The sequence below is a fragment of the Pleurodeles waltl genome, chromosome 7, assembly GCF_031143425.1.
Source record: "Pleurodeles waltl isolate 20211129_DDA chromosome 7, aPleWal1.hap1.20221129, whole genome shotgun sequence".
Classification (NCBI taxonomy): Eukaryota; Metazoa; Chordata; class Amphibia; order Caudata; family Salamandridae; genus Pleurodeles; species Pleurodeles waltl.
The window spans coordinates 1,261,054,132-1,261,126,220 of record NC_090446.1 but is presented as its reverse complement, the minus strand read 5'-3'; the positions used below and the strand labels follow the sequence as shown (position 1 = coordinate 1,261,126,220).

At 45.2% G+C, this 72,089-nt stretch overlaps 1 long non-coding RNA gene across 1 annotated transcript; it reads left to right on the top strand.

Moving 5' to 3' along the window:
- Positions 1-23,441: 23,441 nt before the first annotated feature.
- Positions 23,442-31,782, top strand: LOC138246150 (uncharacterized). The gene is made up of 3 exons (XR_011194230.1): positions 23,442-23,576; positions 24,345-24,453; positions 24,700-31,782. It is a non-coding gene; the product is annotated as an uncharacterized lncRNA (long non-coding RNA).
- Positions 31,783-72,089: the final 40,307 nt, after the last annotated feature.

Below are 72,089 nucleotides of genomic sequence, written 5' to 3'. Positions count from 1 at the left end.
AAAACTAGACATAGGGGGTCATTACAACCTCGGCGGTCTTTTTACAAGACCGCAGAGGGACCACCGTGCTGAAGACCGCCAGTGGTGGCAGTTTTCCGCTCAGCGTATTATGACTGTTGGCAGCTCTATGTCGTTTTTCCAACAGAGAGCCGCCAACAGCCATAGTGACAGGCGGCGGGGAAGTGGAGGTTGCTCCACCACCACCACCACGCCAACAGAACACCGCCCAGCGAATCACGTCCTGTGATTCTGCGCAGCGGTGTTCTGTTGGCGGTGTGGTGTCGGCGGAGCTGCCCCCATGGCTCCGTCCCCTCCCGGAGGATCGACGGAACAGGTAAGTCGATCGTCCGTTAGGGGAGGAGGATGGGAGGGTGTTGTGTGTTGTGTGCTTGCATGGGGGTGTGTGTGGGTGTATGTTTGCGGGGGTGTTGCATGTTTTGGGAATGAGTGCGTGTATGTCTGTGGGTATGTCTCTATGGATGTGTGCATGTATGTTTGAATGTGTCTGACTGTGTGTGTGGATGTTGGCATGTGTGTCGGTGTGTGTGCGTGTATGTGTGTTGGTGGTGCCTGCGTGCGTGTTAGGTGTGTATGAGTAAGGTAATGTCGGGGTCGGGGTGGGGAGGGGGGTCCTGCTACCCTTGGGGGGTGGCAGGGGTGGTCGGGGTGTAGGAGAGGGAGTCGGGTGGGGGAGACCCCTATGAGTGCCCCTATGAGTGCCAGGGAAGGAATTCCCTGGCACTGATAGTGCTTACCGCCATGGATTTCATGGCGGTTCCTACCGCTGGAAATCCACAGCGGTAAGCTGGGTCACAATAGGGAGAGACCCAGGTCTCCATCCCAGTGGTAGTCTCCACCCTGGTGGGCAGAACGGAGAAGCAGCAGATGACCATGGCGGTAACCGCCATGATCAGAATTCCCCAAAAAAGACCGCCAGCCTGTTGGCGGTCTTACCGCCGCTTTAACACCGTCCGCCAGGGTTGTAATGACCCCCTAAATGTCTAAGTTTATGACTTTTTGGTATTCACAATGGAAAGTTATGAGTAGTATCTTTACAACCACACTCGGGTTGATGATCCGTCCGAGTGCAGAGATTCTATTCTGGGTGCGGAGAGTACACTCCTGGTGCAGACTGGAATTTCCACACTTAGGGCAGAAAATCCGTCTCGAAGGTGTGGAGATTTCACCCCGAGTGCGGACGCAAAGATAATACTCATAACTTACCTTTGTTAATACCAAAAGGTCGTACACTTAAACTTTTGGTCTAAACTTACACCAAATCTCTAGGTTTACATTTACCTTTGTGAATCAGGTCGCTGGTGTTTGAGTAGGAGATACTGGGAGCCTAAACAGTGTCCCAGCTCAAAATGTTCTACAAGGAGTTCAGGTGTTCTTTTAAAGGCCTCACTAAAAAGGAAGAGCTGGTAAAGGTTCTGAGGGCCTGGTTGGAAGCCAGGGGTGCTGGTGAGCACACAGATGTGGACAGTGTGGATCTGGAGGAGCAGCGTTTACATGGTGATTTTTTGACACAAAGGATCTGCCTGGGGGGAAGGCACTCTTCAGGGGAGGCATCAGTGTTTCTTCCAAGGGTCCCACCCCAGAGGAACTGTAGGACAAGCCTGAGACTAGGAAGTACACTTTGGAGCTTGAAAAACTCAGGTAGGAAATAGACGCAAAGAAACTGACCATAGAAGAAAGAAAACTGATCTTGGCTCATGAGCCGAGCTCAAAGGATTTGGACTTAAAAGACAAGGCCAGCACAATTGGTGGCAGCATTTCACCAGTACAGTCTGAGTGAAGGGGGGACCTACCCTAAAACCTAGGGAAAGAGTACACTAAGGAGGATAACATATACAGGTGGTTTCAGGGCATTGAGGCAGCACTCCACATGCACAAGGTCTCTGAGAGAGATTGGGGTCAGGTTTGTGGACCTACTTCACAGTGGAGGGGAGAGAAACCTTGTTGGCACTAGGGGCAGCAAGCAAGCTCATCTGCACTGCCATGAAGGATGCCCTTATCACTATGTATGACCTGACACCAGAGATGTACACAAGAAAGTTTAAGGAGAGCAGGAAGCATGATTCCCAGACCTGGCTTGAGTGTGTGGATTCATTTTGCAGAGCAGTGGTTGGTTGGGTGAAGGGCAGTGAGGAAACAGATTTTCGGGGGCTGTACAATTTGTTTGTATGGGAGCACTTGATTGACAGCAGGCTTACTGACCCCAGGAACCTTGATCATGGACCAGGGATAGCTGGTCCTTGATTGTAGAAAGGCTGGTTTCCCCAGAGCAGTACACCGGCCAGGTGTGTAGAGTGACTCCAGCCCTGGCTCAGCACCAGGGCCCAAAAGAAGTTGTATGTGGGAGACTCAGGCAAGGGTGGGCTGAGTCCCCATCTGAGAAAGGAGGGGGAGGTCAAAGGAGACACAGACAGGTCCCAGAATAAGGGGGGAGAAAAAGCTTCCCATGTCCCTTCTGAGAGGAAGAAGGAAGGTTCTGGTAGGCAGTGGCCCAGGGTGCCCCATTTTCCCCCCTGTTGCTTTGAGTATTCCCAGCTAGGACACAAGAAAGGGGACTCTGTCTGTCCTAAGAAAACCCACACTTTTGATCCCTCTACAGGGTGGCGACTGTGGCCTTAAGGGTAGATCATCCCCAGGGGCAAGTCATAGATCATTTTGTAATCTCCCTTGGTTGGGAGGTGAACTCAGATGGTGAGTTGGTGATCCCAGAGGGTGGGAGTCATCATTTACAGCAGGTGAAAGTGGAGGGGGTCCCAGTCACTTCTCTGAGGGATGCTGGAGATAGCCGTACCATGATTCCGAATGGCTGGTTACCCTAGAGTAGTGCACTGACCAGATGTGTAGAGAAGCTTAGAACTGGCAAGAGCCCCTGCAGTAGTGGGCCATTGTCCAGGTTCTATTGCCCCAAGCAGGGAAGTCCAGCAAGGTATTGATTGGCCTACCCTGGCTTTAGGCTGGTAGGGGGTTGTGTTTGAAATGTCCCTTTGCACAGGATTATCCCCAAACCTTTCGCTTCTGCCCTCATGTTTTTTTTTTTATCTTGTGCTGGATTTTGTTTTTGCTGGCTTTAGGACTCTGGGCACTTTACCACTGCTGACAAGTGCTAAAGTGCAAGTGCTCTCTCTCTAAATGGTATTGGTGATTGGTTTACCCAAAATTGGCATATTTGATTTACTAGTAAGTACCTAGTAGTGAGCCTGCAGCACTGATGGTGTCACCCACAGGAGTAGCCCTATAAACATGTCTGAGACCTGCTACTGCAGTGTCATTATGTGCTGTTTTGAACTCCCAGTTCGACCTAGCAAGTGCTCCCACTAGTGACAGGCCCAAACCTTTCCTTTTTCTACATGTAAGTTACCCCTCAGGTAGGCCAAAGGGAGCCACGTGGGCAGAGAGCATGTGCTTTATATGTCCTGGTAGTGAAATACTGCTAAATTCAGTTTTCACTACTGCAAACACTATCTCTCCCATGGAGTAACATGGGGATTGCCTTGAAATATATTGTAAGTGTAATTTCCTATTGGAAAGAGTTAGAGATATGGAGTTTGGGGTCTCTGAACTCTACATTTTTTTGGTAAAGTTGTTTTTTAAATTGTACATTTGAAAATGCTACTTTTAGAAAGTAGGCATTTTCTTGCTTAACCATTCTGTGTCTCTGCATGTCTGTAGAATACATGTATGGCTCAGGATGACAGTTGGGCTGTTTGTGAATTCACTGTAGACAGTCACACAAAGGGAGCTGAGGTGTGCCCTGCATATCCTGATGGGTCTTTTCTTAGCTAGAGTGGTTGGAGGAGATGACATTTGCACCTGAATAGGGCTCTGTCTGTCCTTACACAAAGCAGTCTCCAACCCCCTGGAGTGTGTCTGTGGACAAGGCAGGAAAGGCAGGGTCTTGTGCACTTCAAAGACTTTACTTTGCTTCTTCTGTCCTGGCAGTGAAAGGACTGGACTTGGCTTTCTACATTCTGCTTCCAAAGGTTCTCCAAGGGCTTGGAGAGAGCTTGTCTCCTGTTAAGAAATCTCAGGGACAACAAAAACTACACTTGCCCGCACCTAGGCTCTCTTGTTGAGAGTCCTGACTTTCCAAGTGGTGCCAGGTCCAGTACCTTGGCCCCTGAGAGGGAGTTCTGGTGTAGCAAGAAAGAAACTAATACATCGGCACCCAGAATGACTTTAGAACTGGTGCTGCTCTCTGACTTCACACCGCTGTCTGCACCAGAGCCATGTTCCTCACTGAGCTCAATGACTGTCACCTCCACCACATGCTCGACACCGCGGTAGCGCCTCTGAAGTCCCACAACAGCGTGAGTCCAGAGCGCCCTGTCAGTGACATACATGGCACCTGACTCCGTCTCCACCGCAACACCTGCGGCACAGTGGTGTGATTGCAACACTACAAAGACAACGCCTCACATCTTGACCTGCTGGATCCATCAATCCAGCCTTGTTGTAAGAAACCAATGTCTCGCCCCCAACGCCACATCACCTCCCTTGCAACTGTAAGTCACCAATGCCTCACCTCCCCTGCCTAGCAGTAAGGAACCGACGCCTCACCTCCCTGGTGGCAGCAAGGAACCGATGCTCCAGCACCACCTCACCTCCCCTACTCTGTGCAACGTCTTTGTTTGCTCATCTTTTTCCAGGGTACTGTAACGGTGGTCTACTCGACTTCATGGCTGGCCGCACTCATTTGTGGGTGACGCAGGACTGTTGGAGACAACTCCGTCAAGATGTTGTGATAGCCCCAGTTGGAACTATTGTCTTTCTATGCACAACACTACATTTCATCTTTAAACATTTGTATCTTTACTTGTGAATGTTTTTTTTTTTGTCATTTTGGTCTTGTTTTACTTAGATAAATATTGGCTATTTTTCTGAACTGGTGTCGAGCACTTTTGTGGTGTTTTCATTGTGTTACTGTGTGTGTATACAAATACTTTACACATTGCCTCAGAGATAAACCTGACTTCTTGAACCAAGCTACCAAGTGGGTGAGCAGTTATATCTTTGGCCTGTGGCTCCCTTACCCTGACTAGAGTGAGAGTCTCTACTTGGACAGGGTATAAACTACTGTCAACAAGAGACCCCATTTCTAACACTAGGTATCAGTATTATTAGTCTTCATCGCCTGTCTGTCTGTTACTCTTGGCCAATGTGTACATCTGTACAAAGGTGTATTGATAGGATTGTGATAAATTTAATCCAAATCGAGAAAGTCAAGCATAATATCAACCACATTTTTTGATATGTACATGTAGTGTAAGTATATCTGTTTTGTAATGTTAGCACTTTTAATGTAAATGCAAAGTAGCATTACATAAGCATGACATACCACCCTGTAGGCACATTGTAAATGCAACAGTAACTGATATACTGTTAGTTCTGTATGAAATGGATTTGTCAAAACTCCAATGACTACAACCTAATGGAAGCACGTGGCATAGTAAATGTTATATATCTCAAATCACGTGTTCCTGTGTAGTTATTTAACACGTGACATCGTCATAATGTTTTAGTAAGAAATAATAGGGCTATCATTGAAAATGTGTTTGTTATTAGAAACATAAGAGAAGTAATGTTATTACCTTTTGCGTCGGCATCCCATGCAGTTGGATATACGGGGACAGGAACTCACAGGTGAACATCTCCAGCTCATTAGGGGTGAAATTAAAGACTCTGTCACCAGTAGGTTCTGCCATGGTCAACAGTTCAAGTGGAGCAGTAAACTCTGAGCAGGTCTGTACAGTACCAATGCTAGGAGGCAAGTGAAAAACCATTATGAATGCAATTGTCACTGCAACATATACATTAAAAAATGGATGTATTCCGAATGCACTGGATACTAACAAATCCATTGACTCACATTATCCTGTGGTTGTTTACTCTGTTGCCATTATTTACACTCACTAGACATACTTGTTCCATCAGTCATGATGCATAGGTCAGACACTCATCATCTGTAGAGAGATCACCTAAAAAATTATAACAAACTCCCAAGCAACATCTGAAGTGGTGGATTATGTGCCAACAACACCTTTACCATCAAAAATTCCCTATATAATGTCAATAATCATCACTGTGCAATAGCAGAAGTGTACTCTATACCAGCATTGCTTGTGGTACAATTTCTACCTCCGTTGATTCCAAAAATTACATTTATAAAAATAGAATTCTAAAAAACTATATATAGTGCTGAAGTTAATTTGATCCACGCATGATGTCATTTACCAGATTATTTAAAAATGTGGCCTTCTGAAAGTAGTATTTTATTCTCACTTTCTATGTAGTGGAGTACAAATTACAAAATGTGTAATGACACCACTTTTTTGACTAAGGACATGACACAAGTAGTTCAAAGTATTTACTCATATGTATAACTAGAGAATTGTTCAGACACCCAGAAAATGTTCAATGTCATAATTATCAAAATAAAAATGACATTTTGTTTGGTTATTTTTTTTACATATATGCCCATCTTTTTCAATGTTGTTTTTCAGAGACATCCTCTAAACTCTACAGAACAATCCTGCCAGAGTGTGTAGACAGCAACCTACAATGTTCCATCATTTTCCTGACCATTCTACCATGCAAGAATGTGACATAATCAAGAAATATCAGCAACATCATAGAAAAGGATCAAGGAGCACAGCAGCAACTGGGGAATCTGCAGGGTCTGGCTGAGCTTCGTACCAATCGCCTCCCAAAAGGGGTGAATGGAGGGGCAGTCATAAAGAACGTGCACCAGGTCACAGCATGTTTTGGCGTAGCATCAGCAGTCAGAGTGGGGCAGCTACTGTGCCGACCGCAGCTTAGCCAGTGTCCACTGCAGGTTGGTAAAAGACTTGAAGGGGCAGAACTTCAGTAGAGCTTCCCTGGTGCCACCACTTAGGGCCTCCAGGACCCCTAGTCAGTCTTCAGGTTCATTTTCCATCTGGATACAAGCTTGCCATTTGGTGCGCTAACAAGTCAACAGGGGTGCCAAATATAGATAACGGGTTAAAAGGCCAATGGAGCCGGACATTACCCCTGCAAATCATGCCCATGTCTTCCGATACACAACTACTGGTGAGGGTGAAAGGGCCCAGGGCAGCGGGCCAAGCACGTGGGTGAGACAATGTTGCAACTGCAAGCACGAGTGTTGACCAGGAGGCTAGCCAAATTCCTCCCTCAATAAGGGTTTGTTGGCTCCCTGGGCACAGACCTGTTGTAGAGTGGATTAACCTGCTGTGCATCATGCACCTCAATCAGGCAACTCTCTCAAACTTGGAGGCCAGTGCTGCCCCACAAGTATGCATGGTCATGGAGAAGGGCATTCACTGTTAGGAGGCGGTGGACGTGCGACCAAGACTTGAATCATGAGGTTCCTGGAGCCAGGGGCAGAATCCCCATAATGTTAGAGAAGATGCAAATCCTGGGGGTCATCCAGGTGGATTACACTCTATCGAAACCCACATCAGGGAGTCCTGGGTCAGCTGTAGCATATAAACAAGTTGCATCAGGTGGAGGATGAAGGCTTAGTGCTCTACCCATGGTAAACCCAGACACCACACGTACAGTGGGCCACCAGATGGCAACTGGCTACTGGCCAGACGGGGTTGAGAGGAACACCACACGGAGGCCCTAGTGGACTTGTCCAAAGAGCTTAACAGTGAAAGTGGCACAACAAGGGTAGCTTGCCTAGGACATCTTGACCACCATCACCCTGTCCCATAATGAGAGATTGAGGTGAGGCCACTTCTCAAAACCCAGCTGCATACAGTCTAAAAGTGGGTTTAGGTTGTCCACTACCATGTGTTTTTCGGCCCTTGTTGAGGTAAATCCCCAGGTATTTGAGGCAGGAGGGCTTCCACTGAAAAGGGTAAGCAGAGATGTTCACTCATGAGAGTGGATGGGCCTTGCTCTTACCCCAGGTAATTCTGTAGCCCGAAATTGCTACAAACTCAGAGATGATGGACATGAGCACTAGAAGGGACCAGGGGAGGTTCGAGAGCATGACCAAAATGTTGTTGAAGTAAAGATGATGGGCTGATGCTTCCCCGGGGGTGGGGATGCCCTTCAATGATGGGGACTGGCAAAGAGACTCCATGTTCAGAAAGAAAAGAGGAGGTGATAACGAGCAGCCTTGCCACATTCATCAGCCAATTGAGAAGGGGCCAGAGAAAAACCCTGCACAGTTGACCTTGGCTATAAAAATCCACACCGAGGCCAAACCTCTAAAGTCCTACTCAGTGCTGTTAAATGCCTTCTCAACTTGCAGGTAGAGTGCAATGGTCATTTCGGAGTGGTCCCACGCTCAACACAGCATATGGGCCAAAGTGCGAAGATGGTTGCGCAATGAGTGCAAGGGGGTGAACCCTACCTGCAAATGATGGTTAAGGTATGGGATCTTCTGGAAGCCGTCCTCCCCAGGAGCTTTGTTGTACTGGAGATTGGAGATGGCCAGTGAGATCTTGGTCTTTGTGATGCCATCCTTGAGTAGATCTCTACTGGACTCATTGAGGAGGGGAGGCCCATCTTATCAAAGAAGGCAACAAACTCCCTTGGGTCTACCATGGTCTGCCATGGTCTCCAGGGTAGATCAGTCCCAGTGACTACACAACACAAAGTCATCATTCTGGATCTGATGAGCTCCAATTCTCCGTACCTAAAGACGTGCAACCTCATTCCAGTCGACTGGTCTGATCACATGCAGATCCCTGTCTCTCTAACTGACTCTTACACCAAAACATATGGGCAACCCAAGAAAGAGAAAATATGGTTTAAAGACACATCCTTGATACAGAAGCCATGTATAGGAAAGTACCCTCTTTTTGGCATGTAACCCCAAATTTCTGCCTGATGTCAGTGTGTTTTGACTAAGTCACTGGGATCCTGCTAGCCAGGACCCCGGTGCTTATGATTTTTGGCCTACTTGTCAGTGTGTTTACTGTTTTTGTCAGTATGCTTGACTGTGTCACTGGAGTCCTGCTAACCCGGACCCCAGTGCTTTTGCTCTCTCTCTTCTCTCAAATTTGTCACTACATACTGTTAACCCAGCATTTCATCCCAAATTGGAATACTGGATACCCCTTCCTGGTCCCTAGTATATGGTACTGAGGAAACCAGGGCATTGGGGTTCCAGGGGATCCCTATGGGCTGCAGCATTACTTTTGCCACCCATAGGGAGCCCATTCAAACACTTCCACAGAACTTCATTGCAGCCTGTGTGAGATGGTGCATGCACCTTTTCACAGCCATTTACACTGAACCAGGTCACTTATAAGTGACCTATATGTCAGGCCTTCCAGCCCTGAAGGCTGGGTGCAAAGTATCTCTGTGTGAGGGTACCCCTGCACTAGCAGAGGTGCCCCCACATAATCCAGGACCATTTTCCCGGACTTTATGAGTGGGGGCCGACATTTTAGACATGCACTGGACATAGATCAATGCGTATGTCCAGCTTCACAATGGTAACCCTGAATATGGCTATGTAAGGTGTCTAACAACTGATAATTGACCCCCAATACTGATTCTAGTATTGGTTGCACAGTCCCATGCACTCTGGGGGCTCCACTATGGACCCCCAGTACTTCCATACCAGCCTTCTGAGTTTTTCCAGGCAGCCCCAGCTGCTGCCACCTCACAGACAGGTTTATGCCCTCCTTTTGCTTGAGCAGCTCAAGCCCAAAAATGCAGAACAAAGGATTTCCTTTGGGAGAGGGGTGTTACACCCTCTCCCTTTGGAAATAGGTGTCACCGGCATGGGAGGGGTACCCTCCCAGAGCACCTGGAAAAGCTTTGAAGGGCACAGATGGTGCCCTCCTTGCATAATCCAGTCTGCACCTGTTCAGGGGCCCCCAGTCCCTGCTCTGGTGCAAAACTGGACAAAGAAAAGGGGAGTGACCACTTCCCTGTCCATCACCACCCCAGGGGTGGTAACCAGAGCTCCTCCAGAGTGTCCCTCGGTTTTGCAGTCCTGTATTACAAGGTGATGGGGCACTCTGGGAGCATCTGAGGTGATGTCAGAGCCCTCCCCTTATAGGCGCTTACCTGGTTAGGTGACCAATCCCCATTTCAGGGCTATTTAGGGTCTCTCTCCTGGGTGTTGTAGGAGGCTGGCCTGGTTTGTAGTGGGTACTTTGGGTACTTACACCTTATACCAGGTCCAGTTATCCCTTATTAGTGTAGTAGTAGTGTTCTAGCAGCTTAGGCTAATAGAGGTAGCTATAGCAGAGCAGCTTAGGTTGAACTAGGAGACATGCAAAGCTCATGCAATACCACTTACAGTTACACAGTACCTATACACAAGAAAAGACAATACTCGTGTTACCAAAAATAAAGGTATTTATTTGGGTGATACAGTACCAAAAATATCTTAGAGACAATACTCCTTCTGGAGGTAAGTATTATACACAATATATAACAATATGAAATGCTATAGAATTAAATGGGAGAAAATAGGTCTAGGGCCAACACAAACCATATACTAAGAAAGTGGAATGTGAATCACAAATTCCCCCCTAGACAAGTGTAGTGTGTGCAGAATTGCTGGGAGAGTAAGAATACAGTAAAGGTAAGTAAATTACCCCACCCCAGAGCCCAGAAAAGCAGGAGTAAAGTACTGCAAGTTTCCTTAGGACACACTACACCTAGTGACTGGGATTTTGCAGTACAAACAACAACTGCTGGGTTCCTGGACCTGCAAAAGAAGGGGACCAAGTCCAGAAGTCTAAAGAAGTTTCAGGAAGGGCAGGAGCCCTTGCCAACCCAGAAGAGGGTGCAAAAGAAGAGTCCCCGGTTGGACGAAGATTGCAGGAATGAAAAACTAGGAAGATGCCAGTGGGTTTCTGCATAATGCAGAAGATGTCACACGATTTGAAGATGGATGCAGACATGATTTTGTGTTGGAAGTTGACAACAAGCCTTGGTTAAAACAAATATTCATGTTGCGTCAAAATGGCGCTGGCTGGACCCAAGTGGCACCTGGGGGCCTCAACTCTGTGTGAGGAGGAAGAAGGGGCTCTCAGCACCTTAGAGAGCCCTCAGAATGCCAGGCAGCACCCACGGGAGTCCCAGGACACAGGGACAAAGGAGGTGCAAAATGTGGTTGGAGCAGCACAACAAAGGAAGTTCTCACACCGCCAGAGAACAATTCAGCGAGTTGAGCATCGCAGGATGGAGTGCTGGGGAGCTGGGCCAGGCTGTGCATGAAGGAATTTTGCAAATAGTGCACAGAGGCCTCGGGAGGTGAAGAAGATGCAGTACACAGGGGTACCGTTGCTCTCAGGGAAAGCAAGGTCTTTCCTCCTCCAAATTGTGTCAGCAGGAACTCAGGACAGTCTATGTCGATGGGGTCCAACCTATGTTTCCTTAGGAGCACGCTCGTCGCTGTGAGAGGAGTCCAAGGGTACCAGTCATCGTCTAGAAACACCTCTATTCTACTAATAAGGGATAACTGGACCTGGCACAGGGTGTAAGTACCACAAGGTACCCACTATAAGCCAGGCCAGCCTCCTACATTGGTGGTGCAGTGGTGGGATAAGTACTTGCAACTGCTTTACCACTTTGTCATTTGGTACATTTCCATAAGAGAATCATATACCAAATAGTTCAGTATATGTACACTTAACCAAAAAAGTTTACTTTTCTGCTCTAAAACTTTTAACAAAGTTCTGAAAAGTTCTGAAAACTTTCAAAAGTTTTTCAAAAGTTTGAAAAAGTTTTTTCTGTGCTTTCTAAAGTTCTTAAACTTTTTCTTTCTCACTATCCTTAAACATATACTATCATGTCTGTTGTAGAGTCCACTCTCAAAACTGTTAATGCAACATATGAGAGTTTAAACTATAAGAGTTTGAGGGGTCTCTGCCTGGATAGAGGTTTGAGTATAGGTAAGAATCCTACAAAAGAGTTTCTCTTTAACATGCTAATTGTAGATGACCAGAACCAGTCTGGCCCATCTCAGGAGAGGTTAGAAAAAGGGGAAGCTTCCCAGTTAGATTCAGAGGAGTTCCCTGGAGAAGCTGGGGAGGGTTCTTACAAGGTCCTGCCCCCTAGTAGGGCACCTAGTGATGCTGGTAGTGATAGAGGGTCCCACAACAGTAGGGCACCTTTCATGCCTAGAGGCCAGGTTACTAGGGTCCAGACAGTTAGGGACAGGTCTCCCTCTGAAACTTCCCACATTTTCTCTTTGTCAAAGCATTCCCAACCCACCCACCCTGAGGATAACTTGTTAGAAAGGGAACTCAGAAAGCTGAGGGTTGAAGAGACCAGACTGAAGCTTAAACAGCAACAGCTGGCCTTAGATAGGGAAACCCTAAACATAGAGAGGGAAAGACAGAGGTTGGGGTTAGTTCCCCATGGTGGCAGCAGCAGTATTTTTGATAGCAATCCTGTTAGAGAGCAAGATTCCAGGGATCTGCACAATATAGTCCCGCCTTACAAAGAGGGGAGTGACATTAATAAGTGGTTTGCTGCACTTGAGAGGGCCTGGATGGCACTGTTGGTCCCTCAAAGGCAGTGGGCTGCTATTTTGTGGCTATCTTTCACTGGAAAGGGTAGGGATAGGCTCCTTACTGTCAGAGAAAGTGATGCCAATAACTACAAAGTTTTGAAAGATGCACTCTTGGATGGATTTGGCTTAACCACTGAACAATACAGGATTAAGTTCAGAGACACCAGAAAAGTGTCTTCTCAAGACTGGACAGATTTTGTGGACTGTTCAGTGAAGGCCTTGGAAGGGTGGTTGCATGGCAGTAAAGTTTCTGACTATGAAAGCCTGTACAATCTTATTCTGAGAGAGCATATTCTTAACAATTGTGTGTCTGACTTGTTTCACCAATACCTAGTGGACTCTGATCTGACCTCTCTCCAAGAATTGGGAAAGAAGGCAGACAAATGGGTCAGAACAAGGGTGAACAGAAAAGTTCATACAGGGGGTGAAAAGGCTGGCAAGAAGAAGGGTGGGGACAAAAGTAAACATTCTGAGCCTTCATCAGGCCCACAAAAATCTTCTGGGGGTGGTGGGTCCAAATCCTCTTCTAATAATCAACGAAAAAGCCATGGTGTTATTTGTGTAAAGTCAAAGGCCATTGGGCAAGTGATTCCACTTGTGCAAAGAAAAACACCAAACCTCCCACCACCACAACCCCTGCTGCAAATTCTAGTGACCCTAGTAATAGCAGTGGTGGTGGGAAATCTACTACTAATAGCCAATCCAAGGGTGTAGCTGGGCTTACTATTGGCAATGTAGTTGGGGTTGGTCTTGTTAGGGAGACCACAGAGGCTGTTTTAGTCTCTGATGGTGGCATTGATTTTGGCACCTTAGTTGATTGTCCCCTTAATATGGGTAAGTACAAACAACTACCCCTAATCAATGGTGTTGAGGTTGAGGCCTACAGGGACACAGGAGCCAGTGTAACTATGGTGATAGAAAAACAGGTCCACCCTGATCAACACCTACTTGGTCAGCAGAACCAAGTTATAGACGCTCATAACAACACTCTTAGCCACCCCATGGCTGTTGTGAATCTCCACTGGGGGGGGGGGTTACTGGTCCAAAGAAAGTTGTGGTAGCCACAGATTTACCTGTAGACTGTCTACTAGGAAATGGAAATGATTTGGAGACATCAGCTTGGGCAGAAGTGGAGTTGGAGGCCCATGCAGCAATGCTAGGCATTCCTGGGCATATTTTCGCTTTGACAAGGGCTCAGACCAAAAAGCAAAAAGGACAGGGTGACTTTGATCCTGGAACAATGGACCAAGTGCTCCCTAAAGCTTGGGGTAGAAAGGGTAAATCCCTACCCACTATCCCTCCCTCTACAGATGATTCCCCTTTTGAGGAAGAGGAATTCTCTCCCCGTGCGGAACCTACACCAGAGGAGCTGGCAGCAGACACTGCTGAGCTTTTGGGTGGAGGGGGCCTGCCAGGGAAGAGCTAAGTGTGGCACAGCAAACCTATCCCACATTAGAGGGTCTAAGACAGCAAGCTGTCAAGCAGCAAAATGGGGATGTCACTGGCAGTCATAGGGTGTACTGGGAAGACAACCTCTTGTACAGAGTCAAGGGACCCACAACTTGGAGCTGCCAGGAGATTGGTCATTCCCCTGCAGTACAGAGAGTTTCTTCTCACCCTAGCACATGACATTCCTTTGCGGGCATTTGGGCCAGATGATAACTTGGGAAAGACTTGTCCCCTTGTTTCACTGGCCTCATATGTCAGCAGACACTAAAGATTTTTGCAAGTCTTGTGTGACCTGCCAAGCCAGTGGCAAGACTGGTGGCACTCCAAAGGCCCCTCTTATTCCATTTCCAGTGGTTGGGGTGCCCTTTGAAAGGGTAGGGGTTGACATAGTTGATCTCCTTGACCATCCAACTGCTTCAGGCAATAGATTCATCTTGGTGGTAGTGGACCATGCCACAATATATCCTGAAGCCATACCTTTAAGGACCACTACAACTCTTGCAGTGGCTAAGGCCCTCCTGGGAATCTTTTCCAGGGTGGGTTTTCCTAAAGAGGTGGTGTCAGACAGAAGTAGCAAATTTATGTCTGCATACCTAAATGCAATGTGGAAGGAGTGTGGTGTTACCTACAAGTTCACCACCCCTTACCATCCACAAACAAATGGTCTGGTTCAGAGGTTTAATAAATCTCTCAAAGTTATGATAATGGGACTCCCTGAAAAACTCAGGAGAAGATGGGATGTCCTGTTACCTTGCCTCCTTTTTGCTTACAGGGAGGTACCCCAGAAAGGAGTGGGCTTCAGCCCCTTTGCACTCCTCTTTGGGCACCCTGTAAGAGGTCCACTTGGTCTTGTGAAGGAGGGTTGCAAACAACCTTTAAAAGCTCCTAAACAGGACATAGTGGACTATGTACTTGGCCTAACATCCAGAATGGCTGAGTATATGGAAAAGGCCAGTAAAAACCTTCAGGCCAGCCAAGAGCTACAAAAGCAATGGCATGACCAGAAGGCTGTCCTGATCCAGTACCAACCAGGACAGAAGGTCTGAGAATTGGAGGCTGTGGCCCCAAGAGCACTCCAAGACAAATGGAGTGGACCCCATCTAATTGTTGAGAAGAAGGGTGAGGTTACCTATTTGATAAACCTGGGCACTGCCAGGAGTCCCCTTAGGGTGATTCATGTCAACCTCCTAAAACCCTACTATGACAGGGCTGATCTCACCCTGCTCATGGCAACAGATGAGGGACAGGAAGAAGAGAGTGACCCTCTCCCTGATCTCTTCTCCACCACTGAAGCAGATGCCTTAGTGGAGGGTGTAGTTTTAGCAGATTGTCTGACTGCAGAACAGAAAGACAACTGCATCAATCTCCTAAGCCAGTTTTCAGACCTCTTTTCACTTGTACCAGGTATAACATCCTGGTGTGAACACACAAGTGACACTGGAGACAGCCTGCCTGTCAAAAGTGAAATTTATAGGCAGCCTGACCATGTCAGAGACTGCATCAAACAAGAGGTGCAGAACATGTTAGATTTAGGGGTGATTGAACCTTCTGAAAGCCCCAGGGCTAGCCCAGTTGTGCTTGTACCAAAACCTCACACCAAAGATGGAAAGAGGGAGATGAGGTTTTGTGTAGATTACAGAGGACTCAATCAGGTAACCAAAACTGATGCTCACCCTATACCCAGGGCAGATGAGCTCATTGATACACTGGCTTCTGCCAAGTATCTTAGCACTTTTGATCTAACTGCAGGGTATTGGCAGATTAGATTGGCAGAAGATGCTAAACCAAAGACTGCATTTTCTACCATAGGAGGGCACTACCAATTCACAGTAATGCCCTTTGGTTTGAAAACTGCACCTGCTACTTTTCAGAGGTTGATGAATACAGTATGCAAGGGTTGGAGGCTTTCAGTGCAGCATATCTAGATGATACTGCTGTCTTTAGCTTAACCTGGGATGATCACCTGGTCCACCTGTGGAAAGTATTGGAGGCCCTGCAGAAGGCAGGCCTCACTATCAAGGCCTCAAAGTGCCAGATAGGGCAGGGGAAAGTGGTTTATCTGGGCCACCTGGTAGGTGGGGAACAGATTGCACCACTGCAGGGGAAGATCCAGACCATTGTGGAATGGGCTCCCCCTACAACTCAAACCCAGGTGAGATACTTTTTAGGCCTCACAGGGTACTCTAGGAGGTTTATTAAAAAATGATGGCTCTATTGCAGCTCCTCTTAATGACATCACTAGTAAAAAGATGCCTAAAAAGGTATTGTGGACAGCTAGCTGTCAAAAAACTTTTGATGAGGTCAGACAAGCCATGTGCTCTGCACCTGTCCTAAGAAGTCCTTGCTACTCCAAAAAGTTCATAGTCCAGACTGATGCTTCTGAATTAGGGGTTGGGGCAGTGCTATCACAGCTTAATACTGAGCGCCAGGACCAACCTGTTCCTTTTATCAGCAGGAGGTTGACCCCTAGAGAAAAGCGTTGGTCTGCCATACAGAGGGAGGGCTTTGCTGTGGTCTGGGCACTGAAAAAGTTGAGACCATACCTGTTTGGTACTCACTTTATTGTTCAGACAGACCACAAACCTCTACTTTGGCTAAAACAAATGAAAGGTGAAAACCCTACATTGTTGAGGTGGTCCATCTCCCTACAGGTGATGGACTATACAGTGGAACATTGACCTGGGAGAACCCACTTCAATGCAGATGGTCTCTCCAAATGTTTCCACTTAGACAATGAAGACTCATCTGGGCAAGGTTAGCCTTATTGTCCCTCGTTTTAGGGGGTTGTGTAGGAAAGTACCATCTTGCCTGGCATGTAACCCCCATTTTTGCTGTATATATGTGGAGGAGGCTGGCCTGGCTTACAGTGGGTACCTTGTGGTACTTACACTTTGTGCCAGGTCCAGTTATCCCTTTTTAGTGGAATAGAGGTGTTCTAGCAGCTTAGGCTGATAGAGGTAGCTATAGCAGAGCAGCTTAGGCTGAACTAGGAGACATGTAAAGCTCCTACTATACCACTTATATCATATAGCACTATCACAAGAAAACACAATACTCAGAGTTACTAAAAATAAAGGTACTTTATTTTAGTGACAATATGCCTAAAGTATCCCAGAGGATATACTCCCTTAGCAGGTAAGTAAAATACACAAAATATACACACATAGCAAAATCAGGTAAGTAAAACACTTAGAAAAGTAGTGCAAACAGTGTAGAACACAATAGAATGCAATAGGAAACCATAGGCCTTGGGGCAACACAAACCATATACTCCAAAAGTGGAATGCGAACCACGAATGGACCCCAGGCCTAGTGCAGTGTGTAGAGGGTTGCTGGGAGTGTAAGAAAACACTAAGGGTGTCCAAGATACCCCACCCCAAGACCCTGAAAAGTAGGAGTAAAAGTTACCCTACTACCCCAGAAAGAAAGTAAAGTTGAGATAGGGGATTCTGCAAAGACAACAACTTACTGCAAAGCACTGAAGACGGATTCCTGGACCTGAGGACCTGTAAAGGAAGGGGATCAAGACCAAGAGTCACGCAAGTGTCCAGGGGCGGCAGGAGCCCAGTAAACCCCAGTTCAAGGTGCAAAAGGGCTGCCTCTGTGTGGAAGAAGCCTAAGATTCTGCAACAACAGAAGGTGCCAGGAACGTCTCCTTTGGTCAGAAAATGTCCCGCGGCGTGCTGGACGATGCAGAGTTATTTGCACAGAGAAAGACCACAAACAAGCCTGGCTAGCTGCAAGAGTCGTGGTTGAGGATTCTGGGTGCTTCCAGGGCCCAAGAAGGACCAGGAGTTTACCCCATGGAGGAGGAGAAAGAGGGGGCGCACAGCAACAGAGAGAGCCCACGTGCAAGCAGGCAGCACCCGCAGAAGCACCTGAACAGGTGTTCAAGAAATCTGAGCACAGCAGTCATCTCAGCACAACAAAAGAGGGTCCCACGAAGTTGGAGGTCAACTCAGCGAGTTGAGCAATACAGGACTGAGTGCTGGGGACCTGGGCTAGGATGTGCACAAAGGAATCTTTGCAAGAGTGCACCGAAGCCCTAGCAGCTGCAGTTCACCCAGTACACAGGATTACTGTCTGGAGTGGGGAGGCAAGGACTTACCTCCACCAAATTTGGACAGAAGGGCCACTGGACTGTCTGGGACACTTGGATCCAGCTCCTGTGTTCCAGGGACCATGCTCCTCAGGATGAGAGGGGACCCAGAGGACCGGTGATGCAGAAGTTTGGTGCCTGCAGTAGCAGGGGGAAGACTCCGTCAACCCACGGGTGATTTCTTCGGGATTTCCAGTGCAGGGTGAAGGCAGACAGCCCTCAGAGCATGCACCACCAGGAAACAGTCGAGAAAGCTGGCAGGATTAGGTGTTACAATGTTGCTGGTAGTCTTCTTGCTACTTTGTTGCGGTTTTGCAGGCGTCCTGGAGCAGTCACAGGTCGATACTTGGCAGAAGTCGAAGAGAGAAGTGCAGAGGAACTCTGGTGAGCTCTTGCATTCATTATCTGACGAGAAACCCACAAGAGAGACCCTAAAAAGCCCTCAGAGGAGGATTGGCTACCCTAGGGGTAGTGCCCAGATGGCATTCAGAATGGTAGACTGCCGAACAGTGAGGGATCTCAGGAGGTGAATAGCTTTCTCACTGAGGGCAGCAGGGCTGACTGGGGCAGGGCCTGAGGTGCCTGGGGCAAAGGAGATGCCCATCCTCCTGGGTGAGCGGGCACGGGACACACGCTGAGGGGCTGCTGGGAGAGCGGTGCCAGTAGGGGGGTGGGGGCTGTACCCGTTAATGTGGGGGGCACAGAGGGGCCGGCCACCGCAAGGTAGCTCCCATCAGAGGAGGAGTCGCTGTCACTGCTGTCTGCTCCTGTCCCCGCCGTGAAGCTCCCCTCACCCTCTGTCCCACTGGTGGCTTCAGACTCCGTTGTTTCTCCCTCCAGGGCCAAGTGGGATGCAGCTCCCTCCTGCTTCGGTGCCAATGCTCCTCCGCCTGATGATGCTATTGCACACAGGAACAGGGAGACCACAAAAAGGGGGGGGAAAGACAGAAGAAAGACATGTTGAGTGCATGCAACACCACTACCATTGGTGGACACTACAGACACAGCAGCCCTCTGCACTACGCCATGCACTTATAGTTCCTAGATTGATTACTTGCTCATGGGGTACAGGCCTAAGCCCGATTGCTGCACACATGGAAGTCACAGGAGTCTGACTAGGTGTAGAAGGCTTTAACCACTAGTGGGGTTGGGGTGCCACAGAGCCTGCCTCATAAGGGACCTTGCCTACAAAGCTCGCCCTGGCCTAGGGGAACCCACTGCCCACGTCCCCCGCCCAGACACCTTGTAATGTGTGCAAAGTCAGCAGAAAGATAGTGTACTCACCCCTTTGTGGCTGCTGTGATGCCCTCAAGCGCCCATCCAACTCCGGATACGCCACTGCCAGGATCCGGAACATCAGGGGGGTCATGGAGCGATGGGCACCCCTCCCACATTGGGAGGCCATCCTCAACTGGGCCTCCGCCGTCTTCTTCCTCCAGCGGTGAAGGTCCTCCCATCTTTTCTGGCAGTGGGTGCTCTGTCTGTGGTGGACCCCCATGGTCCGGACGTCCTTGGCGATGGCACGCCAAATATCCTTCTTCTGGTGGGCGCTGACCTCGAGGAATAGTACAGGGGAAAAGGAAAATCTTTACCCGTCCAGACCGTCATCCTCTTTGGCCCACGTTCCCACCCTTGCCCTGATGCACATACACTCACTGTCCGCACATGCAGGCCTCAGTCCCCCCCCATTTTTCTTCCATCCACACCATTCCAAACAGGCATTGCCCATGCAGCATTCTCACAGTTTACTCACCTGTTTGTCTGGAGGACCGTACAGTTGTGTGTACTGGGGGAGGACCCCATCCACTAGTTTCTCCAACTCCTCCGAAGTGAAGGCAGGGGCCCTTTCCCCAGACACATGAGCCATCATCGCTTCCAGACTGAGGTCACAGCAGCACTTGCAGTGTAGGTCCTATCCTGTTGAAGGTCAGGTATCGGGTGAGGGAACAGACAGAAAATGGCGGTCACGTCCGCGGCGGTGCGTACCGTCACCGCTGGCGTACATCATCATTGGCTCCTCTCACCCATAGGGTCCAATGTTAACCAATGCAGGATTGCGCGGCGGTCTTCGACCGCCTACAGCGACGGTGTACAACGCCAGAGCAGTTAACTCATATCCCCTTGTCCCACCTTACAGGTCAGGCAGCCGCCATTTCAGGGGGCCACATTGCATTAATTTTAACTGCGTCACACCAATGTAGGCCTTGCAGACACACAGTAACAGGCACATTGTGGATTAATAAATGTGTGCAAATGACATTTTGTGATACCTCTGTGTTGGCTGACTCTCTGCTCGCTGTTCTCCTCCATAGGGCACGTCCGCTGGGGCAGGTGATGAGATGGAGGCATCCTCCGGTGTACAGACCGCTGGTGGACCTGTCGACAATGGAAGCGAGACACGTAATAGTAACCTACAGACTTGATTGTGCAACAATCCATGAACTGTGTGCACAGTTGCAGCCAGACCTGATGTCAGCTATCCGCCATCCCACAGGGATCCCCCCTCTAGTGCAGGTCCTGTCAGTACTCCATTTCCTGGCAAGTGGTTCCTTTCAAACAACAGTGGCCATTGCATCAGGGATGTCCCAGCCAATGTTCTCTAACGTGTTGTCCAGAGTGTTGTCTGCCCTGCTGAAACACATGCGCTGCTACATCATGTTCCCTCAGGTGGAGGATTTGCCTACAGTGAAAGGTGACTTCTATGCCCTGGGACATATCCCCAACATCATAGGTGCCATTGATGGGACACATGTGGCCTTGGTACCCCCCCGCAGGAGTGAACAGGTGTACAGAAATCGGAAGAGCTACCATTCGATGAATGTGCAGATGGTATGTTTGGCCGACCAGTACATCTCCCATGTGACTGCCAAATTTCTTGGCTCAGTGCATGACGCTTACATTCTGAGGAATAGCAGCATCCCTTATGTGATGAGGCAACTCCAGAGGCACTGTGTGTGGCTAATAGGTGAGGACAAGGACCCTTTACAGTGTGAATAGTTGTCTGGGTATGGGGTTGACCCTACCGGTTAGTGTGTGTCTAACAGTTGTCCCTCAACATTTGCAGGTGACTCTGGTTACCCCAACCTGTCATGGCTACTGACACCAGTGAGAAATCCCAGGACAAGGGCAGAGAAATGCTACAATGAGGCACATGGGCGAACTAGGAGAGTGATTGAACAGACCTTCGGCCTCCTGAAGGCCAGGTTCCGGTGCCTCCATATGACAGGTGGTTCTCTCTACTACTCACCAAAGAAGGTGTGCCAGATCATCGTGGCCTGCTGTATGCTGCACAACCTGGCTTTGCGACGGCAGGTGCCTTTTCTGCAGGAGGATGGTCCAGATGGTGGTCTTGTGGCAGCTGTGGAGCCTGTGGACAGTGAAGAAGAGGAGGCAGAAGAAGAGGATATCGACAACAGAAGCAACATTATCCAGCAATACTTCCAGTGAGACACGGGTAAGAAGATGTCACTGCCTCATACTATTGTTGGAGCTAGCATAAGTCTGTCATTTTCACTCAATGTATGGACCCTGACTTGACACTTTGCCTTTCCATTTAACAGATGTGGGTTCCACTTTGTGCCCTCTGCTATATTTCCTCCAGCTCTACAGGTGTGTTTCATCGGTATGTGAACAATTACATTGACATTGCTATATTCCATAATTATTGTAATTACACATTTGTGAAAGCACAGACTGACTCCAGATTGTTTTGTGATAGAAGTGTGTTTATTTCTGTGCAAATAAGTGAAGGGGGTTGTAAAATGGGCAGGTGTGATGGTGTCAGAGTCACCAGATCCTCGGGGCCTATGCACGTTCCCAACACGTCCACCACAAGACAGCTCCAATACTCTGATTAGAATGTCACAGAGTTTAAGAGAGTCCAAGTGGGAAAAAGGGGATTAGGTAGGGAACAGCTGGAAAGGAGACCTGTAGGAAGCAAAAAGGTTAAAACACACAATATCAAGATTATATCATATTAATCATTACTAAATTATGATTCTAAGCATTGTCATACTGGAAACATGGTTAACTTAAGCATGGACTAAATAACTTGGACTCAAAATGTCCAGTTACATGTGAAGGAATCAAGAAGGATTAATACAACTTTCCAATGAACCTCTCAATGAAATGTTACACATGAATTAGAAACATTAGAACCTTTCAAAATTACGTTTTCAAATTCAAGCACAGTCTTTTGCATGAGGACAAGAAAATAATCTGAATGATTTCCATAACACCATAGGAATTGTACTGAAGGGACTTATTATACACATACCATATAACATCTAGAATTCTAACACTTTAGTTTTCTCAAAATGCAGGAACGTGGATTGCGTACATTGCAGATTTCCACAAGACCAAGTAAATGCCATGAAATGATGGCGCACAAGGAATAACATGAGTTCAGCACAAGAAATGAATTGCGCGTCTTGCCGATTCAAATGTCACCACGTAATGCCATGAAATGGTAACACACAATGAATATCATGAATTAGGCACAAGAAATAAATCGCGCGTTTTGCTGATTCAAATGTCACCATGTAAATGCCTTGAAATGGTAACACACAATGAGTATCATGAATTAAGCACAAGAAATTAATTGTGCGTTTTGCCGATTACCTTACCTTACTGATAGGGAAATTAAAGGGAATTTTAGATGTGGGAACTGTAGTTGTTGTGATTTGTGCATAGAAGAGAGGTCTATTGAATATCAGGACTTTAAAGTTACACCAAGGAATATGAACAATTGTCGTAGTAAAAATATAGTGCATTTACGTTTGTGCCCTTGTGGTTTGGGTTATGTTGGTGAAACAGGAAGGGAAATGAGGACCCGTCTATGTGAACATAGGTCAGCCATTAGACCAGGTAAAGTGAATGCACCATTGGTGGAACATTTCCAAAAGAATGATCATTCAGAAAAAGATCTACGGTGGTTCATTTTGGAGAAAGTTTGTCCTAAGAGAAGGGGGGTAGTTGTGAGTGTTTATTATATGGTGAGGAGAAAACAGGGCATATTCCTACACCCTGTATGGGGTGATACTGGGGTTTTATATATTTCTGGATGAGGCTCCGGGGGGAGAAAGCGTTTAGTTCCAGTGTTACCGGTAAAGTATAGTTGATAACACGATGGATCTTAAATATGGCAAACATTTAAATCTAATATTCCGACTGCCAAACCTAGGCCGTTAGTGTAATATTTTATGTAATTTGAGGTATATGGTTTTCGGAAATAAAAAAGGAAATGGGAAGAAGGATGTACGCGATTTGTTTATTGATCGCGAGAATCCAAGATGGCGCAGGAATCGGGATTAGGGACTAGCAGTTAGCGGTTTAGTGCTCTGATATACCGGAAGTTAATGTGAGGTAAAGGAAGTGGGTCACCGGGAGAAAGTATGTGGTCTATTAGTGCTTGTTGGAGTGAATGAACACCCACAATCATATATAAAAGGAGGACCAGTATTGAGATGGGTTTAGTTGATCGTGTGAAGAGGACGAGAATGTAGCTTCGCCTCTCGGGTAGGTTAAAGTGATTACCAAATGTATTAATTTGAATAAGGGATATCTCAAGAGAGGGGAGATATATATATACACATAATTAAGGTTAATTCTGTATTTTATATAATAAATAGTGTCATTTTGAATCAATGGAAACCGGAATTTAATTCACATATAATGAATAGGCCAGTTTGATTAGTTTTTTTAGAGAAAATTATTATTTTCCTGTTTCTTGAGGATATTACAGGACTTTTTAAATAGGATATTTGGGTGATTAATTTGAATGAAACGGGGATTATAAATGAATTTCTTTCTGGGGGGACTTTTATATTAGATAAAGAACATTAGTGAACTCGGAAGTTGAACTCCAAAAATATAAAGGATAGGGTGGTATTCATTGTAAGATACTTTGAGAAAAAGAGCAGGAATATGAGGTTGATGTTTATAAAAGTTGTTTTTATTAAAGTAGAGGTGATGTACCTGTTTTTTAATTCTCAGCTTTAAAAGACTGGGAGCCTACTTATTAATATAGGGCCCTATGTGATGGAATAAATTGATTTGGGAGTTAAGTGGATCTTTTGGTAAGTTCAGTGGATAACGTTTGTAGTGATATTTCACTTATCGTTAAAATAATGTTATTATCACTAATGTTTCCACACTTGATATTGGTTTAATAATATGGGTTGTGCACGTGGTGGACATGTCACATATGGCATTAATGTAATAATCAGAAGACACAATGGAAGGGACTATATCAATCCACTAATTGGCTATGTTTTGTTTATCTAGAGGTTATTCGGTCTGTGGACTATCGTGAAACTAAAACCAGTGTGTGTATAAACATATGGATTTGGGATGACTGGTTAATTGATACCTACTTAATTTATGGTATATGCAGGTGAGTGGAGTGGTTCAATGATGGGAGAGGAGTATGCACATTTTTGCTTGAGGTAAGATTTGGTTAATTGAGTGTGTGTAGTGCATTCTGCAATGTGACATTCTTTATAAAGGAATCTGGGGTTTATACTAGCAACTGATTTGGATAATTTTGGGTGGTGTTAGCCACATTGGTGGTATTATAAATTTTAAGGGTTAGTGATTAAGGTGGGAACTGATGTATGTTTGTCTGCTTGTTTTAAAATAGATTTGAAAGATATATGTGGAGTATATCTCAATGTCCTGTAGAAGGTGGTGGAAGGACTTTTGAAAAGCCACCGAAACGCGTCAACGCAAACTGGATTGCTGGACCCATTGGAAAAGGCCTGAAATTAAACAGTGACTGTGGACAGAAGCCAATAGGCCCATACCAAAAAAACAAAATCGAGACAGCGCATAATAGACTAGAGTAGATGTCTTTTTGTTTTGTCTCCCTTATGTCTGATTTTTATATGTGACGGTTTTATCATTTTTTTTAGTGAGGTTTTATTGTATAATTTTATGGGTTTGTATTAATTAGATTTATACTGTTTATCACCGATTTCTTTATTTAGATTGATCATTGGAGGCATTGAGTGGTTGAGACTGAGTATTGTGTGTGGTTGAGTTTAGTTTATGCCATTGGGGAATTTCCTTTTTTCACTGTCTCCTAGTTCAGCCTAAGCTGCTCAGCTATAGCTACCTCTATCAGCCTAAGCTGCTATAACACTACTAATCTACTATTAAGGGATAACTGGACCTGGCACAAGGTGTAAGTACCATCAGGGACCCACTATAAGCCAGGCCAGCTTCCTACATTGGCGGTGTAGCGGTGGGATAAGTACTCGCAACTGCTTTACTACTTTGTCATTGGTGCTTTTCATAAGAAAAACATATCCCAAATACTTCAGAATATACACAGTAACCTAAACAGTTTAACTTAACTTCTCTAAAACTTTCTAAAAAAGTTTCAGAAAATTTTCAGAAAACATTCAAAAGTTATCAAAAGTTTGAAAATGTTTTTCGCTGTTCTTTTAAAAGTTCCAAAAACATTTTCTCTCTCTGTCCTATACCTTTTCTATCATGTGTACAGTAGAACTTACTCCCACAGTTGTCCAAGCAACATATGGGAATCTAAACTTTAAAAGTTTAAGGGATCTCTGCATAGAAAGAGGTTTAGCAACTGGTAGGAATCCTACAAAAGACCTTCTCCTTAGCCTTCTCCTAGAAAGTGACCAGAACCAGTCTGTCCGATCCCAGGATCAGGAGGTAGGGGAGGGGGGTACCCAGCCATACTCAGAAGAGTCCCCTGAGGATGCTGGGGAGGGTTGTTCCAAGGACCTGTCAGCTAAAAGGCCACCTAGTGACTGGTAGTGGGAGGGGGTCACACTTTAGTAGGGCACCTTTCACTCCTAAAGGCCAGGTTACTAGAGTCCAGTCAGTTAGGGACAGGTCCAACTCTGCCAATTCCCACATTTCTTCTGTGTCTCACAATTCCCAAGCCTCCCACCCTGAGGATAACTTAATGGAAAGGGAACTCAGAAAGCTGAGGTTGGAAGAGGCCAGGATGAAGCTTAAACAACAGCAGCTGGCCTTAGTCAGGGAATTTCTGGATGTGGAAAGGGAAAGGCAGAGGTTGGGGTTAGTTCCCAAGGTGACAGCAGCAGTGTTTTCAATAGTAATCCTGTTAGAGAGCAAGATTCCAGAAACCTGCATAAGATAGTCCCCCCTTACAAGGAGGGGGATGACATTAACACGTGGTTTGCTGCACTTGAGAGGGCCTGTGTGGTGCAGTTGGTCCCTCAAAGGCAGTGGGCTGCTATCTTGTGGCTATCTTTCACTGGTAAGGGTATGGATAGGCTCCTTACTGTCAGAGAAAGTGATGCTAATAACTACAAAGTTTTGAAGGATGCACTCTTGGATGGATTTGGCATAACCACTGAACAATACAGGATTAAGTTCAGAGACACCAGAAAAGAGAGCTCTCAAGACTGGACAGACTTTATAGACTGTTCAGTCAAGGCCTTGGAGGGTTGGCTACATGGCAGTAAGGTGACTGACTGTGAAGGCCTGGATAATCTAATCCTGAGAGAGCATATTTTGAACAATTGTGTGTCTGATTTGTTGCACCAGTACTTGGTAGACTCAGATCTGACCTCTCCCCAAGAATTGGGAAAGAAGGCAGACAAATGGGTCAGAACAAGAGTGAACAGAAAAGTTCATACAGGGGGTGACCAGGATGGCAAAAAGAAGGATGGTAAGTCTTCTGACAAGGGTGGGGACAAAGATAGAAACATTCTGAGTCTTCATCAGGCCCACAGAAATCCTCTGGGGGTGGTGGGTCCAAAGCCTCTTCTCACAATCAGAAAAAGCCATGGTGTTATTTATGTAAAGTAAAAGGACATTAGGCAAGTGATGTCACTTGTCCAAAGAAAAACACCAAGGCTCCCACCACCACAACCCCAACTGCAACCTCTAGTGCCCCTAGTAATAGCAGTGGTGGTGGGAAGTCTACTACAAATAGCCAATCCAAGGGTGTAGCTGGGCTCACTATTGGCAGTGTAGTTGGGGTTGGTCTTGTTAGGGAGACCACAGAGGCTGTTTTAGTCTCTGATGGTGGCATTGACTTTGCCACCTTGGTTGCTTGTCCCCTTAATATGGGTAAGTGCAAGCAACTAACCCTAATTATTGGTGTTGAGGTTGAGGCCTACAGGGACACAGGAGCCAATGTAACTATGGTTATAGAGAAACTGGTTCACCCTGATCAACAGCTACTTGGTCAGCAGTACCAAGTGACTGATGCTCACAATAAAACACTTAGCCATCCCATGGCTGTTGTGAATCTCAACAGGGGGGGGGGGGGTACTGGTCCAAAGAAAGTTGTGGTAGCCACTGAATTACATGTAGATTGCTTACTAGGCAATGATTTGGAGACATCAGCTTGGGCTGAAGTGGAGTTGGAGGCTCATGCAGCAATGCTGGGCATTCCTCGGCATAGTTTTGCTTTAACAAGGGCTCAAGCCAAAAAGCAAAAAGGGCAGGGAAGCTTGCATCCTGGAACAATGGACCAAGTGCTCCCAAAAGCTAGGGGTAGGAAGGGTAAATCCTTGCTCACTTTCCCTCCCTCACCAGAAGATTCCCCTTTTGAGGAAGAGGAATCCTCTCCCTGTGCAGAACCTACACCAGAGGAGCTGGCAGCAGACACTGCTGAGCTCTTGGGTGCAGGGGGGCCTGCTAGGGAAGAGCTGAGTGTGGCACAGCAGACCTGTCCCACATTAGAGGGATTGAGACAGCAAGTTGCCAAACAGCATAATGGGGATGTCCGTGATAGCCATAAGGTGTATTGGGAAGACAACCTCCTGTATACTGAATCAAGGGACCCTACACCTGGAGCTGCTAGGAGATTGGTCATCCCTTTGCAATACAGAGAGTTTCTTCTTACCTTAGCACATGACATTCATTTGGCTGGGCATTTGGGCTAAAGTAAAACTTGGGACAGGCTTGTTCCCTGTTTCACTGGCCTCACATGTCAGAGGACACCAAAGAGTTTTGTCGCTCTCGTGTGACCTGCCAAGCCAGTGGCAAGACTGGTGGCACTCCAAAGGCCCCCTTAATTCCACTTCCTGACCCTCCAACAGCTTCAGGCAATAGGTTTATACTGGTGGTAGTGGACCATGCCACTAGGTACCCTGAAGCAATCCCCTTTAGGACCACTACAGTTCCTGCAGTGGCAAAGGCCCTCCTGGGAATCTTTTCCAGGGTGGGTTTCCCTAATGAAGTGGTGCCAGACAGAGGTAGTAACTTCATGTCTGCATACCTCAAAGCAATGTGGAAGGAGTGTGGTGTAACATACAAGTTCACTACTCCTTATCATCCACAAACAAATGGTCTCGTTGAGAGGTTTAATAAAACTCTCAAAGGTATGATAATGGAACTCCCTGAAAAACTCAGAAGGAGATGGGATGTCCTGTTACCTTTCCTCCTTTTTGCTTACAGGGAGGTATCCCAAAAAGGAGTGGGCATTAGCCCCTTTGAACTCCTCTTTGGGCACCCTGTGAGAGGGCCCCTTGCACTTGTTAAGGAGGGCTGGGAACAACCTTTAAAAGCTCCTAAGCAAGACATTGTGGATTATGTACTTGACCTAAGATCAAGAATGGCTGAGTACATGAAAAAGGCCAGTAAAAACCTTCAGGCCAGCCAGGAGCTGCAAAACCAATGGCATGACCAGAAGGCTGGCCTGACCCAGTACCACCCAGGACAGAAGGTGTGGGTATTGGAGCCTGTGGCCCCAAGAGCACTCCAGGACAAATGGAGTGGATCCCATCAAATTGTTGAGAAAAAGGGTGAGGTCACCTACTTGGTAGAGCTGGGAACTACCAGGAGTCCCCTTAGGGTGCTCCATGTGAACCGCCTAAAACCCTACTATGACAGGGATGATCTCACCCTTCTCATGGCAACTGAAAAGGGACAGGAAGAAGAGAGTGACCCTCTCCCTGATCTCTTCTCCACCACTGAAGCTGATCGCTTAGTGGAGGGAGTAGTACTGGCAGATTGTCTTACTGTTGAGCAGAAAGGTAACTGTGTAAATCTTCTAAGTCAGTTTTCTGAACTCTTCTCACTGATACCAGGTACCACTAATTTGTGTGAGCATACAATCAATACTGGAGACAGTTTACCTGTCAAAAGTAAGATGTATAGGCAGCCTGACCATGTCAGGGACTGTATTAAACAGGAGGTTCAGAAAATGCTAGACTTAGGAGTGATTGAGGCTTCAGAAAGCACATGGGCTAGCCCAGTGGTGCTTGTCCCAAAACCTCACAGCAAGGATGGTAAAAGAGAGATGAGGTTTTGTGTTGACTATAGAGGGCTCAACCAAGTGACCAAGACAGATGTTCACCCTATACCCAGGACAGATGAGCTGATAGATACACTAGCTTCTGCCAAGTAGCTAAGCACTTTTGATTTAACAGCAGGGTATTGGCAGATTCAGTAATCAGAAGATGCTAAACCCAAGACTGCATTTTCAACCATTGGAGGGCACTATCAATTCACTGTGATTCCCTTTGGTCTGAAGAATGCACCTACCACTTTTCAAAGGTTGGTGAACACAGTCCTGCAAGGGTTGGAAGCTTTTAGTGCAGCATATCTAAATGATATAGCTGTATTTAGCTTCACCTGGGATGATCACCTGGTCCACCTGTGGAAAGTGTTGTAGGCTCTGCAAAAGGCAGGCCTCACTATCAAGGCCTTAAAGTGCCAGATAGGGCAGGGGAAAGTGGTCTATCTGGGCCACCTGGTAGGTGGGGAACAGATTGCACCACTGTAGAGGAAGGTCCAGACCATTATGGAATGGGCTCCCCCTACAACTCAAACCCAGGTGAGAGCCTTTCTAGGCCTCACAGTGTACTTATAGGAGGTTTATTAAGAATTATGGCTCCATTGCAGCTCCTATGAATGACCTCACTAGTAAAAAGATGTCTAAAAAGGTATTGTGAACAGCTAGCTGTCAAATAACCTTTGATGAGCTCAAACAGGCCATGTGCTCTGCACCTGTCCTAAAAAGCCCTTGCTACTCCAAAAAGTTCATAGTCCAGACTGATGCTTCTGAATTGGGGGTTGGGGCAGTGCTGTCACAGCTTAATACTGAGGGCCAGGATCAACCTGTTGCTTTTATCAGCAGGCGGTTGACCCCTAGAGAAAAGCGTTGGTCTGCCATAGAGAGGGAGGCCTTTGCTGTGGTATGGGCACTGAAAAAGTTGAGACCATACCTGTTTGGTACTCACTTAATTGTTCAGACAGACCACAAACCTCCACTTTGGCTAAAACAAATGAAAGGTGAAAACCCTAAATTGTTGAGGTGGTCCATCTCCCTACAGGGAATGGACTATACAGTGGAACATAGACCTGGGAGTACCCACTCCAATGCAGATGGACTCTCCAGATATTTCCACTTAGAGAATGAAGACTCATCTGGGCAAGGTTAGCCTTATTGTCCCTCGTTTGGGGGGGGTGGGGGTTGTGTAGGAAAGTACCACCTTGCCTGGCATGTCATCCCCATTTTTACTTGTATGTATGTTTGTTTTTGCCTGTGTCACTGGGATCCTGCGAGCCAGGAGCCGAGTGCTCATAAAGTGTGCCCTGTACATATTCCCTGTGTGGTGCCTAACTGTATCAGTGAGGCTCTGCTAACCAGAACCTCAGTGTTTATGCACACAACGGCACCAACTTCCTGAGCTGCCTCCCTCGTGGACGAGGGAAGGCAGCAGAGCGGCTCGCGCCCCGGACCTGGTGCGGCCGCAGAAGGAAGCAGGTGAGGACCCTCAACGGAGGCCCCTGCCCCCTTTACCTCCTTTGGGCATTCGCACCGCGGACAAGGACGGCTGCACCCTCTCTCTGCAGGACACGGGGAGAAACAGGAGTTCCCTTTTCCCCGGTCACTGCCCTAGGGAAATCTTAAATTTTTGTGGCGCTTTGGCCCCCACATTCGGAGAGAGCCATTAGAGGCCAGGGGGGTCCCACAAGGATTACGGGTCCCCAGAGGGGCCCATTCTTTTCATTGCAGAGGGGTTGCAGACCGCCCCTCTCTCCCAAGAGACCGCAGAGGCCCCCGTTTTGCGCATAGGAGTGCCGGGGGCCCCATTGTTCGTCTTTTAGGCACTGGAGGTGCCTTCATCAAGCCAGGTACTGTTAAAGGAACAATATATAAAACATAAGTTCTTATTAAAGAGTTCTCCTGATTTATATATTGCCCACCTGCTTTTGATGGTGTTTTTTTATACATATGTATGCAAATGTTCCTTTTATGGGCATGACTTGCTAATATGTTTCCCTAACTTGCCATATGTTTTCTAACGTTCCTACGATGGGTGTTTTATGATATTCTTATGACAAGTGTTCTAATGTGATAACGTGTTTCCTGACTACTGCTTATGTTGCAGAATACTGAGTAACCTATGTGTTGTGTGACTACTGCTAATTTGCAGAGTAACTAATGTGTAATGTTCTGACAACTGCTAAGGTAGCAGGATAGTACTGATATGTGATGTTTGGTCTGATAATTGCGTTGTGTACAATACAGTATATTTTCATATAATCTGGTGTTGGGTTTCCTTTGTGGTGGGGATATTGCGTCACATGTGTGTGTGTGTTGTGCAAACGCTTTACACATTGCCTCCGGGTTAAGCCTGACTGCTCGTGCCAAGCTACCAAGGGGGTGAGCAGGGGTTATCTTGGACGTGTAACTCCCTTGCCCTGGCTAGAGTGGGTAAGTTCTGCCTGGCTGAGGTGCATACCCTAGCCAACCAGAAACCCCATTTCTAACAGTCACTAAAATAAAGTACCTTTATTTTTAGTAACTCTGAGTATTGTGTTTTCTTATGACATAGTGCTATATGATATAAGTGGTACAGTAGGAGCTTTGCATGTCTCCTAGTTCAGCCTAAGCAGCTCTGCTATAGCTACCTCTATCAACCTAAGCTGCTAGAACACCACTAATCTACTAATAAGGTATATCTGGACCTGGCACAAGGTGTAAGTACTATCAGGTACCCACTATAAGCCAGGCCAGCCTCCTCCACTCCTCCACAGTCTGTAACACCTATTTCCAAAGGGAGAGGGTGTAACACCTTGCTCTCAGAGGAAATGCTTTGTTCTGCCTTCCTGGGACTGGACTGTCTGGGTAAATGGCCCTGAACTATGTGGGGGCACCTTTGCTAGTGCAAGGGTACCCTCACACTTAGTAACTTTGCACCTAACCTTCAGCAAGTGAAGGTAATACATATAGGTGACTCATACGTTACTTATGTGCAGTGAAAATGGCTGTGAAATAGTGTGTGCAATATTTCACGAAGGCTGCAATGGCAGTCCTGTGAAGGGTTTGCCTGAGCTCCTTATGGGTGGCAAAGGAAATGCTGCAGGATCTCCTGGAACCCCAATGCCCTTGGTCCCTAGGCACCATATACTAGGGACCTATAAGGGGGGTCCAGTGTGCCAGTTGAAATTGGTAAATAAAGTCACTAGCATATAGTGACAAATTTAAAAGCAGAGAGAGCATAAGTACTGAGGTTCTGGTTAGCAGAGCCTCAGTGACTCAGTGAAGCACTACTGACAACACATACATTAGGCCACAAACTATGAGCAGTGGAGTCCTGGCTAGCAGAATCCTAGTGAGACAGGCAAAACAACCTGACATACAGGTTTTTATCTATGAGCACTGGGGTCCTGGCTAGCAGGATCCCAGTGACACAGTAAAAACATGCTGACACACACTCACAAACAGGCCAAAAGGGGGGGTAACCATGCTAGAAAGAGTCTACTTTCTCACACAACCCCGCCAAACGAAGGACAATAAGGCTAACCTTGGCCAGTAGAGACTTTATTGTCTAAGTGGTGATAAGGGGAGAGTAGATCTGCAATAGAGTGGTTACTCCCTTTATCATCCACTATATGGTTACTTCCTTGTGGGGATGTAAACCACCCTGTTTGGAGATTTATATCTAACCGACATTGTGAGTGTAAATTCTCAGAGTTCCTATTAGTATGTTCTAAAGTTGGGCAGTGGGATTGGTCCACTGGGCCTATGTCAAATGAAGGAAATGCTAGACACGGATGCTGTCTCAATAAAGCCATAGCTAGGCAAACACTTTGTCCTTATGGCTGTAAGAGAGAACAGGGTTGCTGTTTCTCTTGAGTTGGAGCGGGGCAGGGCTGCTGTCCTATGAGCTGTACACTAGAACACGGCTGCTGTCCTAAGTGTTTAGAGGCAGTACAGGGATGCTGCACTAAAGTATCTCTGGGAGGGCTGGAGGGATGGTCCATATTTACTAAAATGGTGCAATTGTGCACATCTGGCTTAGTTGTTCCACTGAGAGGTACTTTTACCTCTGGTAGTCCATCTGTGGTATCTGAGGGATCCCTTGGTACACGTTTCATCCAAGGAGAGGATTCTCCCACCACAGGAATCGTATCCTTAGTGGCAGGGTGGGGAAGGGATACTTTGATACCCTTCTTACCTGTTGGTGGAGAGGGATCCTGAGATTTCAGGCCTTTTTCTCTCCTTTGCTTTTTCATTTCACCAGAAATGCGAGGAAGCAATTCCTCAGGGATACCCAGCATGGATGCATCGGTCCTAAACTCTACCTCAGCCCAACCTGAGGCCTCTAGGACATTCCCTAAGAGACAGTCTACAGGTAAGCTAGGTGATACCACCTCCTGCTTAGGGCCTGTAACTCCACCCCAACTTAGTTAAACTACCAAAAGGGAGAGACTCAGTGGAGTTATTGACATCAGTAACCTGGTACTTCTGTCCAATGAGGTGTTGTGCAGATGACACTAGGTTTTCCGACACCAAAGTGATACTGGCACCTGTGTCCCTGAAGGCTTGGGCCTCAACACCTTTTATCAAGAGTGACTGCCTGTACTTATCCATGTTAAGGGGACAAGCAGCCAAAGTGGCAAGGCCAATGCCACCAGGTGTGACAGAAACTGTCTTGGGACTGTCTACTCCAGTTTCTATTATGGTCCCAAAAGTGAACCCAACTACTCCTTTAGTTCGACTATTGCCAGTAGTCCCACCACTATTACCACTACAGCTAGGGGCACTAGAGTCTGATGTCTTAGTGGTGGTAGGCTCAGGGGCTTTACCTGTGCACGACTTATCCCCTGGCCAATGGCCTTTATTTCTACACACATAGCACCAAGGCATTTTCTGATTGTGTGAAGAGTTTGAAGAAGATAAAGAGGTTTTATCCCCACCCCCAGAGGAGTGTTTTGGACCTGAAGAATTATCTTTGAGTTTACTTTGATCCCCATGCTTCTCCTGAGATATTTCACCATCTTTCTTCTTGCCATCCCACCCCCTGTATGAGCTTTTCAGCTCACCCTTGTTCTGACCCATTTGTCTGACTTCTTTCCCAATTCTTGGGGAGAGGTCAGATCTGAGTCCACAAGCTATTGATGCAATAAGTCATACACTCAATTATTCAAGATATGCTCTCTCAGAATCAAGTTATACAGGCTTACATAGTCAGTCACCTTACTTGCCATTTAACCAACCTTCTAGGACCTTCACAGAACAGTCCGCAAAGTCTGTCCAGTCCTGTGATGACTCCTTTCTGGTCTCTCTGAACTTAAGTCTGTACTGTTCAGTGGTTAAGCCCAGACGATCTAACAGTGCACCTTTAAGAATTTGATAATTATTTGCATCATCCTCTCTGACAATAAGAAGTCTGTAGCTCCCCTTGCCAGAGAAGGATAACCAAAGGATAGCAGCCTATTGTACACGAGGGACCCTCTGAACTTTACATGCCCTCTCAAGTGCAGCAAACCACTTGTAGCTGTCATCACCATCCTTGTAAGGAGGGACAACTTTGTGCAGATTTCTAGAATCATAGGAAGGTTCCCTAACATTTGAATTTCTAAAACTGCTGCTGCCACCATGGGGAACTAACCCCAAACCTTGCCTCTCTTTCTCCACAGCCAGGGAATCTCTGTCTAAGGCCAACTGTTACTGCGTTAGCCTCAGTCTGACCTCCTTTAACCTCAGCTTTCTGAGTTCCCTATCTAGGGACTGGTCCTCAGGGTTAGAATTGTGTGAAGCCTCTGAAACAGAGGTAACATGAGAGTGTGCAGAGGCAGATCTATCTCTGACAGGGGCCACTCTAGTGACCTGGCCTCTAGGGGTGAAGGGAGCCCTAAGTGTTTGTGAACCCTTCCCACTGCCAGTTACACTAGGGGGCTTATTGATAGATAGATCTGTGGAAGGACCCTCCCCAGGAATGTCAGTTTGCTCCTCTGAGCATTCCTGGTTTAGGTCATCCTCTACCTCCTCCCCTGTCTGATCTGGACCTGTGCTGAGTCCCTGGTCATCTTGCAGGAGAAGATTTAAGAAGAGCTCCTTATTGAGGTTCTTCCCAATCCCCAAATTTCTTTCAATACAGAGACCCCTCAAACTTTTAAAGTTAAGATTTTCATATGTTGTTTTCACAACTCTAGGGGTAGCATCTACAGAAGACATATTGAAAGAGAAAAAATAGTTTGGGTAAGTGAATAAAAAGTTAGTAGAATAACAGAGCTAACTTTTTAGAGAAAAGAAGAAAACTTTTCAAAACTTTGTAAAAAACGTTTGCAAAGTTAAACAGAACTTTTAGAAAGTTAAAAAATTACTTCTAGGTATATATTATATATGCTCTAAGTATTTGGAGCAAACATTTCTTGTGAAAAGCACAGGTAACAAAGTGGGATGTTGGTTTTATGGGTGAGGAAGTGTGTTAATACTGTGGTAGTAATTTTAATGGTTGAGTATTTTTTTTTTAAGTGATGGATTTTTATTTGTGTTGATTTTTTTTTTCTTTTTTTGGGGGGGGTGTTAATATTTTTTACTACAAGATTTTAGTAAAATGTACTGGGATAAGGGGTGAGATATATGGGATGGTGGTGTTATTGGTGAAGAAATGTATTACTATTCAGGTATTATTTTAAATACTTGAGTATTTTTTTTGTTAATTTTAAAAAAATGCAGCAGATTAAGGGGCGGGATATATGGGATGTAGGGGTTATGGGTGGAGAAGTGTATTAATACTCAGGTATTAAATTATGACCTTGAGTATTTTTCTTCTTCTATTTTTTTAAAGACATGCTGTGGATTAAGGGACGGGATATATGGGATGTAGGGGTTATGGGTGGGGAAGTGTATTTATAATTAGGTATTCATTTATATACTTGTTTTTTTTTTTTTTTAATCATGCTGTGGATTTAGGGGCATGATATATAGGATGAAGGGGTTATGGGTGGGCATGTGTATTATTACTCTGGTATTAAATTGTGACCTTGAGTATTTTTTTTCCCTTTTTTTTAAAGACATACTGTGGATTAAGGGACGGGATATATGGGATGTAGGGATTATGGGTGGGGAAGTGTATTAATAGTTGGGTATTAATTTATACACTTGGGTATTTTTTTATTTTTTTGAAATCATGCTGTGGATTTAGGGGCGGGATATATAGGAAGTAGGGGTTGTGGGTGGGGAAGTGTATTAATACTCAGCTATTCAATTATGACCTTGAGTATTTTTTTTTTTAAAGGACATGCTGTGGATTAAGGGACTGGATGTACGGGATGTAGAGGTTATGGGTGGGAAAGTGTATTAATACTTAAGTATTAATTTATGCATTTTTTTTTTTTTTAGGGGCGGGATATATGGGGTTGTGGGTGGGGAAGTGTATTACTACTTAGGTATTTATTTATACATTTGGGTAATTTTTTATTCGTTTTAAAAAAATAAGCTGTGGGATAAGGGACGAGTTATATGGGATGCAGGGGTTATGGCTGGGGAAGTGTATTAATATTTAGGTATTAATTTATACACTTGAGTATTTTTTTTTTTTTAAATCATGCTGTGGATTTAGGGGTGGGATATATGGGATGCAGGGGTTATGGGTGGGGAAGTTTATTAGTGCTTAGGTATTAATTTACACACTTAGGTAATTTTTTATTATTTTTTTAAAAACAGGCTGCAGGATAAAGCGGTGGGATATTTGGGATGCAGGGGTTATGGGTGGGGAAGTGTATTAATATTTATGTATTGATTTACACACTTGGGTAATTTTTGTAACATTTTTTTGAAAACATGCAGTGGAATTAGGGGCGGGATATAGGGGATGCAGGGGTTATGGGTGGGGAAGTGTATCAATACTCAGGTATTTATTTATACACTTCGTTTTTTTTTTTTTTTAAACATGCATCGGAATAAGGTGTGTGATATTGGGGATGCAGGGGTTATGGGTGGAGGAGTGTATTAATACTTAGGTATTAATTTATAGACTAGGGTATTTTTTTTAACCTTTTTTTAAACATGCAGTGGAATAAGGGGTGGGATATAGGGGATGCAGGGGTTATGGGTAGTAAAGTGTATCAATATTCATGTATTAATTTTAGCACTTGAGTATTTTTTTTATGAGTGTAAGCTCTTTTTTTAGGGATGGGATAGTGTGAATTGAGGGATAATGAGTCGGGAGTGTATTAAAACTGAAATTTTATTTGTAATAGCAATGAACTAATTTTTTATTTTTTTTGCTTTTCAAAACGTTTATTTTTAAAAAAAATTAAATAGTTATGTATTAATTTTATATTTAAATATTTATTATAATTGAATTTTGTAGAGTAGAATATTGATTGTAAATATGTAAAATTTTATTATTTTCAATTAATTTTTATTTGAATTTTTTAATTAATTGTACTTTGTTTTCTTTATTTTAAAAAATTGTTAAAACATTTTTTTTTATTTTATTTGGGAAATGTTATATTTTTTTCTGGTAATATAAAATGTCTTTAGAATTATATTTTTGGAAGTATAATTATAATTATAAATATATATTTAATTGAAATATTATTATTATTTTTTAAATTTTATTATTTAATTTAAAAATCCCAGAAAATATATAGATATCTTTTTTTTAATTCTTTTAGAGGTCATAATATTTTTGCACCAACAAAAACAATTTTTCACATACCAATATAATTTTTAGATATTAAAAACAATTTTTTTGTTTTTTGTACCTAATATAGTTTTAAACATGCAAAAAATAATTGTTATTTAATATTTAATATTTACATATTTGTATAATTTTTTAAAAAATGTATTTACATTTATTTAACCATTTTTAGTGGTATTTCCTTCTCTTTCCTATTATATCTTATGAGAGAAATAGTCAGTTTTCTATTTTTAGTGCTCTTCTCTGTCTACGTTGTTTTTTTTCAGTCAGAGCAGTGTCGCAGTCAAGATTGGATGGAAGCAGAGTCCTCGTTTGTAAGTCAAATTATAATTCTTTTTACAGTATGTTTTAGGGTATTTTTATTGCAGATATAGATATCGGAGGTACTTCTAAGGTAGGGAGTAGATTTTCAATGTTTGGAATGTTTATTATGTTTAATTTTTTGTTCCCGTACAGGTTTGCATTAAATACTGGTATCGGTTTCAAAGAAAAATGTGTAGCAGTGTTTTAGTTTTTAAACTATCGTACTGCTTTTTTAATAAATATGAAAAATTGTTTTTTTTGCCTGTAATTATTTTATTTTAGGGGTCGATGAACAAGGCAATTGTTTGGTTTTTGAAAAGAATATTTAGTGTATTGTAACAGCCTTCGTATTTATTTATTTTTTGTATTAATACTGTCCTTTGTTTCGTTTTCATGTTTTTTAGTTGATTATTAAAGCTGTTGCTTTGGTAAGTATGTGATTCACATTTTTTCTTTTCTTCGGTATAAAATGTTTTTGGGGTGCTTTTAATATTGTTTTTTTTTTTATTTGTAGTTTGGTAACATGTTATATTTTCTTTTTTTCAAGTTTTTATCCTATATAGAGTTGTTTTTTTTCATCATCCATTTTGTATGACCAATTTGAATTTTTTTCAGGATGATTAATTCTTTTTTTATTTTTTTTATTTAGCAATGTAAAATTCTTCTTCTATATTAATGAAGAAGATTTCTTCAGCAACAGGTATTTGCATAAAGACATGAAAACTTCAAAGATAGGGACTGTTTTGGTTGGATTATTTTGTTTAAAAATAATTTTAAAAATGTCAATTTAATTCATGTTTTTTTTTTAAACTGGCAAGTAATGGTGAGAAGGTTAGTGGTTTTAGAAATGTAGTATATATGCTAGACTGTCAAGGTAGTCTGAAGCCGCCATTGTAGGAAATTCTTGTATTTTTGCCAAAATTCTTTCTGTCATTTCTTTGCTTTTTTGACTTGTGCGTGGGTTCAGGCTGCCTGAGAGTGACTGAGCAAGCCTCATTTCTTGGAAACTTTGCTCCTTCTTCAAACTTTCCATGAAATGATATAGGTTTGGATGGGGTTTTCCTATTGCTTTGTTGAAGGAGTTGTGCCATCCCTCTATGGCATTATTAGTCTTTGCACCACCTTCTAAACAGGTCTGGTAGCAGTTCCACCACTCTATTGGAAATCTTGGCTTTCTTCTGAGACCTGATCTGCTAAGGTGTCCAATCCAGGTGTCTTCTAAGTAATTTAGTAAGGGTGCCAATTTGTATTCATTTACTGTATAATAGTTAGAATCTGTGATTCTTGTGTAATATTCATCTACTTTTTCAGGTGGTACAAAGCATAATGCTGTTAGTTTCCTTAATTCAAATTGCAGTATGCAGTCTGAGAAATATTCTGTACTTAAGGATGATTTTTGAATTCTATGCCTGTGAAAAGTGGAAAAAGCATTCTTGTATTTGGGTTTCTGGATATATTTTTATTATTGTGTTTATCATTGACAATTCGAAATCCAGTATTACTTTTCTAGGTCTTTTATTCAGTGTTTTGTTTCTGATTGCTGATAAAAATTCAGTGTAAGTAGAGGAATGTTTGTCAGGCAATAATGCATACACTAGGGGGACTGTAGTGTTATTTTTTGTTGCTTGTATAGTGTAAATTTGAGTGAATGGATGGGGTGTACATTTAAATGTTCCATCCATCATCCAAATTTCACTATTCTCTAGGATTAGTAAATTGCGGGTTGTGCTAAATATTAAAATTCCTTTTTGAGGGTTTTCATTGTCATGCATGAGAAAAGTTTCATTTGAGAAGGTAATTTTTAGTTCTGGGGGAATGTTAATGTCTTCATAGGATCGCGGTGTTACATGTTGGGGGTTACTTGCCAGTTTTTCTCATTGAAACATTCGTCCAAGGTTAGGTATTGAAGGCATGCTACCTGCAATCTGTACAGGAATACTTTATACTATCTCCCTTAGAACCTGTCCGCAGGAGTCATTGGAGGTGTGTGCAAAATGTTTTATTTTTTGTACATTTTCTCTTATCTCTATTTCCATTGCAGAGGCAGAGTGGTTGTGCTCTGTTGTCCTAACAACGGTATCTTCCAGAGTAACAGCTTTGCCTCTGCATTGTGAAGAGTAGAATTGTACACACCTCCAATGACTCCTGAGTTCGACAACCTTATCTCTGCAATAAAGATACCCTTCAGATTTTAGAAGCTGGTGTCCTATTCGTGGGGTCACGTAACTTGCTTCACCATGTGACGCCATTCTTAAAATATCTGTAAATAATAAAAAAAAAATAGATTATAAAAACCTTTTAGTTTTTAATTGTAATTATGTGGTGGAATTACTTTCTAAATTATTAAATTAGTTAACGTGTAGCACATGCTCTTTCTAAGTGTTCGGTGTAGTTGGAATACTAAATTTCACATTTATTGACTGTGTATCACCTGCCCTGAGGTAAGTAATTCGTGGATTTGGAATAGTAAATTTGGCCCTAGTCAGTGACCAGCATCTGTTCTGAGGTCAGTCCGTTTTGGAGTTGTGATAGTAAATTTCATCTATGTTCACTGTCCAGCACCTGAGCTCACGTAAATATGCAGTGGAGTTGGAATAGTAAATTTGGTATTTATTCACTGTCTTTTAGCTGCCCTGAGGTAAGTGCTTGGCGGTGTTGCATTCGTGAATTTGGCTGTATTAAGTGTTGAGCACCTACTGTATTGTAAGTAGTTGGTGGAGTTGTAATACTGAGTTTCTCCTATAGTAACTCTCTGGAACCTGTAAGTATGTGGTGGAGTTGGAATAGTAAATTTGGGAACTATTTACTGTCTATCACCTGCGCTGAGGTAAGTACTTGGTGGAGTTGGAATACTAAATTTGGCTCCATTTAGTGCTTATGATCTGCTCTATTGTAAGTACTTGGTGGAGTTGTAATAGTAAATTTTCCCTGTAGCAACTGTTTAGCACCTGACCTCACTCAAGAATCCAGTGGAGTTGGTATAGTACATTTTGCACATATTGACTGTATATCACCTGCTCTGAGGGAAGTACTTAGAGTACATTTGTATTATTTAGTATCAGCACCTGCTCTAAGGTAAGTACTTGGTGGAGGTTTAACAGTAAATTTTACTTTGTATGTAGAGTCCATACTTAGGCTGTGTTAAATTGTTGATCTATGTATAGATTACATTTATTGTATAATTTATTTTTCTTTAATATTATACTTACTTAACTTTTTTGCTCAGGTTCTTTGCTTTCAAGTTTTTTTTCCAGATTTTTCACGTCCTTCAGTGGTTATTTTGTTGGTTGGAGTCTAAAAAAAAATTGTAAAGAGTGTAGTATTTTTTTTTTTTTTTGTATTATTAATGTTCGTACTTTCAATACTTGTGATCGGGTTTTCCCCCTGCTCTCAAGTGAGTATTAGGTGGTGTTTGAATACTTAAATTGGCATTTACTGATTGTTTATAACCTGTCCTGAGGTAAGTACTTGGTGGACTTGGAATAGCTAATTTGCCTCTATTGAGTGTCCAGCACTTGTACTAAGGTAAGTATTTGGTGGAGTTTTAATACTAAATTTACTGTCTTCTCACTGTCCAGCAATTGCTCTCACATAAGTATTCAGTGGAGTTGAAATCATAAAATTGGCTGTTGTTGACTTTGTATTACCTGCCCTGAGGTAAGTACTTGGTGGAGTTGGAATTGTAAATTTGGTTCTATTTAGTGTCCAGCACCTGCCCTGAGGTAAGTACTTGGTGGAGTTGTAATAGTACATTTCTCTTATACTCACTGTCCAGCACCTACCCTCACGTAAGTATGCGGGGAAGTTGGAATGGTAAATTTGGCCTGTACTGAATGTCTGTCATCTGCCCTGAGGTAAGTACTTGGTGGATTTGGAATAGAAATTTTGGTCCTATTCAGTGTCCAGCACCTGCCCTGAGGTAAGTACTTGGTGGAGTTGTAATAGTACATTTCTCTTATACTCACTCTCCAGCACCTGCCCTCACGTAAGTATGTGGGGAAGGTGGAATGGTAAATTTGGCATGTACTGAATGTCTGTCATCTGCCCTGAGGTAAGTAGTTGGTGGAGTTGGAATAGTAAATGTGGTTCTATTTAATGTCCAGCACCTGCCCTGAGGTAAGTACTTGGTGGAGTTGTAATAGTACATTTCTCTAATACTCACTGTCCAGCACATGCCCTCATGTAAGTACTTTGTGGAGTTGGAATAGTAAATTTTGCATTTATTTACTGTCTTTCACCTGCTCTGAAATAAGTGCTTGGTGGAGTTGGAATAGTAAATTTGGTTCTATTTAGAGTGCAGCGCCTGCCCTGTGGTAAGTAGTTGGTGGAGTTGTAATAGTACATTATCTCTATATTCACTGTCCAGCACTTGTTCTAACGTAAGTATCCACTGGAGTTGCAATAGTAAATTTGGCTTTGATTGAGTGTCTGTCACCTGCCCTGAGGTAAGTACTTGCTAGAGTTGTAATAGTACGTTTCTCTTATACTCACTGTCCAGCACCTGCCCTCACGTAAGTATGCAGGGAACTTGGAATGGTAAATTTGGAATTTACTAAATGTCTATTATCTACCCTGAGGTAAGTACTTGGTGGAGTTGGAATAGTAAATTTGGTGATATTCAGTGTCCAGCACCTGCCCTGTGGTAAGTACTTGGTGGAGTTGTAATAGTAAATTTATCTTATAGTCACTGTCCAGCACCTGACCTTACGTAAGTATGAGGGGGAGTTGGAATAGTACATTTTGTATTTATTTACTGTCTTTCACCTGCTCTGAGATAAGTACTTGGTGGAGTTGGAATAGTAAATTTGGTTCTATTTAGAGTGCAGCATCTGCCCTGACGTAAGTAGTTTGTGGAGTTGTAATAGTTAATTTTCTCTATACTCTCTATCCAGCAGCTGTCCTTACGTAAATATACGCTGGAGTTGTATTAGTAAATTTGAGTGTATTTATTGTGCAGTACCTGCTTTAAGGTAAGCACTTGGGTGGAGGTTTAATAGTACATCTTACCTTTTATGTAGAGTCCACACCTAGCCTGTGGTAAAATCTTTATCCATGTATAGATTACAGTTATTGTATAATTTATTTTTCTTTAATATTATACTTACTTTATTTTTTTTGCTCAGCTACTTTTTTTTCAAGTTCTTTTTTTTCAAATTTTTCACGTCCTCCAGTGGTTATTTTGTTCCTTGGAGTCTAAAAGAAATAGTAAAGGGTGTAGCATTTAGTTTTTTATTTTGTATTATAAATGTTCTTACTTTCAATGCTTGTGATCGTGTAAGTACTGAGTGCAGTTATACTATTATTTTTTGGCTTTTAGTCATTCTTTTCCATCTGCTCTCAAGTAAGTATTAGCTGGTGTTTGAATAGTTAAATTGGCATTTACTGATTGTTTTTAAGCTGCCCTGAGGTAAGTACTTGGTGGATTTGGAATAGTTAATTTGCGCCTATTCAGTGTCCAGTACTTGTTTTAAGGTAAGTAATTTGTGGAGTTTGAATAGTAAATTCACTCTTTTCTCACTGTCCACTACCTGATCTTACAAAAGTATTCTGCGGAGTTGGATTCGTAAATTTGGCTGTTTTTGTCTGTTTATCACCTGCCCTGAGGTAACTACTTGGTGGAGTTGGAATAGTAAATTTGGTGTTATTTAGTGTCTAGCACCTGCTCTGAGGTAAGTACTTGGTGGAGTTGGAATAGTAAATTTGGTGTTATTTAGTGTCTAGCACCTGCCCTGAGGTAAGTACTTGGTGGAGTTGTAATAGTAAATTTATTTCTATACTCACTCTGCAGCACCTCCCTCATGTAAGTATGCAGTGGTGTTGGAATAGTAAATTTGTCATTTACTGGTTGTCTATCACCTGCCTTGAAGTAAGTACTTGGTAGTGTTGGATTAGTAAATTTGGCATTTATTTACTGTTCATCACCTGCCCTGAGGTAAGTACTCGGTGGAGTTGGAATAGTACATTTTCTGTTATTTAGTGTGTAGCACCTGCCCTGAGGTAAGTATTTGGTGGAGTTGGAATAGTAAATTTGGTGTTATTTAGTGTCTAGCGCCTGCCCTGAAGTAAGTACTTGGTGGAGTTGTAATAGTATTTTTTTTCTATACTCACTGTGCAGCACCTCCCTCATGTAAGTATCTGGTGGAGTTTGAATAGTAAATTTGTCATTTACTGGTTGTCTATCACCTGCCGTGAGGTAAGTACTTGGTGGAGTTGGATTAGTAAATTTGGCATTTATTTACTGTTCATCACCTGTCCTGAGGTAAGTAGTTGGTGGAGTTGGAATAGTAAATTTGGTTTTATTTAGAGTCCTGCACCTGTCCTGAGGTAAGTGCTTGGTGGAGTTGTACTAGTTAATTTGCCCCTATTTTGTGACCAGCTCCTGCTCTGCGGTAAGTACTTTATGGAGTTGGAATAGTAAATTGTCTCTATAGTCACTGTCTACCACATGCTGTCATGTAAGAATGCAGTGGAGTTGCAGTAGTACATTTAGCTTTTAGTCTCTGTGTATCAGCTGTCCAGAGGTAAGTTCTTTGTGGACTTTCAATAGTACATTTCATGTTTACTCACTGGTGAGCACCTGCCCTCATCTAGGTATTCATCTTGTATGAGGTAAATTCTTAACTTTCTTTAAAGATGTATGCTACCTTCAGTTGCTATTTTGCCCTTGCAGTAAGGTAAGTACTCAGTAGATTTTTACTAATTTCCTCCTACTTGTTCGTATCCTGTGAGGTAAGTACCTTTTCAAATGACACTAGTAATATTTCGGAAGTTCATTTCTTCTACTTGATTCTTTTTTGTATGTTTTTTCTCTACTCTTCAATTTTGAGGTAAGTAATATCTTGCCTTTAGATTTCATTTACTAGGTGAAATTCTTTTTTTTTATTTCTTAACAGATGAATTCCTTCACAGATGATTTTCATTTGCATTATTATTTTTTTACTAATTTAATCATAATCATTTTTAACATTTTTTTTAACACAATTTTTAACGCTTTATTGAAACTCTTTTTGAAAAATAGAAATTGTTTACCTTTTATTGGAAAGATGTTCTATTGTTTGTTCACTTTCTGTAGTGTAAAAGAGTAAAATTACTTTATTTATTCCTTTTTTTTAGCTGCCCTATAGCTATGTATAAATATTTATATCTATTTTAAGTATATTTTACCTTAGAATGTCAGTAGAGGGCGCTGTTGTATGAAATATAGATAACTCTCTCTCCATACTGGTTCACACGTCCTCTCTGTAAGCTGTTCGGTATAATACTGACCACAAAATGGAGGTCATCTCTATATATATTTTTTTTTAAGAGTAATGCTATAATTCTAAATAAAATATGTTTTAGACATGTTTTTTTATTCTAAACATATTTTTGACAGAACTTATATTTCGTTTTCAAGTATATTAATAGCGTACTTTGCATTTGTTTTCCCTGTTAGTCGTCGTTCCTTGAGGATACTTCCTGGGTTATGTAGAAACTGTTGTAGGACTAAAGTTTTATAGAGTGTTATTCTCATTACTGTTCTACCCTTTTTCTTATTGTTTTAAAACGATTTATATAATATTAAAAATGTGTTCACATGCTTTCGATTTGTGTTGATGTCTTAAATGTTTTCTGTAGGCAAAATATCTTCGTTTTTTTAATGCTGTTTTTTTAAGGTACTATTGTAGTGGTTCCCGTATTCGTTGTATATGATGTCGTTGTTTAGGCATATTTCTGTTTAATGTTTTTTTTCGTGGTTTAGACTTCGTTGTTTAAAATTTTGTGGTTTAGGCGTTTTCGCTGTTGAGCAGTAGTGGTTTAAGCAGTCGTTTTTTAGTCAGTAGTTGTTGAGTCGCATATTCATGTAGGATGCTGGCGTGGTTTGTAGTGGGTACCTTGGGTACTTACACCTTAGACCAGGTCCAGTTATCCCTTATTAGTGAAGTAGTAGTGTTCTAGCAGCTAACGGTGAAAGAGGTAGCTATAGCATAGCAGCTTAGGCTAAACTAGGAGACATGCAAAGCTCATGCAATACCATTTATAGTTACAAAGTACTTATACACAAGTAAAGACAATACTCAGTGTTACCAAAATAAAGGTGCTTATTTGGGTGACACAGTACCAAAAATATCTTGGAGACAATACTCCTTCTGGAGGTAAGTATTATACACAATACTGGACATCAAAATTAGATAAGTAAATAGTCATAGAACAGTGCAAGCAATAGGAAATGCTACAGAATGCAAAGGGAGAAAATAGGTCAAGGGGCAACACAAACCATATACTAAGAAAGTGGAATGTGAATCACGAATTCCCCCCTAGACAAGTATAGTGTGTGCAGAATTGCTGGGGGAGTAAGAATACAGTAAAGGTAAGTAAATTACCCCGCCCCAGAGCCCAGAAAAGCAGGAGTAAAGTACTGCAAGTTTCCTAAGGACACACTACACCTCATGATTGGGATTTTAAAGTAACCAACCAAGTCTATAACCAACAACTGCTGGGTTCCCAGACCTGAAGACCTGCAAAAGAAGGGGACCAAGTCCAGAAGTCGAAAGAAGTTCCATGAAGGGCAGGAGCCCCCGCCAACCCAGAAGAGGGTGCAAAAGAAGAGTTCCCTGTTGGATGAAGACTGCAGCAATGAACCCTAGGAAGATGCCAGCGAGTTCCTGCATGATGCAGAAGATGTCCCACGACATGAAGATGGATGCAGATATGATTTTGTGTTGAAATTCACCAACAAGCCTTGGTTACGACAAATATGCATTTTGCATCAAAATGGCGCTTGCTGGACCCAGGAGGCACCTGGGGGCCTCTACTCTGTGTGAGGAGGAAGCAGGGCCTCTCAGCACTTTAGAGAACCCTCAGGATGCCAGACAGCACCAACAGGAGTTCCAGGACATGGGGACAAAGGAGGTGCAAAACATGATTGGTACAGCACAACAAAGGAAGGTCCCACGCTGCCGCAGAAAAACTCAGCAAGTTGAGCATCACAGGATGGAGTGCTGGGGACCTGGGCCAGGCTGTGCATGAAGGAAGTCAGCAAATAGTGCACAGAGGCCTCAGGATGTGAAGAAGACGCAGTACACAGGGGTACCATCGCTCTCAAGGATGGCAAGGTCTTACGTCCTGCAAATTGCGTCAGAAGGACCTCAGGACAGTCTATGTTGATGGGGTTCCACCTCTGTGTCCTTAGGAGCATGCTCGTCACTCTGAGAGGAGTCCAAGGGTACCGGTCGTCGTCTTAGAAGGTGCCTGCTGGAGCAGGGGAGTGACTCCGTCACCCCAAAGGAGATTTCTTTGGTCCTTCTGGTGCAGGGTGAAGACAGGTAGTCCTCAGAGTGTGCACACCATGGAAACTGTTGCAGTTGCTTGCTGGAGCTAAGGTTGCAGAGGAAAAGTATCCCTTGTGGATACTTTGTTGCTGTTACAGTGGTTTCTGGAACATGCTGCGGTTCATCCAAAATCAGAGGATGAAGTAGTAGTTGCAGAGGATTCCTTAAGGAAACTTGCAAGCAGAATCTGAAGAGAACCCACAGGAGGGACTCTAAATAGCCCTGAGAGGGAGATTGGCTACCTTATCAGGTAAGGACATATCAGGACGGGTCTCTGACGTCTCCTGCTGGCACTGGCCACTCAAAGCCCTCCAGAGTGCCCCCACACCTTGCAAAGCAAGATGGCTGAAGTCTGGGACTCACTGGAGGAGTTCTGGGCACCACCCCTAGGGTGGTGATGGACAGGGGAGTGGTCACTCCCCTTTCCTTTGTCTAGTTTCGTGCCAGAGCAGGGTACAAGGGGTCCCTGAACCGGTGTAGACTGGCTTATGCAAGGATGGCACCATCTGTGCCCTTCAAAGAATTTCCAGAAGCTGGGGGAGGCTACCCCTCCCCAGTCTGAAACAACTATTTCCAAAGGGAGAGGGTGCAACACCCTGCTCTCAGAGGAAATGCTTTGTTCTGCCTTTCTGGGAGTGGGCTGCCCAGACCCCAGGAGGTCAGAACCCTGTCTGTGAGGTGGCAGCAGCTGTAGCTGAAGTGCAAGCCTCAGAGAGCTTGTTTGGGAGTACTGGGGGTCCATAGTGGAGCCCCCAGGATGCATGGAATTGGCTCCCCAATACCAGATTTGGAAAGGGGGGACAATTCCATGATCTTAGACACCTTACATGGCCATATTCGGAGTTACCATTGTGAAGCTACATATAGGTATTGACCTATGTGTAGTGCACACGTGTAATGGCGTCCTGGCACTCACAAAGTCCGGGGAAATGGCCCTGAACTATGTGGGGGCACCTTTGCTAGTACAAGGGTACCCTCACACTTTGTAACTTTCCACCTAACCTTCAGCAAGTGAAGGAATGACATATAGGTGACTTTTAAGTTACTTAGGTGCAGTGAAAATGGCTGTGAAATAGTGTGTGTACTATTTCACGCAGGCTGCATTGACAGTCCTGTGAAAGAGTTTGTCTGAGCTCCTTATGGGTGGCAAAGTAAATGCTGCAGCTCTTAAGGATCTCCTGGAACCCCAATGCCCTGGGTACCTAGGTACCATATACTAGGGACTTATAAGGGGTGGTCCAGTGTGCCAATTGAAATTGGTAAATAAAGTCACTAGCCAATAGTGACAAATTTGAAAGCAGAGAGAGCATAAGCACTGAGGTTCTGGTTAGCAGAGCCTCAGTGACACAGTGAAGCACTACTGACAACACATACATTAGGCCACAAACTATGAGCACTGGGGTGCTAGCTAGCAGAATCCTAGTGAGACAGGCAAAACACATAGACATATAGGTTTTTATCTATGAGCACTGGGGTCCTGGCTAGCAGGATCCCAGTGACACAGTAAAAACACACTGACACACACCCACAAACAGGCCAAAAGTTAGGGTAACCATTCTAGAAAGAGGCTACTTTCTCACAGGTGTTTCTTCAGATTCGGGTTGCAAGACTCCAGTAGGAATCCTCTGCATCCTTTACTTCATCTTTTACTGACGGAACCGCAGCTGAACCCGCCAGGAACTCTACAAACTGCAACAAGGAAGCAAAGACGACTTCTGCAACATTGTGGGGGTCATTCTGACCCTGGCGGTAGACTGCCGCTAGGGCCAACGACCGCGGATGCACCGCCAACAGGCTGGCGGTGCATCCCAGGGCATTCTGACCGCGGCGGTACAGCCGCGGTCAGAAATGGAAAACCGGCGGTGTCCCTCCGGTTTCCCGCTGCCCTGAGGAATCCTCCATGGCGGCGCTGCAGGCAGCGCCGCCATGGGGATTCCGACCCCCTTACCGCCAGCCTGGTTCTGGCGGTTTTGACCGCCAGAACCTGGCTGGCAGTAACAGGTGTCGTGGGGCCCCTGCAGTGCCCATGCCAATGGCATGGGCACTGCAGGGGCCCCCTAACAGGGCCCCACTAAGATTGTCAGTGTCTGCATAGCAGACACTGAAAATCGCGACGGGTGCAACTGCACCCGTCGCACCCTTCCCACTCCACCGGCTCCATTCGGAGCCGGCATCCTCGTGGGAAGGGGTTTCCCGCTGGGCTAAAGTAACTAAAGTGAACTAAGTAATCTCCCTTGAAGTGAAGGAATCACTTCCCTGCTTCAGCAGGCACCCCTCTGCAGCGACGACCTGTGGTGTGGGTCCCCTCTCCTAACAAAGTGCGTGGATCCAGCAATGCGGGTGGTGCACTGAAGTTGTCCCGACGATCCTAAGGTCAAGCTGTCCAAGTTTGGTGAAGGTAAAAGCTTGCCTCCCCACAAAAGACAGTACCCCTGTGCACTGCATGTTTGACAGTTTCCAAGGCTTGTGTGCGAACTTCCACAAGGTTCTTCATGCACAGCACAGCTCCGGCCCCCATACTTCCTGCGACACGCAGCTTCCTGAGTGGTTCTCCAGCGGCGTGGGATCCCTTTAAGTCATGCTGCATTGGCCTCCATTTGCACCTTCTTTGTCCCCATGCTGTGGGACTCCTGTGCATGCTGCCTGGTCTTCTGAGGGCTCTCTGAGTTGCTGAGAGCCCCCTCTGTACCTGCCTCCTTGGTAGAGAACACTAGGTCTCTCCTGGTCCGAGGCAGCTCCATTTTTTGCTAACCGCAAGCTTTGCGTGTGCCAAGGCATATTGGCGGAATCCAGCAATGCAAACCAGACTGCAATCATCCATCAAGCGTGGCACATCTTCTGCACCAACCAGGAACCCGCATCTGTCTTCATGGGTGCACAATTGACTTTGTCTTCTCACCAGTGGTTCTTCTTTTGCACCTACATCTGGTACCTTTAGTTTTGTAACATTGAATATTTTCTTTCATGTGTGGGAGTACTGTGTGACTACAGTGGTATTGCAAGATCTTTACATGTCTCCTAGATCAGCCTTGCTGCTCAGCTACAGCTACCCCTAGACAGCCTGGCTGCTAGACACTGACTACATTTCAATAATAAGGAATAACTGGACCTGGTATAAGGTGTAAGCACCTTTGGTACCCACTACAAACCAGGCCAGCCTCCTACACCTTGGCCATCACGGCCCGTCCCACCCTAATTGCATTCACAACCCATCTCGACATCAACGAGGCCACCAATAAGTTGAACTCCTGCATGGAATCCCCTTTTGACAAATGTACACCACTGAAGTGCAAATTGCCCTGACCAAAACCCTCTCTGCCCTGGTTCTGTAATGAACTTAATAAAGAATGAAAGCAGGTTCAAAAATGCAAGAAATGTTGGAGAAAAGCACCTTCCGCCCTGATTATGGCTAAGCTTTGCATAGCGCGAAAACAATACAAAAACCAACTCCTTATAGCTAAATCATCCCACATTAGAGCCCTCATGAATTCTGCAAAGGATAGACCAAAGTACCTGTTTAAGGTTATTGCACAGTCTACCAACCCTGCTATTACTTCAGCTCCCAATCCATCAGTAGCCCTTTGCAATGACTTTGTGGATTTTTTTGATAAAAAATGTAGAGACATCCAGATTTTGCTTCACATCAATGACTCCTTTGAAACAATTGAGACTTTGCCGTGCAAGTCTTTACAACCATGGTCATGTTTCTCTCCAATCTCCAAGCAGGACCTATTATGAACTATCTCCAAAGCAAAACCCTCAAACCATCATCAGGACACTATTGCCGGATCTGTCAGCAAATCTCTCACCACACACCTACTCTCCATATGGACCACCATATGGACCACATTGGTCAATTCCTCTCTTAATCAGGGCCTCTTTCCCGAACAACTAAAAATGGGTAAAATCACCCCATTCTTAAAAAATCAACCTCATGATCCAGGGAATCTGAACAACTACCGCCCAGTCTCCACTTTTTTTAGGCAAAGTCATCAAAAGCTGAGTAGCATCCTAAATAGCCTTCCACATCCAAACAAAGAACCTCCTATTCACTTTCCAATCAGGTTTCCGCCAGGGTAACAGTACAGAAACTGCAATCCTCCAAATAGTCGATGATTACCTTAGAATCCGCAACTCCAGCATCTCCTGCCTCCTGGTTTTCCTGGATCTATCCAGCACATTCAACTCTGTCCACCATCTTGAACTCCTTCTTCTTCTTGAACTATGCATGGGATGTGGAGGAACGGTCCTCAACTGGTTTTCCTCTTACCTATTCAACCGTTCCCAAATTGCAAAAATGGACAACTCATATGCAAAACCAGTCAGCTTTCACCAAGGTGTCCTTCATGGTTTAATCCTCTCCCCAACCCTCTTCAACCTCTACCTAAAACCATTACACGTGATCTCAGAAACTCTGGGATTCACTTCCACCTCTGCGCCAACGATACTTAAATATACTAGAAAATCTCATCCCCATAGGACGTTGCTATGCTTTCTAATAAACTCTTAGTGGGATGTCTAACCACCATTTAAAACTCAACCCAACTAAAACAAAATTCCTTTTGATCACACCTCTGAAAGTAAAAATACATGTACAAGAATGGATGGCCAACTTTCCCAACTTTGTAGGCTGCCCTGCCATTGTCATGAGTGCCAGATCAGTCGAAAACACCCTGGACAATCGTCTTAATCTCCACAGCCACGTAGCAGCCATGGCCATATGGGCACAGCACCAGCTTAGGCAGGTTTGGAGAATCAGGCAAATGATTCCGGAACAAGACCGCCAAAATAGTTGTGCAGTCTCTTATTGTCTCTAGTGTAGACTATGGATTTGCCCTTCTCTCAGGCATTCCCAAAGTTCACCTAGGCCCACTGAGAGCAACGCTGCATGCTGCAGCATGCTTCATCTTAGGTGTCATGAAATTTGATCACATTTCTTCTGTCTTGCCAACCCTCCAATGAATCTGTATTGGAGTGTGGGTCCAATTCAAAATGGCATGCACCACCCACAGAGTGCTGCACCCCTCCTCCCCCTCATATCTAAATGAGAAACTGAAAATCTCTGGAGCAAATGCCCAATCCCTGCTCCTGGAACCCCCACCTTCAGGCGAGTATGATACATGAATCAGTCCTTCTCTGGCTGTGCCACTAGAATCTGGAGCTCTCTGGTTCCCTCATTCCATCTCACCACCTGCCTAGCAACCTTCAAAAAGGACCTCAAACTCCTCCTATTTGATAGGCATCTTGGTTAGTTCACCTTTGACCAGACTTATTTACTTTCTCCAATGCACCCTGATCTGCTTTGTTTAACTGTTCATGTCCTCCCCCCTATTACTGTAACTGTACCTTGTGGTAATTCCTGTGTACATACATTGACATAAAGGTTCAACTTAGACTACTATTAATGTAACCCAATGTAACGTTGTATTCTGTGTGTTGTAAATAGCTCTGATGTCTTTGGGCCATGTCTGTGTTATATAAAATTGCAAAATAAAAAAATTAATAAATCACACATTTGTCCACGATGTCCTGTGGCTGGGAGAGGGTCTCTCCTGCGGTGGACATAGGGCTGGAATGGCCATCGCCACAGCTTGTTGACGCAGCTGAGCCGCCAGCAGCATTTCTGTCTTCTCCCCTTGCTTCACAGTGGTGGCCCCACAGGTCTCGCAACACATATTCTACCTTAGAGGTGAACAGCTCATTAAGGTCCATGAGAACCGCCTCCAGGCAGTGCCAGAGGAGGACTGATCGGCTCTCTGCTTGTTCACGAGGGCCAGGTCTTGCATCAGTTGACCCCAGATGGTTGCTTTATGGTCTCCTGGAGGAGGGCCACATCCACGTGCTTAGACTGGAGATATGTCAGGATTTTCTTATGTTTGATAAAGTGTGTGAGGCCTTGCACATTCCAGGAGATAGCAGTGCCTACTTCGCTGATATGGAAAACGTGAAGCAAACTAGAGGTGATGGGTGCTGTGAATGGTCAAGAACCAGGAGCAGGGGAGAGAGAGCAAAAAGTACAGTGGTAAATGAGAGGAAGAAAGGAAAGAAGAAAGGAGGGAGGAGAAAAAGAGAGAGACCTCCTTGTGCAGTCGAAGGTGGAAGGGGTGAGAAAGGAATGGGAAAGAAGAAAACGATAGGACAGAAGGAAAAAGGAGAGGCTGACCAACCTAGCAGTCAGGCCTAGGATAGATGTGGATACTGTTGGCAAGGGGCCAGTATCCCCATCTATCCTAGCAGTCAGGCCTAGGATAGATGGGGATACTGATGGCAAGAAAGCATCAAAGGCCAGCCCGAAGGGGAGTCCTTCATTGAAACCTTAAGAGGGTTATGTGGAATGAAACCTTGAACTGCAGGTCCGATCCTGGGAACCCAAGTGGCAAGGGAGGCCTTGAACAAAGGTGAAAACAAATCAAGAGCTAACAAGGACCGCCAGAGAGGCCACAGGATGAGAGCATCATGTGGGGGGGGGGGAGGGGAATATAAGGGGAGAAAGTAGGTCTCTGAGGATGGAAAGCTAATGGACTGAAAGCTGGAAAACAGAAATGCAAAAGACTGGGGGACATAGGCGGGCCGCTTGGGAAACAGGCAGCTGGGCTGTATAGTCAAGGCAGTGGGGCTGGGTGATGAGCAACAAGAATGTGAGAGAACAATTGTGTCCCAGATGTAACGAGGTGGGAAGGGGTGATAGGGAGAAGGGAGCGAGGGGGCTTCCCCCAGGAGAGCGGCGGCTCACCCTAGAACAACAAAGAGCAAACAACAAACAGGCCAGTTCTCATAGAAACATGAAAACATATGAACCAGCAGGCAATCATGGAAAAATATGAGGAAAACAAGAAAAAAAAAACAAGCTAGGCCCTTTCCCACAGAGTATATATGCAGATACTCACCCAACAATCAATCCGGAGGGGCTCCCACCAGGGACCAGGCAATAGGTGAATGGCAGGACAAGAAATCTCCTCAGTCCGCAGATGTCTCAGGCTTCAGTGGGGAGCTGAGTGAGCTCCACTACTTCCCAGGGTGCCTTGGCCTTGCCAGTCGGGGATCTGTGCAAGCAATCATAGACCCCGTCTGAAGGATGATTCCCTCTGAGGTCACGGTCCTCGGAGCCCAAGGGAGTGGTCAGTCCAGCAGGGGAGAAAAGGCAGCTGCAGGCCATCCCTTGGTCCTGTAGACTCTCTAGGAAGGTGTGCTGCTCCTCCGGGTCAAAGAAGCCCTCGGATCTGCCATCCCTCATGATGCACATCTACCCAGGTTGAAAAAGGCTGAATTTGATGTCCAATTTGTGATTCATCGTGTGAAGGGTGAGGAAAGCCCTCCTATTATCATTAGTCTCCTTGGAGAAGTCCGCTGCAATGGAGATCTCATGGCCCTCAAAGTCAAATGGACCATGGGCAAGAGGCCAGTAGATGAAGCTTGATGGAGAAAGCAAGCTATCAGAGGGATCGCTCTGTCTGATCCTCCCATCCATATGGGGCTGAGGCGGTGGGCCTTCTGAATTTCCAGAGGGAGGAAAAGGTCAACCTGGTGAGCATAGGGAGTAAGTCTCTGAGAAAGTCTTTGGAAGTCAACTCACTCTAGGAAGCCAAAGAAGAACAAATTAAGGTACCTGAGCTCTGAGTTCTGTCCTGGGCACGATTAAGCATCTCTTTCATGGTTCACAGACAATTTTCCAACCTATACCCTCTGTCATTAAAGCTGACAATGTCTGCCCTTATGGACCTTGATTCCTCCATGAGCTTGGGTATCTTGACATTCATGCCCTCCAGGCGGTTGGCCATTGCTGTGATTTCTTGTAAAATTTGGTCCATCATGGGATTCTGATGTGGGGGGTCTGCAGTTGCCGATGCAGACAGAGCGACTGTTGTAGAAACAGGAAAAGACTGGGTGATATTGTTGATGACCCCAGTAAAGGACAACTGGCGAGTTCCTTTGTCACTGGCCATCACCAACAAAGCAGGTTCAGGGAGGGATCACTTCTTCCCAATGCTGTCAAAGTGATCTGGAGGGTGGTTTACAGTGACCGCAGGGTGCAGAGGGGTCACCCTGTGGGGGGAGAACGTATAACTGGGCTGAGTCGTCCTTTGAGGAACAGGAGGGACTGGTGGGCCGCCATGAGGAGATCCAAAGGGCCAGGCCACACACCACATTGTGACAGCCACACTGGGAGAGCAGCCGGGCCTCACCAGCCTCCCCAAGAGGGTGGGCTAGTAGATGTGATGGGAGGAGAGCAATACACCCCAGCAAGTCACGTCTTAAGTCCTTGGGCTGGTGAGGGGAGAAGAATCCCAAACTCCAATCAAAGATGTCCTCAGGGGGCAATGGAGGAGCACTAGGATGATGGGGGGCCAGACAGGCAGGCCTTCTGGTCTGGTCCTGATAAACAGTTTCCTAACCTCCAAGGAAAGCTGCAGGACCAGGGGGGTTCAATACAGCTTCCAGGGGCCCCCACCAATGATCCAAGAGCCCTGTAGGGCAGAATATCCTCATCCGGCCTCTGGGGGGGCAGGATGGAAAATCAAGATGAGGGATTATGGGTCAACTCACTCCTGCTTCCCAACAATCAGATGCAGCCCCCCTGTTTAAATTTGATGGGCAAGTAGGTCTGTGCTGTGCAGCAGCCAGTATGTGAGTGAATGTGGATGTGGCAGGAACAATGCTTCCCCAGTAGGCCCTTGTGGGCAGGGTCTGCCACAGACCCGCAGGCCCCCACAGGGGTGTGGTATGCAAGAAGTGCAGGGTAAGGGGAAGGGCAGGCTGTTGTCCCTGATCCCCCTGACAACAACAGGAGATATTCTCCATGCTCTCCAGGCAGCCGCACAGGTCCCCTCAGGTACAGCTGCACACTTGGCCATGCCAGGCCAGGCCGTCGTGCTCCAGTGGAGAGAGAGCATACGAGGAGCCCCAGCCCCCAAAGACACAGGATCAGGGATTTTGATGGTGCCCGTGGGTGTCCTGTGGGCAAATGTCAGCCCCTCAGCCCAGTCTCAGCTCTAACAGTGTCACTGGGTCTCGGGCCTACTAGGGTCAAGGAGTATCACAGGCATATGGCCAACTTCGGAGGCAGCTAGACTCCTCCCCTCAAACTTCTTTTGTAAACCTTACATTATGTTCTTATTTTATGCTTTGTAGGAGACTCAAAGTATACTAATAGGCTTTGGCTCTTACCACCACTGAGAAATCCAACACCACCAGGGGAAGTTCACTTCAATGAGGCACATGATAGAACTCATAGACCTGCAGAGATCTCCTCTACTCACCTGAGAAAGTGTACAATATAACAATGTTCTGCTGTATTTTGCTCAACATTACCTATAGTGGAATATTTAATTCATCCCAGATGAAACAAGGAGGCTCAGGGTGATATTAAAGAATTGCCAAATGAAAATGACAGTGGTGAGGAAGAAGGGAAGGATTTATGTTACGATGTCATCAACAGCTTCTTCTCATGAGGGTTAATATCAATTAATGAACATGAATTTTAATGTAACAATCTTGGTCTACAGGTGACAGACTGTAGCAGTCGTTGCTTAATTAGTAAGTTTAAGATTTTTTTCCACATAAAGTGATTTAAAAAGGTAGTGTTTCCTACTGTGATTAGTACATAGCAGAGTGGAAATCTTAGAATATGATACTGTCATAATGTCAATATCAACATGAGAAGATTATGTTTTTCAAGTTGCAACATTGTAGTACAGTCCTTTTGAGTCTACCTAATTATTTTAATAGGATCACATACATGCTTCTTTTCCGATTAGTCAACATATACTAGCACAAATGTGACTTACAAATAGATAAGTTACCTTACTTGTGTTGTACCTTGGGAAAAATTTTCATGGTGTAATACTTTGCATTGTTCCAACATTTAAGTTGCTTGCAGTGTGTGTTTCTAGGAATGGCTGACACTCCTGTATGATTATATGCATGTAATATGATGGTAATTGAATATAACTATAATTGGAAATCTGCATATATTGAAGGACATGAAGAACAGAACTGGATCATTTTTTTACATGTAATAAAACCTTTTTTCTCAAGTATATCCAAGTGTGTGATTTCTTGATATAAGCTGCAAATAAGTGTTTAAATTTGACTATTTAGGTATTGTAATATGATGTTCATGGATCGTATTTGAAATGCTGAGAGTATAGAACCTGTTACAAATAAAAAACATTAAATAAAACCATCAATAAGTACTACAAACGACAATTTGAATTTAGTGAAAAACAAAAACATTTATTCAAACTAACTCAATGGGCCCACCCTCAAAAGTGAGGTGTTGTTTTTATTGGGAGGGGAGCAGTATTGCTTGGCGTTTAGAATCCAAGGGATCCTCACAGATTCTGGAACTTTCAATCACAGAAATTTGAGGTAAAATGTGATTTTAGCCAAACCTTGATGTTTACAAAACATTTTATGCAAGCCAACATACTGGGATCTCCAAAGTCACACCACCCTGGACTCACCTAGATGTCCAGATTTCAGAAATTTATGATGTTGGTAAATTTTTATAGATGCTGGTCAAATTTGGGCCCAAAAATTGAACGAGTAAATTTCAAAGGAAGAACCTTAAAGCTTCCTTTTACTGCTTTGGGGCCTTTGCTGGAGTGGCTGGATAAGCTCTCTTATACAATCAGGGTACCAATGTTTTTTTGAGAGGTTTAAAACACAGAATAGTTGAACAGTTGTTCCTGATTAAATGTCCCTCCATTTTTAGCTTCCAAATGTATACCAGCATGCAAGAACGAACACCATTGCAAAATGCCCTTCGAATCATATGGTAATGGTAACTGTACATTAAAAGCTATACAAATAATCATTATTTTTAAGCTCATGGTGTAGGAGGCTGGCCTTGCTTATAGTGGGTACCAAAGGTACTAACACTTATACCAAGTCCAGTTAACCGTTATTAGTGAAATGTAGGCAGTGTCTAGAAGCAAGGCTGTCTAGGGGTAGCTGTAGCTGAGCAGCCAAGGCTTATCTAGGAGACATGCAAAGCTCATGCAATACCACTTTAGTCACACAGTACTTACACACATGAAAGAAAATACTCAGTGTTACAAAAATAAAAGTACTTTATTTTTGTGACACAAATTCCCAAAATACCTTAGAGACAATACACCCTTAGGAGATAAATGATATACACAGTATAAATACAAGAATGCAGTAATAGCTGTAAAAACAGTAAGAAAACAGTGCAAATAATAAAGATCACAATAGATAGCAATGGGCCTAGGGGGAACACAAACCATATACTAAAATAGTGGAATGGTTTCCCACCTAGGCATGTGTAGTGTGTAGAGGGGCACTAGCAGTGTAAGAAAACACCCAAGGTAAGTACTAGAACCCACCCCAGAGCCCAGGAAAGCAGAAGTAAATCAGAGTAAGTTTCTTAGAACACACAAGAACATGTAATAGAAGATTATGCAAGAACCAGAAGATACTGCAAGACACCAACAAGGGATTCATGGACCTGAAGACCTGTGGAAGAAGGGGACAAAGTACAAGAAGCACTGAAGAGTCCAGGGAGAACAGGAGCTCCTGCTATCCCAGATGAAGGTACAAAAGAGCCACCGGTGAAGAAGAACAGTCAGTACTGAACCCAAGAAGATGGATGCGGGTTCCTGGTTGGTGCAGATGATGTCCCACGCTGGATGGAAGGTTGCAGTCTGGTTTGCATCACTGGACTCTGCCAACAAGCCTTGGCACATGCAAATCTTGTGGTTAGTGGAAAATAGGGCTGTCACGGACCAGAAGGAACCTGGTGGCCTCTACCCAGGAGGGGGAGACAGAGGGGGCTCTCAGCAGCCCAAAGAGCCCCCAGAAGACCAGGCAGCACGCACAGGATTCCCACAGCATGGGGACAAAGAAGGTGCAAATGGAGGCCCATGCAGCATGACACAAAGTGATCCCACGCTGCTGGAGAACCACTCAGGAAGCTGTGCATCACAGAAAGGAGTGCTGGGGGCCAGAGCTGTGCTGTGCACAAAGAACCTCATAGAAGGTTGCACACAAGCCTTGGCAACTGCAAAACACGCAGTGCAGAGGGGTACTGCCTTGCGTGGAAAGGCAAGCTCTTACATCCACCAAAGTTGGACAGCTGGACCTTAGGACCGTCAGGACAACTTCAGTGCACTACCCATGTTGCTGGATCCACGCACTTCATCAGGAGAACGTACCCATGCAACCGGTCGTCACTGCAGAGGGGTGCCTGCTGAAGCAGGTAAGTAACTCCTTCACTTCAAGGGTGATTCCTTTGTTCTTCTGGTGCAGGCTTAAGACGGGCAGTCCTCCGAGGATGCACGACCTATAAACAGTTGAAGTTGCTGAAAGGAGCTAAAGATACAATATTGCAGAAGTCGCCTTTGCTTCTTTGTTGCAGATTGTAGAGTTCCTGGAGGGTCCAGATGCAGTTTTGTCGGTAGAATGTGAAGTAAAGGATGCAGAGGATTCCTGCTGGAGTCTTGCAATCCGAATCTGAGGTAACACCCAGAGAAGAGACCCTAAATAGCCCTTAAAGGGGGATTGGTCAGCTACACAGGTAAGCACCTATTAGTGGAGGGCTCTGATGTCACCTGCTGGCACTGGCCACTCAGATGCTCCCATAGTGCCACACCACCTTGGAATCCAAGATGGCAAAAACCCAGGGACACTCAGGAGGAACTCTGGGCATCAGCCCTGGGGTGGTGATGGACAGGGGAGTGGTCACTCTCCTTTCTTTTGTCCAGTTTCGCGCCAGAGCAGAGACTAGAAGTCCCTGAACCGGTGTAAACTGGATTATGGAAGGAGGGCACCATCTGTGCCCTTCAAAGCATTGCCAAAGGTTCTGGGAGGCTACCCCTCCCATGCCTGTAACACCTATTTCCAAAGGGAGAGGGTGTAACACACCTCTCCCAAAGGAAATGCTTTTTTCTGCCTTCCTGGGCTTGAGCAGCTCGAGCAACAGGAGGGCAGAAACCTGTCTGTGAGGTGGGAGCAGCTGGGGCTGCCTAAAAAACCTCAGAGGGCTGGTATGGCAGTACTGGGGTCCACTGTTGAGCCCCTAGAGTGCATTGAATTGTGCAACCAATAGTAGAATCTGTATTGGGATATAGTTCCCAGTTGTCAGACACCGTATATGGTCATATTCGGAGTTACCATCAAGAAGCAGGACATAGGTATTGATCTATGTCCAGTACACACGTAAAATGGAGTCCCAGCACTCACGAAGTCTGGGAAAATGGTCCTGGATGATGTTGGGGCACCTCTGCTGGTGCAGGGGTGCCCTCACATACAGGTACTTTGCACCCAGCCTTCAGGGTTTGAAGGCCTGACATATAGGTGAATTATACGTGACCCGGTGCAGTGATAATGTCTTTGAAAGGGTGCATGCACCATTTCATGCAGACTGTAATGACAGTCCTGCAGAAGCCTTTGAATGGAATCCATATGGTTGGAAAAAGTAATGCTGCATGCCATAGGGATCCCTTGGAACCCCAATGCCCTGGGTACCTAATACCATATACTAGGGACTTATAAGGGGTGACCAGTATGCCAATATGGGATTAAATACTGGGTTACCAAATTTAAAGGGGAGAGAGCATAAGCACTGGGGTCCTGGTTAGCAGGACCCCCAGTGACACAGTCAAACATACTGACAAACAGTCAAACATACTGACAAATAGGCCAAAGATCATAAGCACTGAGGTCCTGCTAACCTGCTATATGATCTTACCTAAATACTTTGTCGTAAATAGTGTTTACAAAAATATGTTACCATTAAATATTAGAAAATGTACACCAAACAGGACAATATTTTTATAAAGGACATTTAGGACACAATAGCTCTTCCAGATGATATTTCTGCATACAGTAATCGTCTTTATGGCCATAAAAGCATGTGGTTGTTCATCTTAGCATATCATCCTAATCTCAAACTGTAACAATTGCATTGAGAAAGACAAAGGAAAATGATCATCATTTATTTCAACTTTTATATGGTTAGCAAACTTTTCACCCTTTTTTTTTTTAAAATCTCTTTATTATTTTAGATACATAATGGCACATATATAAACCAGAGCAAAACATACAAAATACGAACATAAGGGTGAGGGGATAGGTAATCTCTTGAGGGGAATCACTGGTGGGAGGGGTGAGAGAGTGTGTTAGGAGAATAGGAAACTGAAGTGAGTTGGAGAGCAGAAGGGTGGCATTTGTTACCCACTTGTCTCGGGGGTCTTCTTTGCTATCATTGGCCATATGACGGTTGGTGGTCAGTGTGGGGTGTGCTTAGTTCAGATGGAAGTTTATGTCCAGCCAAGCACGTTGTATGTGCTAGTAGTACGCTTGCATATATACTCAGGCGCGTTGTATAGGGCTGTGGTGAGTATTCATCGCTCTTTGTTTCTTTTGCGTATTGATAGCCCAACTCAGTTGGTAGGGGGGGTTGCGGCGCTTTATGTTCCTATTGCGTTCATTATGATGTTCAGGGTGGGTCTGTGGGCAATTGGCTTGTGTGGCGTAGTGTCTCGTATTGGGGACCGTTCCACCTGTGTATGTACTTTGTTATTTTCTCTGCGTAGTGTATCTAACACATTAGTTGCATTTGTCTAACATTGTTTGTGTTATCATGGAGGTCGAATGTAGTCTTTAGCCTCAATTGAGGAGACAAGAGTGTCCCACACATCCAACCCTTTAACCATCAGTCCCTTGTTTCGGAGAGAGTGTAGTACCTGTGACTCTGCTCTTGCCCAATTCAATAAATCTCGCAGCCAGCTCTGTGTGTTTGAGGTGGATGGCACTTTCCACTGCATCGCCAATAGACCCTAGAACAGCACGAATGCTAAGTCAATACACTTATGTACCTGTTTATTCTTCTTAGTCTTTTGGCGGATCCCCAGCAGGCAAGATTCTGGCGTGGGAGAGATTGGGAAGTCCAATAATTCTGCGGTTAACGTAGTTAATTCTTGCCAGGCCCGTAAAACCGGAGGACATTCCCACGTCATATGATAGAATGTGGCGTCAGAATCACCACATCTAGGGCATTCCCGACTATTTTGGGGAAACATACGTTAGAGCCGGTGAGGGGTTATGTATGTTTGATGAAGGTAATTGAATTGCGTGTTACGGAATCTAGGGTTGCGTGACACTGCTCCAATCATATTAAGTGTGATGCCCCAAGCCTGCTGAGTCATCGGTGTAGGGAAAACCTTGTCCCACCTTGCCTTGGCCCTTGTTTGGGCTACTGCCGGATTGCCAAGTAGGAGGATATATAACCGGGATGCACCGCAATGGTCACCTAAGTCTGATAGTAAGTCATGCAGGAGGTGGGAAGTCAGTGGTTCCTCGTCTCCTCATTGCCATGTGCGGCGCACCAGTTGCTGTAGTGCTCCATACGCAATGAACCCTCCCCGTTCAACTTCGTGTGTAGTCATGATTTCAGCATAAGTCATTATGCGGCCCTCTGCATACATGTCTCCTATCGTTTGTATACCCTTAGCTGGCCATAGAGATAGCCTGTGTTGTGCAGCTACCTTCCCAATCCCCGAGGTGGCCAGAAGCGGGATCTTTGGCAAGAATGGAGGGTTCTGAGTTTTACCCAGTATGTATCGACCCCAGCACCAATGAGCCAAAGCCATCAAGATGTTTCTTTGATGTGTTGGGCCGCCGTGGTCCATCCGCTATTGCAATACATTAGTTTGGCCTAAATTTGAGTGTATCACCTTAGTTTCAGCATTCGGGGGATCTCGGAGCCAACGCCAGGTCCAATGTATTTGTGCTGCTGCGTAGTATAACTCGTAGTTTGTCGTGCCGAGGCTTCCTTGTGCTAGCGGAAGGTATGTTTCAGTAAGTGCTACTCGCCTGCATCCATGTCCCCAAATAAAGTCAGTTAGTAGGCTGTTTAGTGATGTGAAGAAGTTTCTGAGGATTATCAGTGGCAGAGCGGAGAAATAATATAACAATCTTGGGAGTATAAGCATCTTAGCGATTGCCCATTGTTGACAACGGAAGTGAGCGCCAGAATGGTAAGGAGCCTCTGGTGGCTCTCAGCACCCTTCCCAAGTTTCCTTCCCTGAGATCGGCTGCGGTGTGATAAATTTGTACGCCCAGGTATTTAAAGGTGCTATACGACCACGGCAACCCATGCGTTGAAGTGTCAGTTTGGCGATCCATCGGGATCGATGTCAGTGGAAATAGGCAGGATTTTGACCAGTTAACATGTAAGCCCGATAAATCTCCAAACCTATTCAATAATCTTAATAGTCCCGGTAATTAGAATGTGTAAATATTGAGGTATACTAGGGCGTCATCCGCATATAAAGAGACGATCTGGTGTTTATTGCCGTCGGGTATCCCCCATTCCTGAGCCCTACCTCGAAGATGTTGCTCCAATGGTTCAATTGGCAGGGCAAATAATAGCGGTGATAGTGGACATCCCTGCCTTGTGCCTCCACCTATTTGAAACCGCTCCGATATGATCCCTCCTGTCTTAACCCGGGCAGTGGGGTCGGAGTACAGTATGCTAATCCACTGCATGAATTCCTTCCCGAATTTCATGCGGCTCAATGTTTCCAGTAGGAAAGGCCAGCCCAAGCTGTCAAACGCCTTTTCTATGTCAAGGGATACCACTACTCGTCCACGTTCTGAGTCTGGGGTATCTGTCATGAGTCGTATGAGGCCTCTAATATTGACAAAGGTACTGCGTCCAGGAATAAAACCTGATTGGTCCTCGTGGATCAGCATTGACATCAACAGGAGTAAACGGTTCGCAAGTATCTTCCCTAGAAGTTTACAATCCAGGTTTAGCAAGGATAAGGTACGGTACGATTGGACATCTAGGGGGTCGCGCCCCGGTTTAGGGAGGACCACTATCACCGCCTTTCGTTGAGAATCCGGCAGTCGTCCCGTCACTAGTGCCTCTTGTAGCATTTCCATGTATGGCTTAATTAACTGTGATGTGAATGTTTGGTAGTGTTCAACTGGTAGGCCATCGCTGCCAGGTGCCTTGTTACGTGCTAGTTGACTTAGAGCCAGGAGGATCTCCTGAGACTCTATGGGTGCACCTAATACTTCTCTGTTAGACGCAGTTAAGCTAGGTAGAGGGAGTGTGTGGAAGAAATCTGCTAGTTGTGCTGCTGATGGGGCAGGTTGCGCCGCGTATAGGGTGCAGCAGTATTGCCTGAAAGCATCATTTATTTCTGTCTGAGTGTTAATCACTACCCCGGAGTCCAGTCGTAGGGCTCCAATTGCCTGCCAGAGCGATCCCACTCTGAGTTTGCCCTGGCAATATAGTGCCGGAAGTCAAATTTGCATAACCGATAATCTACCTCAGTTCTGCATATGCGTAATGTATGTAAGGTCTCCGGGGTGATTGTACCCAATGCCAGTGCTCGCTCAACTTCTCGAAGTTCAGTTTCTACCTGCAGCAGTTCACGGGACAATGTGTGCCGGGTTCCCCCAGCCGCCGTTAAACACAGGCCCCTAACTACCACTTTATGAGCATCCCATTCTACTGCTAGCGATGACGCAGTCTCACCATTCAGTTCAAAATAGCTGGAGATAAGTTTTGTCATTTCTTGACGGAATGGAGGGTCTAGGAGCAATTCCAGTTGAAGGTGCCAGGTAGGAATGCTTGTGCGTGTTCTGCCCCATGTCATATTGGCTGTCAGCGGGCAGTGGTCCGATATGGTTTTGGCTAGATATGACGCCCCTGTGAAGTTAGTGGTTAGGTCCACTGAACAGAGCAATAAGTCTATACGGGTGTGCAAGCGGTGAAACGGGGATGTTGGGCGCACCAAATATCCCTCAGCATCCTGTCCGCCATCCAGGTCTGCAGCACCTGAATGGTTTTCCTGCTGGGGGCGCCCTCCAGTGGGGGGTGAGATCTATCTCTATCTATGTCAGGCACACAGTTCCAATCGCCACCCCAAATGCAGTGTATCGTGGGGCCTCAGAGTATTTGGGGGGTGATTGACAGTAGAAAATCTCCTTGCCTAGTGTTTGGGGCATAAAGTCCTATTATTGTAAGTGATTTACTGTCTAATGTCCCCTCAAGTTTAATATATCGGCTTTCTGTGTCAATCTTTTGGTGGTCTACTGTGTATGGGACTTCTGGTGTAATCCAGATCAGCAGACCCCTCGCAAACGCTGATGTCGTGGTACCGTATGAGGACTCTGGCCACTTCCGCCTGAGGTTATTTAATTATTCCTGTGTGAGGTGTGTTTCCTGCAAGATTGCTATGTGCGTTTTGTGCCGTTTAAGGTATGCATATATCTTGCAATGTTTGGAGATGTTGGCCATCCCCCTCACATTCCACGTTACTATATTATATGTGGCCATGTCCATCCGTGCCAGAAAGTAGCTAGTACTGTGAGTACTAATAGCGTGCCCCTAGTGTGCTGCCGTATTACTGTATATGTCTCCAACTCGTTGTTGTATTGTCCCCTGTGGGTATCTACCCCAAGTCCCCCCCATCGGAGCATGCAAAAAAGGTAAAATAAGAAAACAACTGGGAAAATAATAAAAACCTTTTGGGCGAGGCCCATAATGACACATATGAGCACAACAGGTGCTATAAAGAATAACGGACCATGAACAGTCCCTTCGGTGTCCCTTTGGGGTGTAGGGAGGTGTGAACATTGATATCAAAGGGTCCGCGTGTCGCGGCCCATTCCGGATTAGTTTCATGCCCATCCCATTCCGGTTGCCCCACAGTCCACCCCCTCAATGAGTGCATCATGCGGCCCACCGGCAGCATACAGGCGAGTTAACGTGCAAGGGTCGATGCAACAGGATGTATACATTTGCCGAGTGTCGCCCCCGACATCAGGCCGGTCCCTCTCCTTTCCGCCTGTCCGCCTGTGACAACCTGTCAAATTGGGTCATGGCCGCGTCAATCCTTCGGGTCTGGCAATATGTGGCGAGGGTTAAATGTCATCTGCCGAGCATGGAGTAAGTTCTGGGCCGATTAGAATCGGGGAGGTGGAGTCACTGGAGCGGTCTTGTGAGAAGTTCGAGTCTCCAGTTTCTTTTTCCCGATTTGTGATGCCCTTCATCGACACAAACAGGTTGGTATCTTTTAAGGCCTTTGCTTGACTCTCGCCCGCTTGCGCTCTGGAAGGTCGGGTCCCAGTGTTTGATTTATTCCGCCGCCTGGCCCGGGGGGTAATCCATGTATCAAGTTTGGGGTCATCCATTTTCGTTTTCACCAATCCCTTGGTGAGCAGCCAGGTCCAGGCATCCTCTGAGGATGGGAGGATGTGTGTCTTTTCTCCATCTATAATCCGGAGGCGCACAGGGAACAACAAGGAATAGAAGAGGTTGTTGTCACGTAAAAGCTGCTTAACCCTTGTGAAGGACGCGCGCTTATGTTGCACCTCAGCAGTGTATTCGGGATACGCCGTAATTATATTGTTGTCCATCTGTATAGGGCCCTGTGCCCTGAAGCTTTGTGGGATCAAATCTCTGTCCCGAAAATTGAGGAGGCGTGCGATCAAAGGTCGAGGCGGTGCGCCCGGGCGTGGCAGCGTGCCCGGGACCCGATGGGCCCGTTCCACCGTAAATGAGAGCGATAGTCCGCTTGTTAGAACGTTATCTTTGAGCCATTGTTCTAGGAATGTTTCTGCATTGGGCAACTCTGTTCTCTCTGGAAACCCCATGAATCTGACGTTCCTTCATGAGCGGCCCTCCGCATCTTCCGCTCTGCACTGTAGGAGGTGTACCTCTGTTCCCATGCGATGCAGTAACTCTTTGATTTAAGGAGTGGAAGTAAGCGCTGTTTCAGTGTCCGTTACTCTGTCCGCTAGTTTGCGGAGATCTGCTCTGAGGAGGTTTACCTCCAGGGCCCCTGTGTCTCTTTTCACTTCCAAGGTATTTTTGGTGTCCGTGACTGCCTGTAGAGTTTATCGAATTGTGTTGAATGCTTCTGCAGCGTCTCATTCAGTTGTTGTAGGGCTGCAATTTGTCTTTCGGCTTTTTCCGTGGCATATGTCGCTGTCTTGTCGGTCATCGATTGCAGCCTAGGTGGTTTTGGCTTAACCATGTTTGTGCCTTATTCTGAATCACTGCGGGTGGTTGTTTGAGAAGGATTCCTTTTTTGACTGCCCCACCTCCCAGTGAGACCTGTGCTGTTACTTGGGTCGCAGCCGCTGTTCCCTACTGCTTAGCCGCTGTTGTGTCGGTAGTGCCTCTTCTATCGCTCTTGTGGTTGAAGCCACTTAGTGGCCGGGTACCGATCCACACACCTGCCTGGCCACCCCCGGCGGGGCACTATATTTTTATGTGGACAAAGGATTGTTTATAGAGTGGGGTCTAGTTTCCTCCTTGTCTTTGTAGAAGGGTGCTCCTTATGTGAATAAACCTGTGTGTGCAGGGAGATCCATTCTATCAGGGCTTGTAGTCCGCCCAGTGTAGGGACCTCACCCCCAGAGGCATGACACCCAGATGTTCACCTTCCGTATCCTTCAGCGCTCACCGAGCATTTTCTCCTGGAAGCGCCTCGTCTCTTGCACCTTGCATTTAGTGTGGCCAATAAGCGTTGAAAGTCATTAACAATCCGACTCAGGCTGCACAAAAGGGCCCCACCTTGGTGTGCAATAAATTACATGGTCGCGCAGAAGGGGATTTCATCCGTCTCGTGAGGTTTCGCGATTCAATCGTAAGCGATCCCCCTGGTCAGCCCCACTAGTGTTTTCCGATTATCAAGTGAAGGGGGGGTGTTCACAATCGACCAGAGGTCGCACCCTCAACCACTGACCTTTCTGGCCTCCGAGCCTTCGTGATGCTAGTCTTATATGTGGCCACTCCCTCCTCGGATGTGCCAATGGCGATGCTCCACGAGCCCGGTCAGCTCCTCGGTGGTGCCGGCAATGTCCTACGGCCTTCCTTGGTAGGCGGGCGTATGTGCGGGCCTGCTGGAGGTGGTGCTTCTTCACTACCGCGTCCATTGGTTTGTGGCTCCCCACACCATGTGCTTTACCATTGCACGGTCGGCAAGGCAGTGTGTGTCCCCCTCAGCCCGATTCCTTTCACCCACCTGTTGTCTTGGTGTCGGTCCACACACCAAGTAACTAGTTCCCGTCTTGCTCAGTTCCGCTATGCAGGTGATCGCTCGTCTAGCTTCGCCCTCTCTCCAAGAGAGTGCACGGTCTCACCTGCAGTAGTGAGATGGGCGCGTCTTGGTCCACGCGGGCCGCCTAGCCCTCAGGTCCACGAACCGCTATGGTGTAGGGTCAGAGGGATGATGCCTATCTCCGAGGTGGATGCCGTCAGCGCTCTCTGGTCCAGCCAGTCTTAAGGCGGTTTCAGCTGTCACCCTCGGGCCTTCCGGTTGGGTGTGCGTCTGTTGTGGGCTCGACTGGGCTTGCTCCAGAGCGCCGCCGCGTTCTGTAGTGTGCTCCTCCGTGCCCAGCGCTCTTCCTCTCCACCTCTCGCGTCCTGTATCTTCTGGTGCGACCGTCGTTATTGTAGCGGCTTGATTCTTCCACCATGCACACCCCTGTCCCTGTTGGTTACCAGGGTGTGCTGGGCAAGGATTTTTGGGGTATTAAATTGGGCCGCGAGCGGAGCTCCTTAGGAAGGGTCCACTCCGGTGGCCATCTTGGACACGCCCCCCCAACTTTTCACCTTTAAGCCATATTCTTTTCTTGACAGAGCAGTCTCTCTTTAACTCACTCTTCCCTGAGACACATGTTTTCATATTTCTATTTTAGTTAGTAATAGGTTTACCCTACTTTTTATGTAGTTTTGTCAATCTATTGTATTCAATCCCCCTTTCTCCTTCCTTTGAATTAATGCAGCAGCTGAAATATGTGTGTCCTGCCAGATAAACGTACCCTGGGAAACAAACAATGAAGGGAAACCAGGTACTGCATTTTAGATGGTTTTATTGCTGGTATTTCCTCTTTTGAGACTTTTTTGCTTAGTTATTTATCCCGTTTCCTACAGTGCTGGTCTTTAACAAAATTATACTTACAAAATCCTTGTTACAAGGAGGACAGCCTAGGGTCTTCTGGCATGCTCAACTAAAAGATCAGTACAGATTGACTCATTTACCTGTTTCTGCATTTCTTCTTGTGTCCTTTCTTATTCTCTACCCTGCTGCTTAGCGGGGGTGGATTCTCTGTAGGAAGGTGTTAGATATTGCATCCTTGGTGTGGTCTACCCTAGCTTTTTGCCTCTGCTTCCCAGGTTGTTCCTGTGTGCTGGACTCTGTTTTTGCTGTTTTTGTAACTCTGGGCACTTTACCACTGCTGACCAGTGCTAAAGTGCAAGTGCTCCTTATGTGTAAATTGTATGTGTAATTGACATTTCCATGATTGCCATATTTTATTTACTAGTAGGTCCCTAGTGAAGTGCACTAGAGGTGCCTAGGGCCTGTAAATCAAATGCTACTAGTGGGCCTGCAGCACTGGTTGTGCCACTCTCACGAGTATCCCTGTAAACATGGCTCAGACCTGAAACTGCAGTGTCTGAGTGTCCAGTTTTAAGCTGCCAATTCGACCTGGAAAGTGTACCCACTTGTCAGGCCCAAACCTTCCCTTTTTATGGGCGAGCGCAAAGCGCTCAGTCCATTCAGTAATCTCTCTTTGGGCTTCAAACCAGCCCATGTCACGTCAGTCACTTACATTGGTTTGTGGGCTTGCGTTTTAAAATCCACTTGCTTTTATTTGTGAAAGGCATGCATACGTCATGCCTTTTCCGGTGTTTAGCCCACCTACATAGCACTGGTAAACTACTAGAAACATACAAGGCTCGATGTTGAGCCTGGAGTCCGGACTACTTTATATGTTTATTTTCCACGCAGTACCATTGTGCTGCATTTTACATAGCGCGATCGCGCTGAGTTTTTTTTTTTTCTTTACACCACTAATAGCTCTAACTCGAGCAAATGCGAGGACTGTTGCATTGAAAATGCTTGTTATATATGTAAGGCACCCCTAAGGTAGTCCTTAGGGAGACCCATGGGCAGGGTGCAGTGTATGTTAAAGGAGGGGCATGTACTGATGTGTTACATGTCCTAACAGTTTGGGGTCTCTGAACTCACAATTTAAAAATACATCTCTTAGTGAAGTTGATTTTTAGGTTGTCAGTTTGAAAATGCCACTTTTAGAAAATAGGCATTTTCTTGCTTTAACCATTCTGTGACTCTGCCTGTTTGTGGGTTCCCTGTCTTAGTCAGACTGACAGTTGGGCTGTTTGTGAATCTCCTCTAGACAGTGACACAAAGGGGGCTGGGGTGTAGCCTGCATATCCTGATGAGGCAGATGAGCTAGAGTGGAGGGAGGAGTGGTCACTTACACCTGAATGAGCTGGGCCAGCCCTCACACAATGCAGTCTCCAACCGCCTGGTGTGTGTCTGGGCAAGGCAGAATCTTGAGAACAACAGAGACTTTCCTTTAAAGTTTGCCTACTTCAAAAGCAGTAAGGGTTATAAGTAGTGGACCCAAAACCTCAGATTTTAGATTACTTCTGGAAGCAAGAGGAACCTCTGCAAAGGAGAAGAGCTGAAGAGCTGGAGGAGGAGTACTGCCCCTTTGCATGTGATTGTTCTTTGCTGGGTTGGCCTGCAGTTGCTGCTTCTGCCTGAAAGAGGACAAAGACTGGACTTTGTGGTGTATTTCTGTTTTGGAAGAATCTCCAAAGGCTTGGAATGAGCTTTCTTCCTGTTTTGAAGTCTCAGGGCCATCAAAGCCTTCCTCTGCCAGCACCTGGACTCTCTGCTAAGACGCCTGCCCTGCCAGGGTGCTCCATCCAGTCCCTGGGCCCTTGAGAGGTGAAGTTGGCAGAACAAGGACTGAAGTCCATGCACAGAACACGGTGCAGGGAAAATTTCCACACACCACCTGCACCGCAGCTGAAAAACGACACGCACCCGCTTCGCGGCTAAAATCAATGCTCCACCTGCATCGCAGCTGGAAAATCAATGCATTGCGGTTGGAGAAACAATGCAACACCCACTTGTGAATGCTGATAATGACACAAACCCCACGCAGCTTGGTTTTCCAGCAACATGCAGCTGGATTTCTCACGCATCATCGCCGGGTGTCAAAAATCAACACAAGCTAGCGCAGATGCAAGGTGCCCGTGCAGCTTTATTTTTGATGCAAACCAGGTACTTTGTGTAAAATCAACGTTTCTATTGTTTTCCATGGAGTAAGACTCTTTTTCTTTTGAAAATTCATATCTGTTTGATTTTTGTCATTTTGGTCTTGTTTGATTCAGGTAAATATTACCTATTTTTCCAAACTGGTGTGGTGTCCATTTTATAGTGTTTTCACTATATTACTCTGTGTGTTGGTACTAATAATTTACACATTGCCTTTGAGATAAGCCTAACTGCTTGTACCAAGCTACCAAGAGGGTGAGCAAGGGTTATTTTAAGTGTGTATCTCTATTGCCCTGCCTATATTGAGGGTCCCTGCTTGGATAGAGTGCAAACTGACTGCCAACCAGAGACCCCATTTCTAACAGAAGATTTGTCTATTTGCATCTTGGTACTGTTGGTAGTTAGATCAGCTAGAGCAAAAAGTGATCATTC